This window comes from Pecten maximus, chromosome 2 (genome assembly GCF_902652985.1).
Source record: "Pecten maximus chromosome 2, xPecMax1.1, whole genome shotgun sequence".
Taxonomy (NCBI): domain Eukaryota; kingdom Metazoa; phylum Mollusca; class Bivalvia; order Pectinida; family Pectinidae; genus Pecten; species Pecten maximus.
In genome coordinates this window covers 7,726,834-7,798,922 of record NC_047016.1, presented here as the reverse complement: position 1 = coordinate 7,798,922, position 72,089 = coordinate 7,726,834, and the positions used below count along the sequence as shown (strand labels likewise).

The 72,089-nt window shown below is 36.4% G+C and overlaps 1 protein-coding gene across 1 annotated transcript; it reads right to left on the bottom strand.

The window, feature by feature from the left end:
• Positions 1-32,741: 32,741 nt before the first annotated feature.
• On the bottom strand, positions 32,742-64,462 carry LOC117315638. The gene is made up of 3 exons (XM_033869924.1): positions 64,026-64,462; positions 50,807-51,257; positions 32,742-33,218 (listed from the first exon to the last, which is right to left on the bottom strand). The coding sequence occupies exons 1-3, from the start codon at positions 64,119-64,121 to the stop codon at positions 33,160-33,162; spliced, it is 606 nt and encodes a 201-aa protein (XP_033725815.1). The 5' UTR covers positions 64,122-64,462; the 3' UTR covers positions 32,742-33,159.
• Positions 64,463-72,089: the final 7,627 nt, after the last annotated feature.

Here is a 72,089-nt window from a genome sequence, read left to right as displayed (position 1 = left end):
GGGTTACACAGTTTCATTGTAGGCAGTGGTGGACATATTTACAGGTTGTTTGGGTTACACAGTTTCATTGTAGGTAGTGGTGGACATATTTACAGGTTGTTTGGGTTACACAGTTTCATTGTAGGTAGTGGTGGACATATTTACAGGTTGTTTGTGTTACACAGTTTCATTGTAGGTAGTGGTGGACATATTTACAGGTTGTTTGTGTTACACAGTTTCATTGTAGGCAGTGGTGGACATATTTACAGGTTGTTTGGGTTACACAGTTTCATTGTAGGTAGTGGTGGACATATTTACAGGTTGTTTGTGTTACACAGTTTCATTGTAGGTAGTGGTGGACATATTTACAGGTTGTTTGTGTTACACAGTTTCATTGTAGGTAGTGGTGGACATATTTACAGGTTGTTTGGGTTACACAGTTTCATTGTAGGTAGTGGTGGACATATTTACAGGTTGTTTGGGTTACACAGTTTCATTGTAGGCAGTGGTGGACATATTTACAGGTTGTTTGTGTTACACAGTTTCATTGTAGGTAGTGGTGGACATATTTACAGGTTGTTTGGGTTACACAGTTTCATTGTAGGCAGTGGTGGACATATTTACAGGTTGTTTGGGTTACACAGTTTCATTGTAGGTAGTGGTGGACATATTTATAGGTTGTTTGTGTTACACAGTTTCATTGTAGGCAGTGGTGGACATATTTACAGGTTGTTTGTGTTACACAGTTTCATTGTAGGCAGTGGTGGACATATTTACAGGTTGTTTGGGTTACACAGTTTCATTGTAGGCAGTGGTGGACATATTTACAGGTTGTGTTACATAGTTTCATTGTAGGCAGTGGTGGACATATTTACAGGTTGTTTGTGTTACACAGTTTCATTGTAGGTAGTGGTGGACATATTTACAGGTTGTTTGGGTTACACAGTTTCATTGTAGGCAGTGGTGGACATATTTACAGGTTGTTTGTGTTACACAGTTTCATTGTAGGCAGTGGTGGACATATTTACAGGTTGTTTGTGTTACACAGTTTCATTGTAGGCAGTGGTGGACATATTAACATGTAGTTTGTGTTACACAGTTTCATTGTAGGCAGTGGTGGACATATTTACAGGTTGTTTGGGTTACACAGTTTCATTGTAGGCAGTGGTGGACATATTTACAGGTTGTTTGTGTTACACAGTTTCATTGTAGGCAGTGGTGGACATATTAACAGGTTGTTTGGGTTACACAGTTTCATTGTAGGCAGTGGTGGACATATTTACAGGTTGTTTGGGTTACATAGTTTCATTGTAGGTAGTGGTGGACATATTTACAGGTTGTTTGGGTTACACAGTTTCATTGTAGGTAGTGGTGGACATATTTGCAGGTTGTTTGTGTTACACAGTTTCATTGTAGGTAGTGGTGGACATATTTACAGGTTGTTTGTGTTACACAGTTTCATTGTAGGTAGTGGTGGACATATTTATAGGTTGTTTGTGTTACACAGTTTCATTGTAGGCAGTGGTGGACATATTTACAGGTTGTTTGTGTTACACAGTTTCATTGTAGGTAGTGGTGGACATATTTACAGGTTGTTTGGGTTACACAGTTTCATTGTAGGCAGTGGTGGACATATTTACAGGTTGTTTGTGTTACACAGTTTCATTGTAGGCAGTGGTGGACATATTTACAGGTTGTTTGGGTTACACAGTTTCATTGTAGGCAGTGGTGGACATATTTACAGGTTGTGTTACACAGTTTCATTGTAGGTAGTGGTGGACATATTTACAGGTTGTTTGGGTTACACAGTTTCATTGTAGGCAGTGGTGGACATATTTATAGGTTGTTTGTGTTACACAGTTTCATTGTAGGTAGTGGTGGACATATTTACAGGTTGTTTGTGTTACACAGTTTCATTGTAGGCAGTGGTGGACATATTTACAGGTTGTTTGTGTTACACAGTTTCATTGTAGGCAGTGGTGGACATATTTACAGGTTGTTTGGGTTACACAGTTTCATTGTAGGCAGTGGTGGACATATTTACAGGTTGTTTGTGTTACACAGTTTCATTGTAGGTAGTGGTGGACATATTTACAGGTTGTTTGGGTTACACAGTTTCATTGTAGGCAGTGGTGGACATATTTACAGGTTGTTTGTGTTACACAGTTTCATTGTAGGCAGTGGTGGACATATTTACAGGTTGTTTGTGTTACACAGTTTCATTGTAGGCAGTGGTGGACATATTTACAGGTTGTTTGTGTTACACAGTTTCATTGTAGGCAGTGGTGGACATATTTACAGGTTGTTTGGTTACACAGTTTCATTGTAGGCAGTGGTGGACATATTTACAGGTTGTTTGTGTTACACAGTTTCATTGTAGGCAGTGGTGGACATATTTACAGGTTGTTTGTGTTACACAGTTTCATTGTAGGCAGTGGTGGACATATTTACAGGTTGTTTGTGTTACACAGTTTCATTGTAGGCAGTGGTGGACATATTTACAGGTTGTTTGTGTTACACAGTTTCATTGTAGGCAGTGGTGGACATATTTACAGGTTGTTTGTGTTACACAGTTTCATTGTAGGTAGTGGTGGACATATTTACAGGTTGTGTTACACAGTTTCATTGTAGGCAGTGGTGGACATATTTATAGGTTGTTTGTGTACACAGTTTCATTGTAGGCAGTGGTGGACATATTTACAGGTTGTTTGTGTTACACAGTTTCATTGTAGGCAGTGGTGGACATATTTACAGGTTGTTTGTGTTACACAGTTTCATTGTAGGTAGTGGTGGACATATTTACAGGTTGTTTGTGTTACACAGTTTCATTGTAGGCAGTGGTGGACATATTTATAGGTTGTTTGTGTTACACAGTTTCATTGTAGGCAGTGGTGGACATATTACAGGTTGTTTGTGTTACACAGTTTCATTGTAGGCAGTGGTGGACATATTACATGTTGTTTGTGTTACACAGTTTCCATTGTAGGTAGTGGTGGACATATTTACAGGTTGTTTGGGTTACACAGTTTATTGTAGGCAGTGGTGGACATATTTACAGGTTGTTTTGTGTTACACAGTTTCATTGTAGGTAGTAGGTGGACATATTTACAGGTTGTTTGGGTTACACAGTTTCATTGTAGGGAGTGGTGGACATATTTACAGGTTGTTTGGTTACATCAGTTTCATTGTAGGTAGTGGTGGACATATTTATAGGTGTTTTGTGTTACATAGTTTCATTGTAGGCTAGTGGTGGACATATTAAGAGGTTGTTTGGGTTACACAGTTCATTGTAGGCAGTGGTGGACATATTTACAGGTAGTTTGTGTTACACAGTTTCATTGTAGTCAGTGGTTGACATATTTAAGTTGTGGTGGTAAACAGTTTTTGGGAAGGGGGGTATTTAGGGTGGTTACAATTTTCATTGTTTTGGGTGAAAATTTTAAGTGGTTTGGTACCATATTTAGTTGTTTGGGACACAGTTTCAGGGGGTTTGGTTACCAAATTTTTTTTGTTTGTGGGGACATATTTCAGGGGGTGGTTGACTATTCATGTTGTGTTGGGAAAATTCTTACGGTGTGGTTTACAAGGGTTTTTTTAAAAGGTTTTTTTATTTTAGTAGTGGGTAATTACGGTTTTTGTTATTTTTGGGTATGGGGGACTATTTACAGTTGTTTGGTTTACAAGTTCATGTAGGAGGGGTGGACATATCATTGTTTTGGGTTTCACATTTCATGTAGGGATGGGGACATATTTTCAGGTGTTTGGGTTACCAGTTCATTGTAGGCAGTGGTGGACATATTTACAGGTTGGTAACATTTTCAGTGGTTTTTGGGACATTTTTAAAGGGTGGGTCCCTTTTATTGTAGGGCTAGTGGTGGACATATTTATATGTTGTTTTGTGTTACACCAGTTTCATTTGTAGGTACGTGGGTGGACATATTTACATGGTGTTTGTGTTTACACTAGTGTCATTGTATGCAGTGGTGGACATAGTTAACAATGTAGTGTAGTTATGTGGGTACATAGTTTCATTGTAGGTAGATGGTGGACATAGTTTACAGGTTGTTTGGGTTACACAGTTTCATTGTAGGCAGTGGTGGACATATTTACAGGTTGTGTTACACAGTTTCATTGTAGGTAGTGGTGGACATATTTACAGGTTGTTTTGTGTTACACAGTTTCATTGTAGGTAGTGGTGGACATATTTATAGGTTGTTTGTGTTACATAGTTTCATTGTAGGCAGTGGTGGACATATTTACAGGTTGTTTGTGTTACACAGTTTCATTGTAGGTAGTGGTGGACATATTTATAGGTTGTTTGTGTTACACAGTTTCATTGTAGGCAGTGGTGGACATAATTTACATGCTGTTTGGGTTACCAGTTCATATTTACAGGTTGTTTTGTGTTACACAGTTTCATTGTAGGCAGTGGTGGACATATTTACAGGTTGTTTGTGTTACATAGTTTCATTGTAGGAGTGGTGGACATATTTACAGGTTGTTTGGTTACACAGTTTCATTGTAGGTAGGTGGTGACATATTTATAGGTTGTTTGTGTTACACAGTTTCATTGTAGGTAGTGGTGTACATATTTACAGGTTGTTGGGTTACACAGTTCATTGTAGGCAGTGGTGGACATATTTACAGGTTGTTTTGTGTTACACAGTTTCATTGTAGGTAGTGGTGGACATATTTACAGGTTGTTTGTGTTACACAGTTTCATTGTAAGGTAGTGGTGGACATATTTACAGGTTGTTTGGGTTACACAGTTTCATTGTAGGCAGTGGTGGACATATTATAGGTTGTTTGTGTTACACAGTTTCATTGTAGGCATTGGTGGACATATTTACAGGTTGTTTGTGTTACACAGTTTCATTGTAGGCAGTGGTGGACATATTTACAGGTTGTTTGTGTTACACAGTTTCATTGTAGGTAGTGGTGGACATATTTACAGGTTGTTTGGGTTACACAGTTTCATTGTAGGCAGTGGTGGACATATTTACAGGTTGTTTGTGTTACACAGTTTCATTGTAGGTAGTGGTGGACATATTTACAGGTTGTTTGTGTTACACAGTTTCATTGTAGGCAGTGGTGGACATATTTACAGGTTGTTTGTGTTACACAGTTTCATTGTAGGCAGTGGTGGACATATTTACAGGTTGTTTGGGTTACACAGTTTCATTGTAGGCAGTGGTGGACATATTTACAGGTTGTTTGGGTTACACAGTTTCATTGTAGGTAGTGGTGGACATATTTACAGGTTGTTTGGGTTACACAGTTTCATTGTAGGCAGTGGTGGACATATTTACAGGTTGTTTGTGTTACACAGTTTCATTGTAGGCTAGTGGTGGACATATTTACAGGTTGTTTGTGTTACACAGTTTCATTGTAGGCAGTGGTGGACATATTTACAGGTTGTTTGGGTTACACAGTTTCATTGTAGGCAGTGGTGGACATATTTACAGGTTGTTTGTGTTACACAGTTTCATTGTAGGCAGTGGTGGACATATTTACAGGTTGTTTGTGTTACACAGTTTCATTGTAGGCAGTGGTGGACATATTTACAGGTTGTTTGTGTTACACAGTTTCATTGTAGGCAGTGGTGGACATATTTACAGGTTGTTTGTGTTACACAGTTTCATTGTAGGTAGTGGTGGACATATTTACAGGTTGTTTGTGTTACACAGTTTCATTGTAGGCAGTGGTGGACATATTTACAGGTTGTTTGTGTTACACAGTTTCATTGTAGGTAGTGGTGGACATATTTACAGGTTGTTTGTGTTACACAGTTTCATTGTAGGCAGTGGTGGACATATTTACAGGTTGTTTGGGTTACACAGTTTCATTGTAGGCAGTGGTGGACATATTTACAGGTTGTTTGGGTTACACAGTTTCATTGTAGGCAGTGGTGGACATATTTACAGGTTGTTTGGTTACCACAGTTTCATTGTAGGCCAGTGGTGGACATATTTACAGGTTGTTTGTGTTACACAATTTATTGTAGGCAGTGGTGGACATATTTACAGGTTGTTTGGTTACACAGTTTCATTGTAGGCAGTGGTGGACATATTTACAGGTTGTTGTGTTACACAGTTTCATTGTAGGTAGTGGGGACATATTTACAGGTTGTTTGTGTTACACAGTTTCATTGTAGGTAGTGGTGGACATATACAGGTTGTTTGGGTTACACAGTTTCATTGTAGGCAGTGTGGACATCATCTCACAGGTTGTTTGGTTACACAGTTTCATGTAGGCAGTGGTGGACATATTTACAGGTTGTTGTGTTACACAGTTTCATTGTAGGTAGTGGTGGACATATTTACAGGTTGTTGGTGTTACACAGTTTCATTGTAGGCAGTGGTGGACATATTTACAGGTTGTTTGTGTTACCACAGTTTAATTGTAGGCAGTGGTGGACATATTTATAGGTTGTTTGTGTTACACAGTTTCATTGTAGGCAGTGGTGGACATATTTACAGGTTGTTTGTGTTACACAGTTTCATTGTAGGTAGTGGTGGACATATTTACAGGTTGTTTGTGTTACACAGTTTCATTGTAGGCAGTGGTGGACATATTTACAGGTTGTTTGTGTTACACAGTTTCATTGTAGGTAGTGGTGGACATATTTACAGGTTGTTTGTGTTACACAGTTTCATTGTAGGCAGTGGTGGACATATTTACAGGTTGTTTGGGTTACACAGTTTCATTGTAGGCAGTGGTGGACATATTTACAGGTTGTTTGTGTTACACAGTTTCATTGTAGGCAGTGGTGGACATATTTACAGGTTGTTTGGGTTACACAGTTTCATTGTAGGTAGTGGTGGACATATTTACAGGTTGTTTGGGTTACACAGTTTCATTGTAGGTAGTGGTGGACATATTTACAGGTTGTTTGTGTTACACAGTTTCATTGTAGGCAGTGGTGGACATATTTACAGGTTGTTTGGGTTACACAGTTTATTGTAGGTAGTGGGGACATATTTACAGGTTGTTTGGGTTTACACAGTTTCATTTTAGGTAGGGTGGACATATTTTTCAGGTTTTGGTACACAGTTTCATTTTAGGTATGGTGACAAATTTTTTGGGGTTTGTGGACATTGGTTGTTTGGGTTAAAATTTAAAAGGTGTTGGACAAATTTTGGTAGGTGGAATATTTTATGTTGTTTGGGGTTACAGTTTAATTATAGTGGTTGGGAAAATTTCAGGGTTTTTTGTGTACATGTTGGCATTTAGGGTTTGGGTTTACAAGTTTTTTAGGTATGTAGGCCCTTTGGGGGTTTTACAGGGTTTTTTTCCCGTTTAGTAGGGTTTGGGGCATTTTACAGGGTTTTTTTACCGTTTCAATTGTAGGAAATGGTGGACTATTTACAGGTTGTTTGTGACATTAAGTTTTTTAGGTTTGGGGGACTATTGACAGGTTTTTGGGTTAAAATTTTTTTCATTGTAGGCAGTGGTGGACATATTTACAGGTTGTTTGTGTTACACAGTTTCATTGTAGGCAGTGGTGGACATATTTACAGGTTGTTTGTGTTACACAGTTTCATTGTAGGTAGTGGTGGACATATTTACAGGTTGTTTGTGTTACACAGTTTCATTGTAGGCAGTGGTGGACATATTTACAGGTTGTTTGGGTTACACAGTTTCATTGTAGGCAGTGGTGGACATATTTACAGGTTGTGTTACACAGTTTCATTGTAGGCAGTGGTGGACATATTTACAGGTTGTTTGGGTTACACAGTTTCATTGTAGGCAGTGGTGGACATATTTACAGGTTGTTTGTGTTACACAGTTTCATTGTAGGCAGTGGTGGACATATTTACAGGTTGTTTGGGTTACACAGTTTCATTGTAGGCTAGTGGTGGACATATTTACAGGTTGTTTGTGTTACACAGTTTCATTGTAGGCAGTGGTGGACATATTTACAGGTTGTTTGGGTTACACAGTTTCATTGTAGGCAGTGGTGGACATATTTACAGGTTGTTTGTGTTACACAGTTTCATTGTAGGCAGTGGTGGACATATTTACAGGTTGTTTGTGTTACACAGTTTCATTGTAGGTAGTGGTGGACATATTTACAGGTTGTTTGTGTTACACAGTTTCATTGTAGGCAGTGGTGGACATATTTACAGGTTGTTTGTGTTACACAGTTTCATTGTAGGCAGTGGTGGACATATTTACAGGTTGTTTGTGTTACACAGTTTCATTGTAGGCAGTGGTGGACATATTTACAGGTTGTTTGTGTTACACAGTTTCATTGTAGGCAGTGGTGGACATATTTACAGGTTGTTTGTGTTACACAGTTTCATTGTAGGTAGTGGTGGACATATTTACAGGTTGTTTGTGTTACACAGTTTCATTGTAGGCAGTGGTGGACATATTTACAGGTTGTTTGGGTTACACAGTTTCATTGTAGGCAGTGGTGGACATATTTACAGGTTGTTTGTGTTACACAGTTTCATTGTAGGCAGTGGTGGACATATTTACAGGTTGTTTGTGGTTACACAGTTTCATTGTAGGTAGTGGTGGACATATTTATAGGTTGTTTGTGTTACACAGTTTCATTGTAGGTAGTGGTGGACATATTATAGGTGTTTGTGTTACATAGTTTCATTGTAGGTAGTGGTGGACATATTTACATGTTGTTTGTGTTACACAGTTTCATTGTAGGTAGTGGTGGACATATTTACAGGTTGTTTGGGTTACACAGTTTCATTGTAGGTAGTGGTGGACATATTTACAGTTGTGGTTACATAGTTTCATTGTAGGCAGGGTGGACATATTTACAGGTTGTTTGTGTTACACAGTTTCATTGTAGGTAGTGGTGGACATATTTACAGGTTGTTTGTGTTACACAGTTTTCATTGTAGGTAGTGGTGGACATATTTACAGGTTGTTTGAGTTACACAGTTTCATTGTAGGTAGTGGTGGACATATTTACATGTTGTTTGTGGTGGACATATTTACATGTTGTTTGTGGTGGACATATTTACAGGTTGTTTGAGTTACACAGTTTCATTGTAGGTAGTGGTGGACATATTTACAGGTTGTTTGGGTTACACAGTTTCATTGTAGGTAGTGGTGGACATATTTACAGGTTGTTTGTGTTACACAGTTTCATTGTAGGCAGTGGTGGACATATTTACAGGTTGTTTGGGTTACACAGTTTCATTGTAAGGCAGTGGTGGACATATTTACAGGTTGTTTGGGTTACACAGGTTTCATTGTAGGTCAGTGGTGGACATATTTACAGGTTGTGTTGGGTTACAAGTTTTGTCATTGTAGGAGCAGTGGTGGACATATTTTACAGGTGTGTTACCAGTTTCATTGTATTAGTGGTGGAACAATATTTACAGGTTGTTTGTGTTACATAGTTTCACCATTGTAGGCAGTGGTGGACATATTTACAGTTTGTTTGGGTTTACCGTTTCATTGTAGGTAGTGGTGGACAAATGTACAGTTGTTTGTGTTACATAGTTTTCATTGTAGGCAAATTTTCGGTTTTGGTGACAATTTTATTTAATGGGACATATTACAGGTTGTTTGCTTACACAGTTTCTTGTAGTTGGGCATATTTCGGTTTTTGGGGGATTTTAGGGGTTTTTGGGTACCCATCATTGAAATGTGTGACCTATTACGGTTGTGTTTCAATTTATGTATTTGAATTTTCAGTTTTTGTGTAATATTTCAATGTAGTGGGGGATTTTTTAATTGTTTATTTCAAGGTCATTGGTAGGAGTTACATCTTTCATTTTGGGGGGTTATAAGGTTGTATTAACAAATTATTGTGGATGGGCATATCATTGTTTGAGTAAAGTTTATTGAGGGGGGTGGACCCAAAAGTTGTTTTGTTAATATTACCCGGTTGTTGTACAAAGTTTAAGGACGGTACATATTCAATTTTTTAGACACAGTTCATTGGGTAGGTGGGGAAATTTAACGTTTTGGAAAAAATTCATTGTTTGCGTTAAAAGTTTAATTTAAAAAGTGGGGTTTAGTGGAATACGACTGTGACCGTATCAAGCTGTCACCAACACGTGCTGTAGATATAGAGGTAGTCATGTGTAACATTTACGGACAGTTGCAGGTGATCTAACCGATTGATTTTATTTGAAGCTGACACGATTTTCGTTCCGGTGAATAATGATTTTATTATAATTATTCCTACTTATTCATTAACACAAGATATATTGCTTCGTCGGAGCTGTCATATGCTGAAGGGCTGACCAGTATTGTTTTAGCGTTGATAAATAGCTCTAGCCGACCCATCAATTCCTCTCCAAAGTCATTGACCCTGCCAATGACTGATATTGTTCAATATGAACTTTGATTTTTTTTTTCAAAATCATTAAACTGATAGATATTTTTCGAATATGTAAGTGCCGGCAGTATTTTTTTTAAAACTCGTATACACAATGGACATCATCTGATAAGCGCCAAAATCCTTTACTATCCCACAAAGCGGTTGATGAGAGAGTGCCTGTAACTTAACAAAATGTATGTGGAGCTGATCCAATATGCTGCTTATGATAATAGATAATCTTACGCGGTTGTACGCTCAACGACAACTTTGTGTATTCCGTAATTACATATCCCACTGAGACACTGTGGGGATAAAATGTATTACCAGAGCAGGTCATCTAGATGTCAAATGTCATACTGCACATCAATGGCTGGAAATCCGGGGTCACTGGTAGGACAGAAATCTGACAATAGACAAATTCATTGAAATATTCATTGTTTGCATGTATATAACATATTGTAAAGATTCTAAACTCAGTACGGGTTTCTAATCATTGAAACGTATGTGCTGACGACATCATCCGGAATTAAGCTTATAAACCGTTGAATAATCTAAATAAAATCACCGTTTTGACTTGAAATCGATAAAACAATATATGAACAAATGTGGATTTACATCAAGACTAATGATAGCATGCATGTAGGTATAGGTGTTTGGATGTACTCAAAGGAAAGAATGTTTTCGGAGACATAAATATCATACATATGTAAATAAACAAATTATTAGCCCAGGGTAGTTGTCCTGGATATTCTGTCTCCTTGATCACTTATTCAATTGATTTAGATTCTATTGGCTATCGATTCATTATTACTACTTGTAGTGTTGTTTCGTGATATATTTACGTCATTTCCTTTAATTTCCGCCTGCCGGAAAGTATAGCATATCACCCCAGACTCTCACATTCGTATCTCACAATGACAACAAAAGATTATATTACAATGGAACGTTATGACATTTGGCCGGGGAAAATGTGCCATCCATTGCTAAAGGCTTGTCCGACACATTCGGAAAGCGTTTAATATACTCCCAGATAATTTGTCTGATACGACCATGACGGTCGGTGGCTGGCGTGAACTTCTGTGACGTAGGTTAACAGATACTGGCGACATCTAAAGTCATGTGACAACTCTCTGAGCGTTGCCACGCAGTGGTGCTTCTTGCAAACGAAATACAATCATCTTATATTTATTACTGCTTTTGTTAAAAGATTGCAGGTTGCCACTATTTTTTCAAGAACTTAGACATGACATTCTAGATTTGTAAAGAATGACAGACAGAAAAAGAGAGTAGAATTGGATATTGTATGCTATCTGGTTACCGATATTGCGTCACGTGGTCTTACAGAATAAAAGAGGAAAATACACACTTCTTTTGAAATCTTTTACCAGGGCTGCAAGTACTTCAATATAACACCAGTACTTCAATACGACACTTGAACTTCAATATGACACCAGTACTTCAATACGCCAACAGAGCTTTAATACGACACCAGTACTTCAATACGACACCAGAACGTCAAAAAGACACCAGTACATCAAAACGACACCAGTACTTCAATACGACACTTGAACTTCAATATGACACCAGTACTTCAATACGACACTTGAACTTCAATATGGCACCAGGACTTTAATACGACATCAGATCTCCAATACGACACAAGAACTTCAATACGACACCAGATCTTTAATACGACACCAGAATGTCAATACGATGCCAGAAATCCAATAAAACACCAGAACTTCAATACGACACCAGAACTTCAATACGACACCAGAACTTCAATACGACACCAAAACTTCAATACGACATCAGAACTTCAATACGACACTAGAACTTCAATACGACATCAGAACTTCAATACGACACCATAACTTCAATACGACGCCAGAACTTCAATACGACATCAGAACTTCAATACGACACCATAACTTCAAAACGACGCCAGAACTTCAATACGACACTAGTATTTCAATACGACACTTGTACTTCAATACGACACCAGAACCGCCATGTAGGTAGGGCGTTAGGTCATATCTTCTGTTCTCATTGTTTCACGGTAAAATGTGACTAATTATAGAATCTTATGTTTCTCTTCTTTCTTTTCTGATTTCCCCCCTCATGTCTCCATTGACACGGCCACACTTCGTTCAGCGTTTAGTTGAGCGTTTGCACCTGTGGTGAAGGCTTTGGGTCTGTCCCCTGGCCAAAACATACCATGCAGGGGTAGCACTATGATATCAGTTCCGCGAAATCACAAGGAGGAAAACACGAACATACTGCAGCCTCCCGAAACACATGCAGCTCGTACACAGGGAAGTCGTCATTAATTGACCACTACGAAATCCACAACCATTCTCTTTAGCTAACACATACCACTACGATAACGCTGTATGGTATACACGATGTCTTATAGGTAACGTCACAAATAGAAACGCCGATCTATCATTATAATTCCTATGGGCTAATAGATGATCGAACTAATATAAAACTCCTGCGGTAGCAAACCGTATGATTCTCACCAAGTGTTCGTCATGTCTACTTTTTGACAGACTATGCGTTCTGATGTCAAAATCTTCAGATGCAATATTTTCGTTAACCAGCTTGTAAACAAATCTAGATTTAATTTCTTTAGAGGTACACTTTGTCACATAATCAAGCTAAATTTCCAACTATATTATGATTTCCCCAAGGGTGTCGCATGTCATCGAAATCGCTTGCTCCTATCGAATATAAAAGCATTCATCGAAATGATCTAAAAACGAATTATCAGCAATGACAGTAACATGATTATAGATAGGGGTTTCTCATTTAATTCCTTCGGATGACGTATCAGTGACGAAATGATACCACGAGGGACCGGTAAGACTTTAATTCAGGAAAAGATAATTCAATGGTATACTATTTACAGAAAACAGTAATATCTAGTAAGAAACGTGCTTGGGATTGTTAATGACCCAGGTGTTTTCTCCAAGCCTGTTACCATGTTTATCAGTGTACGAAAGGATGTTATTGAAACCCCGACAGGTTTTCCCGGTCAGAGTAAATTGTGACTTTCTGACGTGGACATTAGGATTTGCTAATTTCCTTTTAGCTCTTAGTCGGAATAGATGTATTCCTTTGAGATATGAAATAATTATTAATTAGTAAATGAACAAGATAATACATATATAATACTTTATTATGTATTCTTTCAAAGTTATTATCTAAAGCTATATTAGTTTCAAATGAAAATGTAAACAATGGTATTTTTAATGCAGATAATAAAACTATAAAACAGGTTTGAGGCATGACCTGAATATTACAAACGTTCGTTTCGCAATAACAATTTAATCACCGTGTAGTAAATTGTATTACTAGTAGTCTGCAACCTAACAAAAACATGTATATCAGAAATCATCCCTGCATACCTTTGTTCATGTATATAATCACTAAGGTTATAACGTTTGTCTTACACAGACTCAGATATTAATTGTGACATTAACATAGCTATGTGCAGGTTTTACAATCCTTTGAAAGTCAGCTCATAGTATTAAGAAACATTATGATTACATTTGTTGTATAGTGTTTAAGCTTATCTAACCATTTTTCTTTGAAGCAGTTTTTGGCGATTGATTTTTCCAGTGTTGATCTAGTTCGTACTCAAACTGTTTAACTGATATTACGTTCATTACCCTCGATGAAAGACTGTTCCGTATTACAACTCACTGTGGACGAATATTTCCTTATGTTCAACTTCGAAACTCTTTGGTATGTTTTGTATGTTGCTGTTTTGGCGTCTTGAAGATTCTTAGACTGAAAATAAGTTTGTAACTCCTTTGTCATATTTTCTGGACATGATTTTATATACTTCTATCATATACCCACGCGATCATCTATATGTTGACGCCGGATTTCCCAATTTCTGCAAACGTTCCGTATACGTTAACAGTCCTAGTACTTGTTTCGTTGCTCGACGTTGAACATTTTCAATAGCCCTTACATGTTTTTTTTCCGAATGCAGGCACCAAACTAATATATCCATGTATCCATTGTTCTCCGTAATACTCCCATAATAGAATTTGCTTTAATTACTTTTTTCGCATTTGTGCTTATCAAACGTTAATCGATTGTTTGGGACCACCAGAACGGCACTTCCTATTCCCCTCATTAAACCGCTGATTTTGTTTGTCTGTTGGGTCATTTTGAGGCGGGGTCTCCTTGTGGTATTTGGTTCCTACCTCACTTAACAATATACGGGAAGCACGTCGCAAGACATCCTGAGCAGTTAGGGTAAAGTTTCTTGCCCGAGGACACAACCACGACAGCACAGACCGATTAATTTCTCCGCTTTTTCGAGACAGGGGTAGGCTACGTCAAACCACGCACCTCGGATCATCTGATATGCTGCTGATTTCAGCGCTTTTTCGACGCATATTTTGTTTGTTTTTTGTTTGTTTTGTTTTGTTTTAAAAACAATGAAATCAAAAGAATATTGGATGGTTTTCCGTTGAACACAACATGTAGTTCCTTCATTTGTCAGAATATACCGATATTTTTATGAGTGTTTAATTTTAATATTCTGTCATTCTGATATAATTCACAAACCATTCAGAATAAAAGGATAATATTGGTCATATATAATTCTGATTTAATGTTTCTAAACCGACAATATTGACTGAACGGAAAACCTATATGTTTTGGGCTTGGTGTTAGGAGACTGATCCCAAGGAATCCCAACACTGGCATCCACATTATTGCCATCATTTAATGATAAACATACATATATCCGTATATATAAAACTGCGACGAGGGAATACATTGCTTCGACAGGATGCCCCATTCAAGGACACTGCTAATGGGTTGTAAGTGTCTGGATCATAGCTATATCACTTCACGGGGAATTTTTCTCACTCTCACTAGAGGGGATGTAAAATGAAATACTTCTGGTCGGTGTGGGCTGACATATAAGCGTGCTGTAGGTTTGACCAATGGTTTTCCCCGTGACCACCTCTTTTCGCCTTTATTAGGCGACTGTGTAATTTGAGTACAATCGTGCCTATGGGCTAGTGTAGCTAAGTCTCAATTTACTGGTATACAGTTTCAAGTTACCCAAGAACACTGCCAAACACTATTGGACCAGATGTCAAATGCCATGAAAGGACACGAATCATGTGTCCATCGGACTCCAGTTTCCAGTGTTAGTCTCATCAATATAATGGCCGACATTTACTCTGGCCGGTCCTTCCCATCCAAGAATGTCGGTAAACTGACATTTTCCCCTCCAGGATGAAGTCCAGGATAAATTGTGTTATTGGATCGAACATACAATGATGTTTGTATGATAATTAAACACACATTTTAGTTATTTGTTTTGAGGATTTAAGCCTTTTTTGTTTTATCTTTCTGGCGTTTCGGACCGTGTAGAACCACACAAAAACAAACCGAGAACATTTAAAAACATATTGTGAATAATTCATTACATTTCACATACCTGAACATGTGAACGGACCGAAAACGTGAAGTGTTTTGAACATGACCTGATATGAACTGACAATCGTTCATAGACATTCTGAAGACACTGACATGCACGCACTAAAACTGTGTTACCATTATTGTAAAATATTATGAACATTACATTTCAATTTTATCTGAAGTATGGATATCATATAGTTTCACATTGATGTTTTAACTCGATTGTAGAAGAGCAACTCATGGGCCATTTCATTTTCATCCCATTGGAACATAGCAATTTGGAAGCGGGAGCCCAAACTTCACCACGTCAAACAAAACTGACAGCCGGGTAACACTGTCTTAGTGTTATCTAGGTTTTAAAGCTGAATGTGAAAATGGAGACAATTAAGGAGACTGATATGGAGGAAAGCAATGTAATGCCAATTAAGTCATCACAAAATATAAAGGTAGAAAGGAATGATAGAGGGATCAAACGTCCAGAATGATGCAGTGGACACAAGACTTATATTGGTTACTTTCACATTCTAATATGGTAGATACGTTCCCGAATATAAAGGCATTATCACATCAGGTGAATCTTCCACGGAAAGTTTAATGTTTTGTCTTCCTATACAACCTACCAACTATCAGGCAGATCTTTGGAGATGTGGTTTGGACGATGACTATAAAGTTTATTCTGGCTTACATTTCCCATTCCAAGCTCCTTCCTTTTTGCATAATAAATATAATTGGGAACTTGACTGACTTTGTAAGTGACTACAGTTAAAGAATACGTGACGTTTTCTCCATTGTTTGCTATAATCTTCAAGCCACAATGTTATTATCTTTAAACAAGTACAAAGGAATGTAAGACATTCCAGACACTTCTTTTCCTTTACCAGTTTACCACTAGTGTAACCATCACTTTGTGTAATGTTATATATATCACTGGTGTAACCATCACTTTGTGTAATGTTATATATATCACTGGTGTAACCATCACTTTGTGTAATGTTATATATATCACTAATGTAACCATCACTTTGTGTAATGTTATATATATCACTGGTGTAACCATCACTTTGTGTAATGTTATATATATCACTAGTGTAACCATCACTTTGTGTTATGTTATAGATATCACTGGTGTTACCATCACTTTGTGTTATGTTATATATATCACTGGTGTAACCATCACTTTGTGTAATGTTGTATATATCACTGGTGTAACCATCACTTTGTGTAATGTTATATATATTACTGGTGTAACCATCACTTTGTGTAATGTTGTATATATCACTGGTGTAACCATCACTTTGTGTAATGTTATATATATCACTGGTGTAACCATCACTTTGTGTAATGTTATATATATCACTGGTGTAACCATCACTTTGTGTAATGTTATATATATCACTGGTGTTACCATCACTTTGTGTAATGTTGTATATATCACTGGTGTAACCAACACTTTGTGTAGTGTTATATATATCATAAGTGTAACCATCACTTTGTGTAATGTTATATATATCAATAGTGTAACCATCACTTTGTGTAATGTTATATATATCACTGGTGTAACCATCACTTTGTGTAATGTTATATATATCACTAGTGTAACCAACACTTTGTGTAATGTTATATATATCACTAGTGTAACCATCACTTTGTGTAATGTTATATATATCACTAGTGTTACCATCACTTTGTGTAGTGTTATATATATCACTAGTGTAACCATCACTTTGTGTAATGTTATATATATCAATGGTGTTACCATCACTTTGTGTTATGTTATATATATCAATAGTGTAACCATCACTTTGTGTAATGTTATATATATCACTGGTGTAACCATCACTTTGTGTAATGTTATATATATCACTGGTGTAACCATCACTTTGTGTAATGTTGTATATATCACTGGTGTAACCATCACTTTGTGTTATGTTATATATATCAATAGTGTAACCATCACTTTGTGTTATGTTATATATATCAATAGTGTAACCATCACTTTGTGTAATGTTGTATATATCACTGGTGTAACCATCACTTTGTGTAATGTTGTATATATCACTGGTGTAACCATCACTTTGTGTAATGTTGTATATATATTACTGGTGTAACCATCACTTTGTGTAATGTTATATATATCACTGGTGTAACCATCACTTTGTGTAATGTTATATATATCACTGGTGTAACCATCACTTTGTGTAATGTTGTATATATCACTGGTGTAACCATCACTTTGTGTAATGTTATGGGTATCAATGGTATAACCTTCAATTTGTGTAATGTATTGTAAGTATATTAATTGTTTTCTCAAAAAATATTGCATTTCATTTCAGCCATTGTTTATTCAAATTAAATTATTCATGTTCTTATCGTAGAATATCAGAAAAAATTGCCTTGAGGCCGAAATGTTAACCGGTGTGTATGACATGTGTAACTAAATGTTAACCATTGTGTATAACAGATGTTAACTTAATGTTAACCTGTCGGTATAGCATGTGTTTACTAAATGTAAGCCTGTCTGTATAACATATGTTAACTGAATGTTAACCGGTGTGTATAACATGTGTTAACCGAATATTAACCTGTCTGTATAACATGTTAATAAAATGTAAACCTGACTGTATAACATATGTTAACTGAATGTTAACCCGTCTGTATAACATGTATTATCTAAATGTTAACCGATGTGTATAACATGTGTTAACCGAATGTTAACCTGTCTGTATAACATGTTAATAAAATGTAAACCTGACTGTATAACATGTGTTAACTGAATGTTAACCTGTCTGTATAACATGAATTAACTAAATGTTAACCTGTCTGTATAACATGTGTTAACCGAATGTTAACCTGTCTGTATAACATGAATTAACTAAATGTTAACCGGTGTGTATAACATGTGTTAACCGAATGTTAACATGCCTGTATAACATGTTAATAAAATGTTAACCTGTCTGTATAACATGTGTTAACCGAATGTTAACCTGTCTGTATAACATGTGTTAACTAAATGTTAACCGGTGTGTATGACATGTGTTGATTAAATGTTAACCGGTGTGTATAACATGTGTTAACCGAATGTTAACTTGCCTGTATAACATATTAATAAAATGTTAACCTGACTGTATAACATGTGTTAACCGAATGTTAACCTGTCTGTATAACATGTTAATAAAATGTAAACCTGACTGTATAACATGTGTTAACTAAATGTTAACCTGTCTGTATAACATGTGTTAACTAAATGTTAACCGGTGTGTATGACATATGTTAACCGAATGTTAACCTGTCTGTATAACATGTGTTAACTAAATGTTAACCAGTGTGTATTACAGATGTTATCTAAATGTTAACATGTCGGTATAGCATGTGTTTACTAAATGTAAACCAGTTTGTATAACAGATGTTAACTGAATGTTAACCCGTCTTTATATCATGTGTTAACCGAATGTTAACCTGTCTGTATAACATGTGTTGACTAAATGTTAACCGGTGTGTATAATATGTGTTAACCGAATGTTAACCGGTGTGTATAACATGTGTTAACTAAATGTTAACGGTGTGTATAACATGTGTTGATTAAATGTTAACCGGTCTCTATAACATTTGTTAATGACATGCCTATGACATTTTATAAGCCGATTGTTCTGGTTTCGCTTGATAATTAGAGGATGCTGGGTTAGGGAGATCAAATGGGAGGATAATGTTTATTTTATTAACGCCGTTGGTTCAACATTAAAGTCTTTTTTTGTGAAATTAACATGTTCGTGAATTGAAACACCTCTTCTTGGCTACATGTTCTGCCATGAGAAGTGGGTTGTATAACATTCCAATTTCGATCTTGAGTGGTTAATATTTTTTCTGATTTGTTCGTTGTTGCGGAATATCAGATATTAAACCGTTGAATCCTGTTTAATTTGACATAATGAATTCTTCAAATTGTATGTATTATTGTGATAATATGTTATTAATTGTGAGAGGAAGCACTCTTACGTGGTCTGCTTCACACGTGTTTCTTCTCCGGTTGTGTGTATACAAAGTTTTACTTCCGGTATTGCGCATCGGAAATCTTTATAATTTTACACGCAAGAAAATCTTATCCTCTGGTTTGTTAATCTGTCAGAACTAAAATTTACTATATTCGTGATTTTGTAAGCCTTTTACATCGTTTTTATTAGAACATAAGTAACATTTTCTATGTCTCGTAGTCCCGCGATTTACGATCCTTTCGATCCTCTCGGACTTTTTCATACTGCGTAGCGATGTAAACAAATGGTGGCCCAGTTGTGTTTTCCCCTGGGACACAACAAATTTTCGATAGGGTAAGGAACATCCAATCATTTTGAATCAAACCAAAATTCTAGTATGTATATTGAAATCTCGGATAAACGTTCACTTTCAAAAATTCTGCGTTACTGTAAAGACCACGTAGGTTGCTGCTTTGAAAGTCGGCAGCTTCAAAACTATTTTAAAAGGTTACAGTAACGATATGTTTTAGACCCGGAAAATCATTTGTAACATCATCATGGCAGAAATTATTAATATCAGGAATTTTCTAAATATACCAAACGATGTTGTTCTCAGCGAGGAAACACTTTCAAGACTTCGGGACATTGTTAAAAGTTCTACATCTTTAGGCCATGCATTGTTCTGTATTCGCCTGGACTGTGCCGCATTTTGTGATGGGTGTTATTTCTGTGACAACTCAAAAAACACAGCGTAAATTTTGGACATCACCTTATTACTCTCGCTAAAACAAGAATTTCGGCATTTTGGACTTTAATACAAAACAAGATATCTTTGGATTCATCATCATTTTGGACTTCAGCTAAAACAATCAACATTTTTATAATTTATCAAAATGGAGTCAATGGACACAGATATGAAAAAAGTAGAGACATGGGCTATTCACATAAAGATCACCATGGAGTCTCTAAAAATATTATTTGGCCTTGGCTTCCAATCTATGGAAGCGCTTTCCTGCCTAAGTCCAGAAGACTTGTCCAAAGTTAAAATACCTGTAGGACAGGCAAAGCTCATAATTAAGGCCGTGGAGCAGACCTTCATCTCGGAACAAGCCCGGCAACCCGAAAAACAAACGACAAACCAGGAAGAGGACAACGACCAAGATCATAACAGTGGTCATGAGGACCTTTCCCAGGATCAGGACATTCTCGCGAGGGAAGTCCTGTCAAACCTCCAAAGAGCACAAGGACAGCAGGGAGGTGGACCACTAAGACAAGAGACACCAGCACAGATATTGCAAGGTGGGTACTCATGGCAAGATTCCCAGGTCCACCTAAAATCTCTCAATCAGACTCGTGATGGTGGGTGTTTGGACATCACTGATTTTGTAAATGGGGGGTTGCAGACTGAGAAGGTTGTGTCTGAAAATGATGATTTTCAATTTGTATATAAAACTGGACCACTTAAACCCAAACTTGAAAATATATCTCTGACTCAGTGGTCCAATGCAAATTTGGCAATTTTGTATAAATTAGTCCAGGATGGTATTTTACCCAAAGATAATGTATTTGACTATCTGTCACACACATCCAGAATCTATCGTTTGATATCATCGCATGAGATGGTGTCTGTCTTTCTGTACGATAGGGAGTATAGGCGCCTTCAACATGCACACAAATTCCGTTGGGGCACTGCTGTGTCCCACCTATCAGATGAGTTTTTACGACTCAGACATTCTCAGCCTTCTCAGTCAGCAACACAGAAGAAAAAATTTTCTTCTAATTCAAGCTCAGCAAAATTTGCTAATTTTACTCCCCAGGGAAAGGAGATCTGCAAAAAATTTAATTCAAAAGGGGGTTGTCTGAGCCAATCATGCAAATATGAACATGTTTGTTCTATGCCAGGCTGCTTTGCTGCGCATGAAAGGGGTAGCCATGCTTCAAAAAACTAGTTAAAATTAAGCCCTCACCAAGTTTGAACTTCGCAGCCTGGGAAAATGAATTAAAAAATGATGTAGACAAGAATTATATCCTAAATGGAATTAAAAATGGTTTTGACATAATTGATCCTTCATCAAACCCTACCCCTGTACTTTTAAGAAACCACCCCTCTGCAAGAATTTCAGGTCCACTATATCAGAAAGCAACAGACCAAATTTTGACAGAGATTGAAAATGGGAACTATGTTGAAGTCCCTAACCCACCAAAGGTCATAAGCCCTTTGGGGGTCATACCAAAACCTGATGGGGGCGTCAGGTTGATACATGACTGTAGTAGACCTGAAGGATCAGCAGTAAATGATTATGTTACTGACATTCCCAAGCACAAGTTTAGTACTGTTGATTCTGCTGCAAGACTGGTCTCACCAGACTGTTATATGGCAAAAGTAGACCTTAAAAGTGCTTACCGGGTAGTCCCAATTAGTCAAAAAAGTCAGATGGTAACTGGCATTCATTGGGAATTTAAAGATAGTACTCGTTACTTTATAGATACAAAATTACCATTTGGCTCTCGTTTAGCACCTAGTATCTTTCATAGACTTTCCCAGGCTGTGATTCGTATCATGAACCGTAAGGGTTTTCGTAACATAGTAGCATACTTGGACGACTTCTTTATCTGTGAATTATCTAAGGAACAATGCATGTATACCTTGAATACCTTATTATACCTCTTACGAAGGTTGGGATTCATGATTAGCTGGAACAAAGTTGTCGATCCATCCCGCACTTTAACTTTTCTGGGTATTGAGATAGATTCCCATGAAATGCATCTAAGGCTTCCTAATGAGAAGCTTCAAGCACTTAAGTCAGATCTGGACATTTTCAGTTCTCGTCGTCGTGCAACCAAAAAGCAACTGCAATCTTTAGTAGGCAAATTAAACTGGGCATCATCAGTAGTGTATGGCGGGAGAGTTTTCCTTCGCAGACTGATAAATGCTATCTGCACCCTCAAAAAAGATTCTCATAAACTCCGGTTTAATGCAGACGTCCTCCGGGACTTAGCTTGGTGGCATACCTTCCTTCAAACCTTTAACGGTAAATCCCTCCTATTAAACAAAGTCCCTGTTACGAATATATACACAGATGCTTGTAATGAAGGGGCAGGTGGACATTGGGGCAATGACTGGTTTTATTCCAACTGGTCATCTGACATCCCTGGTGCTAAACAAATGCACATAAATGAGAAGGAAGTTTTAGCTGTATGCCTTGCAGCACATTACTGGGCTCCGGCCTGGGCTAATAAGCGGATTATTGTCTATTCGGACAATATGGTCACTGTATCAAGCATAAATAAATGCACGTCTCGAAATCCTATTGTTATGCGGTTTCTCAGATATCTTTTCTGGCTATCGGCCACACATAATTTCCATTTGTCATCCAGACATATAAAGGGGAAACATAATTGTTTAGCAGATTGTGTGTCACGATTACATGAACAGAAAGCGTTTCACACATTTTTATCATTACTCCAACCTCCAGTCCCTATTTTCTCTTGGTTATACCATATGTCTATCAAGTCTCTTTCCCTTCTTTTATCTAGGCACGACTTTAAATACCAAGAGGCTGGATGAGCAAGTATCCCTCTTAAGGGCTAACGCCTTGGCTTCTTCTACAAGACGCACATACTGTACCTATCTAGATACATATCTCAAGTTTTGTGGGGACCATGCTATAAAACCAGTGCCTATTTCTACTGCGGATTTAGGACGGTACATTGCCTTCCTATCATTCCGCCTACAATTCTCCTCAATAAGGAATTACCTGTCAGCTGTAAGACTTCTACATCTGGAAGTTGGCTTAAACAACCCTATTGACAATTATTTCACCAACAGTCTCTTAAGAGGAGCTCGTAGAGTCCTGGGTGACTCTACTTGTCCAAAACTTCCTATAACACCAAACATACTATTACAAATTTTATCACAACTGGACCTTCATGCACCACGTGATATATGTTTCTGGGCGGCTTGTTTGGTAGCCTTTTTCTCCTTCTTTAGGAAGTCTAACTTACTCGCTCCTTCTTTAAAGGAATTTAGTCCCGAGAAACACTTGAGTCGTCATAATGTACTATTCAGCTCAAAGGGGGTAGTCCTTCATGTCAATTGGTCAAAAACTATACAGTTTCGAGAAAGAACACCCTCTGTCCCACTACCATTAATCATGTCTTCCCCCCTTTGCCCAACACAAGCTATCCTGCTTTTATTCAGGCTTTGTCCCACCCAGGATAAGATGATACCTGTTTTTATGTTTTCAACCCCAGGGGGTCCTAGGCTGCTAAATTACAACACATTTCTCTCCCGCCTACATCAATGCCTTAGGAACATAGGAATAGACCATACTAAGTATTCAGGCCATAGCTTTAGACGCGGGGGTGCATCCTTTGCGCTTGAATGTGGACTACCCTCAGAACTTATTCAGGCGCAAGGTGATTGGAGAAGTGATGCATATAAAAACTACATAGATCCTTCCTTGGCACATCGTCAGCGTCTCAGTAATTCCCTTGGGGAGGCTATTAAAAGAAAATTTTAAGGAAAATCAAGTATCTATGTCCTGAATCTTGCCATGAATACCTACACTTGATATATACATATGCATGTGCTATATATGAACAGTGAACTGTAAAATGTATATTGGACAGTGACTATATACTTTTCATATTGGACGGTGACATGTGGTGTTACTTGTGTGTATATTCTATGGACATTATGTGAAAGTACATGTATCTGATACCTGTGGATTATAACCATACGTGCTGAGGACCCAACTTAGGGTTGCCTCAAAGGAACATTGAACCCTTATATGTTGGATATATGCAGTGGACTTTATCAGGAATAATCTCGTACTCCTGTGCAGTGTGTCATTATATAGACAATGGGCCTGCATTTGATCATGGAACGAGATCCCAGCACTTTTCACCGAACATATTTCTCAATATTTTATTTTCATCTGTATTTATGACACTTTTTATCTAGTCACTACATAATTATAACTACACTACACAGGTTTGGGTGTTTGGACAATTAACTACATGGTTTATTACATGTTTTTCCTCTAAATGTATCTGTATTAATTATGAATATGTTACGTATTCCTTTATGCAATATTATGTAATCTTAGTCAGATTATGTAATGACAGATAATTTACGCAATATTACGTAACAATGACAATACAGTAATAAACCTTAGCTATCACCCAAACCTGATGGTCTTTCTAGTTTTAATTCATTTACAACATTAGTGGGAAGCAGAAAGTTTGTACAAGAAACTTTCTACTTGCATCTGCCTGACGATTGAACTATTAATGTATGTATTATTGTGATAATATGTTATTAATTGTGAGAGGAAGCACTCTTACGTGGTCTGCTACACACGTGTTTCTTCTCCGGTTGTGTGTATACAAAGTTTTACTTCCGGTATTGCGCATCGGAAATCTTTATAATTTTACACGCAAGAAAATCTTATCCTCTGGTTTGTTAATCTGTCAGAACTAAAATTTACTATATTCGTGATTTTGTAAGCCTTTTACATCGTTTTTATTAGAACATAAGTAACATTTTCTATGTCTCGTAGTCCCGCGATTTACGATCCTTTCGATCCTCTCGGACTTTTTCATACTGCGTAGCGATGTAAACAAATGGTGGCCCAGTTGTGTTTTCCCCTGGGACACAACAAATTTTCGATAGGGTAAGGAACATCCAATCATTTTGAATCAAACCAAAATTCTAGTATGTATATTGAAATCTCGGATAAACGTTCACTTTCAAAAATTCTGCGTTACTGTAAAGACCACGTAGGTTGCTGCTTTGAAAGTCGGCAGCTTCAAAACTCTACCTCTCCCACCCACCCTTTATTATAATTCTCTTATGTTAGAAAATGTCAGTTATTTGTATCTGTAGAGTAGGTTAATGTGTGTTATGTAGAAGTAGACTTTGTGATTGTATCAGTAGTTTAGAGAGTCAAGCTAGGGTTCCTTTGTCCAGGACAATTAACTACATGGTTTATTACATGTTTTTCCTCTAAATGTATCTGTATTAATTATGAATATGTTACGTATTCCTTTATGCAATATTATGTAATCTTAGTCAGATTATGTAATGACAGATAATTTACGCAATATTACGTAACAATGACAATACAGTAATAAACCTTAGCTATCACCCAAACCTGATGGTCTTTCTAGTTTTAATTCATTTACAACATTAGTGGGAAGCAGAAAGTTTGTACAAGAAACTTTCTACTTGCATCTGCCTGACGATTGAACTATTAATCATCAAAATTATCTCAAAACCCCCGCCATTATAACAACAATTATAACTACCACCTCACAAAACAAACCCAAAATTCGCGCAACCCAATCACATACAACAGACCTTTGACTAGGTGCTGAACTAATCATGTGATCAATGGAAACGTTATAAAACAGAATTCATTTGTTTATAAATACAAATCATGTGATCAATGGAAAAGTTATAAAACAGAATTCATTTGTTTATAAATACAGAGTTGCATGTTCTTCTGGAACGTTGTTAATATCGGTGATATTTTTGGAAGGGTGCTATAAGTAAAGGTGTCCTGGTTGTGATATCGTTTAGAAAGTACTGCAGATATTATCGACTTCATGATCTTCTACGAAAAATGTTTTTATTTGTTTTTTTACAAGAGTTCTGAACTGTTGCTAATTGCTATCTAGTAGTAAATAACTACTACCCATTTTTTTTAAAAGTTTTTGAAGATGGTGAATTGAACTGGTCGGACATTTATAGAACTCCTTTTAGGGTTACAAAAACACAAAACTACAATGGTTTCAATACAGAATAGTTCAACATATACTAACAACAAATGCTCTCATGTTTAAAATAGGCCTGGTGAATAGTCCAATATATACTCTTTGTTATTTAGAGCGAGAAACAATCATTCATATTTTGTGGGAATGTCGAGAAACACAAAGTTTTTTGCAAAGTACATAAACACTCCTCGATGTACAATTTATTCCATTCCAATTTAACAAAAAAGTTTCCTTTCTGGTGTTTTTGTAAAAAAATAGGAATGTTACGACAAATAGATTGGAAAATGAAATTTTGATTATGATAAAGTTTTATATATACAAGACAAGGTGTCTACAAAAAGTATTAAGTCCACATGCTCTAATTAATTCTATTAAAGTTTTCTATATTTTTCAAAAAATACATTGCTAATAGCCAAGGCGACCAGGTACAGCAGAACTTTTACAAAGAATGGAGAAAATGGGGAAAATTATTAGAATTGGCCGACAGTTAGTTTTTTCTGAATTGATATGATGTCCAGTGTATTATTCCTATTCTTCGTCTCTCTTTTTATGTTTCTCTAATTACTTTCCCTGGATACCCTAGATTAAAAAATATCTATGGTAGTTAGTTTTACTGTTTCATTTGACATGTTTGTTTGGTAAGTCTCATTTCTAGCCCAGTCTATGATGATGATGATGACGACGACGACGACGACGACGACGACGACGACGACGATGATGATGATGATGATTATGATGATGATGATGATGATGATGATGATGATGATGATGATGATGTGTGATGTGATTATGATTTTATGTGCGAGTGTAAGCGTATGGGTTCTATTTTTGTATTATACTATGCTGAAAAACTTGGAAAATAAAATAAATACCAAAAAAAAAATGATAATAACTACTACAATTCTCGATATGCATGATAATATAACGTGTCTAATTCATTCTGATAATATAACGTATCAAAGCTATTCTCCATGATGATTGTGCTTGCGTGTCATAAAGTAGCACTTTTACGACAAAGCCTAGAAACGCACGTGCTGTTAATTGGCGCTCCAGTATCCGTTGAGCTATGAATACTCTTGAAGTTTTAAAATCAAGTTCATATCGATGTTATTATGTCGTTCTGAGCACAAATGGTTTTCCTTTGCATTTAATTTAAAGTTTCTGTCAATGCTGACAATGTTCTCAGATTGAAACTAACCAAGTTCAACGTTGGACCCGTGTGTAATCGATCCACATTGGTGGATTGCCATTCGACACAACAATCAATCAATCGTCTTTAAAACTACCGAAACAAATTGGCTTGTTCAAGACATCTGTAAAATCATTAATTCCTGTTTTTCCAAAACAGCAATACTATAAAAAAAACTTGTTGTCAATGGGTACAAGTATGCTACATCGCACTATACGTGACGGGCTCATTACCTCAACGACAGCATATAAACCGTATTGCGCATGCATATATTTGTACATTCTACATGTCAATCAGTCCTATAACGGAAGTCTAATACGATGCATTATGTATATAGTTGCTGTGACAACACCTACTGGAACACGTATATGATACAAGTTTAATATTTGTTTTACAGTAAAAACTGAATTGAACATCTCGATGAAGTCATTATTTGATGGCCTCTTAATACGTGACTTCGCCATACTTCGCCAACCAGAATAATATCTCTAGCCATGACAAACGTATTCCCAGGCAAAATCTCAGCAAACGTCATTTTGTTCATAGGATATTAAGATAATTACTTACTATTTTAAACTTTATACTGAACAAATTATATATATAGCAAACGTCAATCGCTTTTTTTCAACTATTAATGTTCCTTACAACTCAATGAATACATCCATGTTTTTAAAGTAAACATCACAGTCGGATCAATTTCTAATCAATATATAAACTATGATGGAGAAATGTAAGACGCGTCATATTAAAAAAAAAAAAAGAATTAAACATTTCTATAGCGTAGTAATGTGAGAGTCTGTATTACAGGTACGTGCTAAGTTATTACTGTATAGATATACTTTGGATATCGTGGTATGTCATCTGCAGTACACATATTTTCAGATTGTAGTTAAGACAGATGATTATTGTTTGACACCCGACTCCCATATGTTTCCACGCTCTCAGTCCGACAATGAATTACCTCACCCAAATTGTTTCTGTGTAGAAATGTTCACTACTTGTGTTAGAGTGGTATTCCACGAGGCACGCACTGAGGTCGTTTATACTGCCGTCGTGTATATATAGATGTCAACCTCTGTCAGGTCTGTATTACTTTTTAAACTAGCAAGCGTGTGCAAGATCATTTTGCGGTAAGATTAAGTTCTTGTAAAAAACACCTAAGATATTATGGTATTTTATTACTCTTTTGGAAAGGACAATCCCAACGATCAATATTATTTGGTTTATTAAAGTCTTTCATTACTGGTACTTTATTGGAGACGGACATTTCAAAAAGTGGCCATATATAAGAAAAATAGCAATTATGACTAACATTTGTTGAAGTTCTGTTAGACTTAATTCTAATTGGGTTAGAATGCGAAAGCAATTTGATTGTATTCACATGTTGAACATGAATGACACCCATCAGCTGATGGGCCTCTTGTTAAAACTCAGACAAGTAGTTTAATGCTAAAACTAATTATCCGGCTATTCGGAGAAACCATCCCCTATCCTGATTGGGACCCTGCTATTAGTCGGTTTTAGTGATCGTAAAACGCGTCTAAATTTGGAATTTAACCATGTCCTTTCTAAAGAACTTTCGTAACGTCTGCCTAGACAGTGTCCCACTTTCGGACTTAAGTTGAGCTTTCGTTCCTATGGGGTCGGCTTTGGGTTCTGTCCTGTCTCCTGGTCGAGGCAACCAGAGCTCCTAAAACATGGTAGTTGCTAATCCTGGTTAACGCTTATCATTTTGAAATTTGGACGACGAGATCGCCCGTTGTCAGTATATTTGATTAGATGAGCTGTCCTCCTGGATGTCGTCCCCAGTATACTTCTGTGAGGTAGCTCTATAATGTCGACAACAGTATACTTCTGTGAGGTAACTCTATAATGTCGACAACAGTATACGTCTGTGAGGTAGCTCTATAATGTCGACAACAGTACACTTCTGTGAGGTAGCTCTATAATGTCGACAACAGTATACTTCTGTGAGGTAACTCTATAATGTCGACAACAGTATACTTCTGTGAGGTAGCTCTATAATGTCGACAACAGTATACTTTAATGTCGACATAGTTCTGCGTTATGACAAGGAGGCAAACACAAGTATACCGCCTCCCAAAATACAAACGCACGGGAAAGACGTAAAAGGAACTAAAACGTCAACAACGTTAAATGCAATTAAAAGGAGAAAACAAATTATGAAAATAAAAGAAGAAACAAATTGAGCTCATACGTGCACTATATAAAGAGACAAAAATTCAAACGATGCAAGGTATGGTTTAAGCTTAAGAAACAAACGACAACAAAAGAGCCATAGTAAAACATTTACAGGAACTGAGGAGTCACCAAAAATATTCGGAGAAATAATAATGATAAAAGAAACAGACTATAACAACTAATTTGATATAAAACAAACAACACAGCAGGAAGCCGAATAAATTGAAAGAGAAATCATTTACTGTACATATGTCACTATAGTTACCGACGACATGGTGGACGGTAGAATATGTCAGTATAGTTACCGACGACATGGTGGACGGTAGAATATGTCACTATAGTTACCGACGACATGGTGGACGGTAGAATATGTCACTATAGTTACCGACGACATGGTGGACGGTAGAATATGTCACTATAGTTACCGACGACATGGTGGACGGTAGAATATGTCACTATAGTTACCGACGACATGGTGGACGGTAGAATATGTCACTATAGTTACCGACGACATGGTGGACGGTAGAATATGTCACTATAGTTTACCGACGACATGGTGGACGGTAGAATATGTCACTATAGTTTACCGACGACATGGTGGACGGTAGATACCGGTTTCTGTTTAACAGCGCCTCCATTTGTAACATATGTTTTTGTCTTGAAAAAACCCTTGGAAAATTATTGATATATTGTTTACCTGGCTAACGGTATAATCTGTATTTGGTTTAAATCAGGAAATATAGTACCGATTGTAAGTTTCAGCTTTTAACAGTTTCGTCTGTAACTAATGCAGTTATGATGAAGCCTGTCGAATTCGGGTTGAGAATTTTAATCGAGAAATATAAACATGCTTTCCTTTTGATCAGTCGGTCCTGATGATTTACACTGCACGAATCTAATTCAGGCAGGTCTTTATCTTCTATTTCCCCATGACACCCTCATGTAGCCTGAGACTATGAATTAAAAAAATGGATCGGTATTCAAACTGACTCAACTGGACCAGATTTGGAATGAGATGTAAAACAAAATATTGTATTGAAAGAGGAAGTGGTATATGGTGATCTACACATTTTTTGCTCGAACACATGTATTGGTTTGTTTTGTGAAAAGGCGGTATGGTTTGGTATGATTTTAAACATCTACTCAGATATTAGCCGATTAAGAGTTAGATTGTTTTGATGAACTCTTTATTAAAGAATGGACCTAAGCACAAATGGCATTTCGTCCATTAAAACAAGCCACACTAGATATTCTCAATCCACCAACCGGCCATGGTGAAAATAAAACTGTCTGGGGCGAGCTTAAATCCCGTATAAAAAGGAAATACATTTGATATCTTATTTTATATCTTATTTTATATTTTTTACCCAATACCTCAAAAACATACATTTTGACAGGGTTTAAAGTCAAAATGTGGAAGAACACAAGCTGAGATAGCCATCCCAAAATTTCGTTTCACCATTTACGATTGATGACGTCACGTCATTGTCCATATTATGGCGTTACAATAGATTTCTGTCTGGCACAGCTAATGACAAACGCTCTGATGCATATCATATTTTTGTTGCTTTCTTTGTTTGTCTAACTTACTAATCCTCAACCAACCGATTCCCTATAACTCCCTAACCCCTTTGTCCTTAACTGCCACCTGACTATAAAGACCCTAGTACACTGTACTGATGTAGTTTACATTCTCAGCAGTAGTATAGTGGTACTTCAAAAAGTTGTGCAGGACTGTCTTGGGATCAGTCCTAGTAGAATTTATCTAAATTTGATTGATACAAAAAACAAAAGAATTTTATATGTGTGTTATTTACAAATATATATGACACGTGGTTGTAACCAGTTGCTCAAATCAGTTCAACATTTAAAGTAAACAACGTTTCATATTGGTTGTACTTTCTATCGCGTTCAACCAAAGAATTGTCGTAAGTAAGAGTTTTGCGTATTTGTTCAAGTTTACCCAATTTAAATTGTTGCCTTTTCACCCTAATTTTGATGAAAATGAATAAATAAATAAAAAGAAGAAGTTGATAATGCTTATCATAGTCAAACATCAATAGTATGTCTTCTTAAGATGTATGAAAAACATCTTGTATATTAATGTATTGATAAATATAGTGATTTGAATCCATATAATGTCTACGCCTTAATCCTGAAATAGACGTTATTTTTGTTAACATGAAACATTCAATTGAAGTATAATGAATGCATGGCCCGTCTATCACTAATTGAAAGCGTCGTTTTGTTTCCATTTTGGGTTCCATCGGTGCCTGCTGGTTCTGCACTTAATGTATATAGCTTATAAAGTGTGTCATCAATTTTGTTTTCAGTAAGGCCATTTAAACAAACGCAAACGCATAAAAATGACTAAACATAAAAGAACTAATACATCAGATTCAAATTGACCAATTACTGTTACGCTTTTAGCAACCAAGCATGTATTGAATTCGTCCGAACTCACGTTTTTGTTTACACAGTTTTGATATAGAATAGATTCAAAGTTTTACGATCACCTCAATTAATGACTCTTAGTGTATGTCCATATTTAATGACGTCATAATAGTACTTGATACTTCCGACTGCAATATATGGGTTTGGGTTAGAATACTTAAAGCTGCAATTAATACATCATTATTACAGGCGTTTCGAGCAGAGTGTTTAATTATTGATAGTTGTCATATTTATAACAACGTGGGTGTAAAGAGGTCAGCAAAGGTCAAATGATGCTATATTTTATAGGTAATCAAAAGGAATAGATGAAAGTTTTAATTACAGCTGGTTAAAAATAGTTTACGGAGGAAATGAAAACTTGAGCGATCCTCTGATATTAATGCTTCCATCGAACACTAAAACAACGTAAACAACATTTAATGGAAAAGTATATTTAATATGTCTGATTCTCTATTTCAAACAAAAGAAATATGATGAAGTTTTTACCGATTGACATGATAGAAAGTTCACTTTGAAGCCATGCTCTTCTGTTAAAAACATGATCCGAATATGGCATGTTATTTCCAATGGTTTAAGGAATACTGTAGGCTGCATTACATGCTTGCTGCGGTGCAAGAGCTTGACGTCAGCTATGTCCATAATACCATTGTAACTATACTGATAATGTTCTAGACATGGATACCCATCATTTGTCCTCGTTAGGTTCAGCGGGTGATAATATAAATATAAGACGGGGAATTTTTAAGGAATGTTTATCAATCGAATGTTGTTAATCATGTGGGATGAAACAGGATACGTGAGCTCTCCAATTATGAACATTTCTGAGACTGTGTCTAACGTCCACGAAGAGCATGGAAGCCGTAGTTCCTCTTGTCCATCGAATTCTGTTCACCTGAAAATAAGAAATTATATATGAGTATAACATGTTATTTAGTTGGTATAAAGCTAAATTAGTATCAGTATAATGGATACTTAATCATCATAATAAAAATTGAGAAAACCCGATTATTTCATATTGGAGAAATGTTAAAATATTGACTTCAATATGTATATCTAAACTTAAACTTGTGTTTGTAAATCATTTCAAAGGTCGAGCGTTAGCAATGATCTCACGATATATGGAGAACCGATACACCAATTTAATTGCTTTCATAGCATTATGAATGCAATTACTTTTTGTTATATTGTAATTAGGGACTGCAGTGAAGAGCAGAGACAGGTATCTTAAATAACCACAGTATAAGAAATGGTTTGCCAACAGAGATCGAGGTCAAATAAGGTTATGCGCTTTTCTTAGTTTTAAATTGAAGTGTAGACTTTTACGCTATGCCCCCAAACGTGATTTTTCGCATAATTTTGCTATGAAAACATGATACAGACGGCAGGGATTGGAGACTTTAAACATGATTTTAAGATAAGTATTGAGTTATTAATTTTGTCGGAGTAGACCTACTCCAAATATTTTATACAAATCAAATAATAAATATTGCAAAAATAATTGACATTAAATATTATGTGGAAATAACTCATGAATGACTGCAGTCCACATTGGCATATCAAATTTCATAAACTAACATAAGTGCATCTTCATGACGTTGAGCCAGAAACCTTAGCCCAGCTACACACAATATGTAAATTTAGATTCTAAATATACAGACGATAACATATAACGTCAAATCTTTAAATTCATGATATCTATTAGTGGTGTCATGATATCTATTAGTGGTGTCATGATATCTATTAGTGGTGTCATGATATCTATTAGTGGTGTCATGATATCTATTAGTGGTGTCATGATATCTATTAGTGGTGTCATGATATCTATTAGTGGTGTCATGATATCTATTAGTGGTGTCATGATATCTATTAGTGGTGTCATGATACCTATTAGTGGTGTCATGATATCTATTAGTGGTGTCATGATATCTATTAGTGGTGTCATGATATCTATTAGTGGTGTCATGATACTAGGGACAGTTCTTTGTTTATAAATGTGTAATGTAAATCTGATTTTATCTCGGTATTTGTCTTGCGCTCCCTAACGATATCTTTGTATTAAGTTTCTAAAAATAGCGACAGTGACCTTTTCAGCTCACAGCCACGAATCAGTTGATGCATTTCATTCCAGGTACGAGTGCTTCAAGGCTTATAAAAAAACCTCCGGCAATAATGTCAGGATAAAAATATTCTACAAAGTGTAATGCCGGTTTGTATTTACAGGACACCACTCTTAAAGTATAAATGAGCTAAAGATTTTGATGTAAGGACAAATCGTATGAAGACCCATAACATTATCACTATTACTCATAATCATTTACTTTTGAAGTACCAGCATATATATATCTTATAACCAATTTTAGAAATAGTGGACTGTTACACTTTCTGAAATGGTAAACTGTTACACTTTCTGAAATGGTAAACTGTTACACTTTCTGAAATGGTCACTTTCTGAAATGGTAAACTGTTACACTTTCTGAAATGGTAAACTGTTACATTTTCTGAAATGGTAGACGGTTGGACTTTTTGAAATGGTGGACTGTTACACTTTTTGAAATGGTGGAGTGTTGCACTTTCTGAAATATTGGACTGTTACACTTTCTGAAATGGTAAACAGTTAGACTCTCTGAAAAGTTTTCATATTCGTTTTTAGCAGTACTCTTGTAGGTTTGGTTAGTATCATACACATGTGAAGGTTGAAAAATAGGAAGTCAATTTTTTCCATAGTATTTTACTATCAAACAATAAAAAAGGTTTGTTGGTGGCGTAAAGGTCATGACTATTCAGGGTATCGTATATAATATTTTAGCATATATTACTTTACTACACAGCAAACTATTACAAATGATACATTAAAATCGTGTTCATATGCTACCGGCACGGCGTACTTCACTGATAACTTACACCAGCGCCACCTGGTGGAGTTCTTTGCCAGAGACGCAGATATCAAATTAACTTCAACAAGTATTCCACGCAGCAATAATCATGTCAACGTCTATAGCAATAATCATTTGTGTGTATTGACAAATTACAACTTCGTCCCTCATCTGCACCACACATCCAACCAGGGTAAATGAATTATCTGTTTTGTGTCAATGATTACGTGGTTATCTCCCTTTATATACGCCAATTTCAACCCGTCTGCCACTCCACGCGCTTCCAGCACGAGATGGTATCTAGCGAGCGTTGACAGGCCTACCAGATCATGTATATCAGTAAATTATTATGTTCATTCGGCATCTACGGAGAGAGTGTAACATTGATAATACATATCAGTGATGGTATTATATATCAATACGGGCTGGTTTTTCTTCCCGCTCGGTAGTCACGCTCGTAAGTACGCGGTGGGGTAGCCATGTTCATAAGCACACGGTGACTGCGTCTGGTGCTGCTTGATTGAGCATCACAAGAGGGAAACATTTTGAGATAAACGTATCAATTAAAGGTGGGGTATTTGTATGTTATATATCACAGGAGGCATGTGAGATGATGCGAGTTTTGTGCTACATTCTTGCTGTTATACCTTCAAACTATCACGTATTTAGATTAGTTTATTACATTTGCATTAAAGTACAGCAAAATGTGAAAATACGAACGAAGTATCATGCTAACGTTACATGTTTGATTTCATTAAAATATATATTTTACAACATATGTAATATAGATATCAATAGTGTTTAAAGAAAACAGCAAATTTTAAGAAATTCTGCATTATTGTGAATAATTGCTGCTTACTGTAATTTTGAATAAAATGTAAGATTTTTTTCTGAGCGAAACCATACGAGACAGTTGTGTACAAAACACTTGATTTATAGTCAAAATCAAGACAAATAATAATCCTAAAAGCAGACACAGGAATATATGATCAGGCGTGCTTAGATTTGCTGCATTTTGCATGGATAATACCCTTATTATAACTAGGGGAACTACGAAATACAAACAGTATTTACTGTAATAGTATGTAGACGGATTAATAATTAACGCCAGTAACACAAGGACATTAACACTGGACTTTAAAAACCAAACGTTGTAGAGACGTCGTTTATCACCTGTTTACTGTCGTGGCCTTTGTGTCGTAACCTGGTGTGTCTTTAGTTAAAATCGCCCTATTCGTGTAGTTAGAGAAATGCTCTCCTTATTTATTCACGTTTTACGAAGAAAGTAAAGTTCGCTAGTCGTGGTAAGACTCCATTATAGAAATAGTCATTCAAGTTAATTAATATAATTTAATTTACATTCATATGATTTTGACCTTTTCCCTCTGAGCAACTCCTTTGTAATTCCCCAAGAAAATTAAAAGCGACGTAAGTTGTGTTATGTGATAGAAACCGTGATTTTAGCTAATTCAAATGCTTATTTCAGACAGGATTTAATTGTATGTACTGGTAACTTAGTTAGTGTCAGAATATTAAAAGGTACCAAGTCAAACAAACTAGAAATATTGACTGTTTTGGTAATGTGGTTTGAGAGATGAAACATCATTAAAATGTCCACCCAGTACCGTCAGTGAAATTCGGGACGAAAAACGTTATGATGGGATAGCAAAATATCAAATTATAGAAAAATAAATACACTAAACGTAATTTAATCAATTGGCGTTGCTTAAAATATTTGCGGAAATCATGTATATCAAAAATAGAATTCATCAAGTAGTTATCACAAAAAAGTTGATGAAAGACTCATGTATAAAAGTCCACCTACAGAGCTGGAAAAACGACCTACATCAACAAAATGATTGTATTAAAATAAGCTGAAACTATAGTCAATATGTGGGTTCTACAGATGTAAAGCAGAGAAACAGATATCACATGCATTACTATGGTGGCAGAAGGTTTCTGACTTTAGTATGCTCTCACAAAATTATAAATATTTATTATATTTGCAAAACTAACGTTAACATTCCCAAAATGTACTTGCTCCGTGTTTTGACAGCACAGGTTTTTACCGAATATTCTGAAAGACAATTACAAATCGCGATCGAAATGGATCGCCAATTTTAGTTTTAAAAGGAGTTGTGAAATATGATATTTGTATTTGCAAAGAAGGGTTTTAAACTTAATTGATTATGACGCATACCCTATAACACTATGTCGTTATTCATCGATGATACACCACTGACCCTGTAACCTCAGCATCGATATAAATTGATAAAGGAAATCCCGTACTCATTAGGTAAATATTGTATCACTGATGAGGATTCTTTCATACAAAAAGAAACAAAATCATTACCTGTGTTTGCACGTGTTTAAGTCACAAAAGAAACGATGTTTGTTGGGTCGTGTTACACCCAAAACCGATATTTAGAGGAGTGGGTCGGTTATTTGCATCCATTACCCTGAATGTACTAGTGCTAATGGAGACATTCTCGCCTTACCACTCTGTCACATTTATCTAATTACAGAACACTAAATTTACACAGTTCCTGCCAATTAATTTGCCTTGTAATTATATACTCTCATTAGCTAATTACTGAGTACTGAACGACACTGGGACACTGTTACGTTAGCCTGATAATTACAAATTGTGTACCGTGCACATTAACTGTTTTATAAAATATCTACATATTTTTTTGATATGAATTGTTTAATGAGGTTATTTTTATTCACAAAACGCACACACTTAATTTTCAGATCTTTAAAATAAATACCTCATAATAGAACTCAATAACGCAACACTTACATATAAATGGTATATTTTCCGGTACATCGAAGCATCGGCCATAGAAACACAAACAGATTAGGCATCCTATTGTTAACACTGTTTTACAAAATAGAACAACCTAGTACAAATATGTACCACTACCACAACAGTAATACAACTCGTTCATGGCCATTATAGAAACATTCCGGGTAGAATGGCGGGAACCTCATTTACAGGAATAAAACAAATCACGTTTTATTTTGAATTTGTCTTTTAATTTTTCCAAATGTCATTGATTTCCCACGTTAATTTACCGAAGAACAAAAACGGCAGCTACATAAAAGATTGCCTGGCGTATTGATGTATCACAGTTAACTGATCTTAAATGAGAAACTGTATGAAAGGAAGCGAAAGTAGAGCAATTGATCTCGGTTACCATAATAACTGAATTAATGGCGAAATAAAAGGACATTGTAATAAGGGACGAAGGGTTACATATAGGTATTCCTCGATTTTAACCTTCTTACTAAATCTATGGCCTATAAACAAATACTACCTATGTATCATTATGTACCGGTACGAGCATTTACCTGCTTAGGCAAAGCAACATTTGACAATATCAGGTATCATATGTATACACACAGACACAAAACTATATCAGGTATCATATATATATACACGCACAAAAATATTTCAGGTATCATATATATACACACAGACACAAAACTATATCAGGTATCATATGTATATACAGACACAAAACTATATCAGGTATCATATGTATACACACAGACACAAAACTATATCAGGTATCATATATATGTATACACAGACACAAAACTATATCAGGTATCATATGTATATATACAGACACAAAACTATATCAGGTATTATATATATATACATACACAAAACTATATCAGGTATCATATGTATATATACAGACACAAAACTATATCAGGTATCATATGTATACACACAGACACAAAACTATATCAGGTATCATATATATACACAGACACAAAACTATATCAGGTATCATATATATACAGACACAAAACTATATCAGGTATCATATGTATACACACAGACACAAAACTATATCAGGTATTATATATATATACAGACACAAAACTATATCAGGTATCATATTTATACACACAGACACAAAACTATATCAGGTATCATATTTATACACACAGACACAAAACTATATCAGGTATCATATGTATATATATATACACAGACACAAAACTATATCAGGTATCATATGTATATACAGACACAAAACTATATCAGGTATCATATTTATACACACAGACACAAAACTATATCAGGTATCATATTTATACACACAGACACAAAACTATATCAGGTATTATATGTATATATACAGACACAAAACTATATCAGGTATTATATGTATACACAGACACAAAACTATATCAGGTATTATATATATACACACAGACACAAAACTATATCAGGTATCATATGTATATACAGACACAAAACTATATCAGGTATCATATATATACATACACAGACACAAAACTATATCAGGTATCATATATATATACACAGACACAAAACTATATCAGGTATTATATGTATACACACAGACACAAAACTATATCAGGTATCATATATATATACACAGACACAAAACTATATCAGGTATTATATATATATACACAGACACAAAACTATATCAGGTATCATATATATATACACAGACACAAAACTATATCAGGTATCATATGTATACACAGACACAAAACTATATCAGGTATCATATATATACATACACAGACACAAAACTATATCAGGTATCATATAAACACAGACACAAAACTATATCAGGTATCATATGTATATATATACACACAGACACAAAACTATATCAGGTATCATATGTATATATATACACACAGACACAAAACTATATCAGGTATTATATATATATACACACACAGACACAAAACTATATCAGGTACCATATATACACACAGACACAAAACTATATCAGGTATCATATGTATACACACAGACACAAAACTATATCAGGTATTATATATATACACAGACACAAAACTATATCAGGTATTACTAGTATATATATATACATACACAGACACAAAACTATATCAGGTATTATATGTATACACATACACAGACACAAAACTATATCAGGTATTATATATACACACAGACACAAAACTATATCAGGTATCTGATATGTCAAATATTATATTTTCGTTTCTTTATCACATTTTTTAATATTTGTATATGCCATCATGTGACTATGTTATTGTTAATAATTTTGTTATTATTATGGGAGAAGTCGTTTATAAGTTGGTAAAACTTGCTGACTAATCCCTTTGTCATTTTATGTCAATAAAATATGTTTAAACTTAAAACTATATCAGGTATCATATGTTACACACAGATACGGAATACATTTTACAACAACGATATATTATAGGTTTGATAAAACTGATACCCTTCACATTAATGTGACGGATATCAAGAACGAATTACGATTTAAAGAAAAAAAAATACGTTAGATGGTACAGATGCCTGACATAAAGTCTGCAATAAATGCCAGGTTTGCCTACCACAGACACCAGCTGATGCGTCTTAATGAAGTCATCTTAAAATCCAAACGGGTAAACAGATTACCCATATCTGAATTACTGTATTAATAAATGCACTTGGGACGACTTTGACTAATGACTTCATCGACTAGGCATGCCGGTGAAAGATTATTTGTTGTAGGTGCTATCTACGAAGGTCACAATGACACACTGATTTTATACCCAAACTTCAAATAACACATTTTCTTTTACTAAGACCGATGACACTTTCTTCTTCATCAATCAAAATGTGACAAAATGTTAGCTGAAGGGTACATTAAAATATCAACCAATTTCATTTATGGACCAGTTGAAAATCATAGTCTTTATACTGATATGATTATGTAGATGATACATATATTATGTTTAAAAGATAACAAAGCTTGACACTTATTTTAGCTATCATCTCGTATAAGATTAAACATAATCTGACAATTGAACATCATTAAATTTAAACCTTTAAGAATAAAGCTGAACATTATAGCTTATAACGCATGTGATTCTTAAAAAAGTATACCAATGATGAAATATGAAATCTGGTCGCACTTTTCAGGAGCGTAATCTTGATTCACAAAGCAAGAATATATGATAGCTTTAATGATTCTGTCGGCTCATATGAATGTCACATAGTTTAATTTATGATAATAATTGTGGTAGGTTCCAAGGGAATACCACCATCTGTTGCTGCTGCTCATTTGTCGAGGTTAATTTACATGCCGTGAAAAATAATTCATCAATGATATAGGAAATATACAAGCTTGGTAAGATAGATTAGTCAAGCTAAAATTATCATTATGATATTGAAACCTGAGATTATACGCTTTGACATTAATCCTTCCCCTAAACGCTAAAAAACCAAAAACGTAATTGATAATTATATTAATATGTATCATATTCCTGGCTTTGTTGCGGGGTGATCCGCAGATATTATAATAATTTACCGGTGAGAATATCTTTTTTTATTTATTTACATCATGTTAAATATAGTTTCATCAGTAAACTCCATGACTCATATTATTGAAATTGTTAGATTTAGATAAGGATTTAGATAAGATCGGACACTTTCCCACTTTTGCCGGGTCTTTTGAGCCATACTGGTTGGAAGATTGTAGACCGAATATAGATATAAACTTCTATGATTCTTAATAAAGGTTTTACAAGTTTCCCAATTTGTTTGTATTGTCTTTGCAGAGATATGTACAAAATGTATTTCTTAATCAAAATAATTACTAGATTAAGACCCATTGGTTGTCTATCATCTGTGAGGTGAGAATATCACATGGCTGTTGATGAGTGATGTACGATAGAAAGGCTACTCATTCATAAAACGATGGAAGCGCTTAATGCCCAAAAACTTGGCTGCATGTAGAATGATAGGATAAAGATGCCGAAACTAAATGTTTGCAATATACATTGTAATTCAAAATTCAAGAATAAAATCGGAACAGGTTGACTATTATTTGTATGTCCATCTTATCGAGGAATTGGATTCGATTCGTCGACCATATACTGAGATGCTGTGATGATTCGGTTCAGAACGTGTGTTCATCTACCGCATGTGTGTTTGGCCCAAATGCAAAAAGATCGGACATTGTCAGAATAAAATCAATCATCCGCATTTATATTTTTTCTTAAACTATTGAATTGATAGAATTCGATTGAAATCATTTTCTGGACTTTAGTAGAAGCAGCAGTATGTTAGCATAGTGATATCAGCAAAAGACTTTACTAACTTGTGATAACTTGTGTCTAATATTATTGTAACATTAATGGCAAAGATATATTTAAATCGAAATAGTGATATCACAGATAAAAGTAACCAGCACTCTCCCTACAGGAAAACCTTAATATGTCGTCGTGTAGTAGATACAGGAAAACCTTTATATGGCGTCGTGTAGTAGCTACGGGAAAACTTCTATATGGCGTCGTGTAGTAGTTACAGGGAAACCTTTATATGACGTCGTGTAGTAGTTACAGGGAAACCTTTATATGGCGTCATGTTGTAGCTACAGGAAAATCTTGATATGGCGTCGTGTAGTAGCTACAGGAAAACCTTGATATGACGTCGTGAAGTAGCTACAGGAAAACCTTAATATGGCGTCGTGTAGTAGCTACGGGAAAACCTTTATATGGCGTCGTGTAGTAGATACGAGAAAACTTCTATATGGCGTCGTGTAGTAGCTACAGGAAAATCTTTATATGACGTCGTGTAGTAGTTACAGGGAAACCTTTATATGACGTCGTGTAGTAGTTACAGGAAAATCTTTATATGACGTCGTGTAGTAGTTACAGGGAAAACCTTTATATGACGTCGTGTAGTAGTTACAGGAAAACCTTTATATGGCGTCGTGTTAGTAGCTACAGGAAAATCTTGATATGGCGTCGTGTAGTAGCTACAGAAAAAACCTTTATATGGCGTCGTGTAGTAGCTATAGGAAAACCTTTATATGGCGTCGTGTAGTAGCATGTCGCTTTGCTAGTTTTGATTAAATAAATCAATGATAAACTTTCTATTGATTATTATCTCTTTTAATGATGTTTCTTTGATCAGATTTGAAGGATTAAATGTTAAATACGCCAATCACTACGTCTGTACGACTATTCATATTAATTATCAGAGGTTCCATATACGTACAAAGAACGTTGCTGTTTGTCAGTTAGCCTCGGAGCCATGTGGTACATAAATGGTAATTTCACAGTGTATGAATGAATGATCGTTGTAATCGGCCGATCTACCAGCACACACACTTCCGGTATGTCCGTTAGATCTAACCTTCCCATAATTCTTAACGTCGTATTATTTGCCGACAGGACATTTCGGCTTTGTTCAGAAGCTTACTGACTTGCTGCGCTATGTAAATAGAGTAGTTAATGACCGTCAAATAACCACAAGGAGCGTCTTGGCTCGTCCTCGCTTTGTGTGGTATGCCTTTGTAGCGGTATGTGACAGACAATGGACACTCTTTTGACGTATCGACGACAGCCATGTACGCTGTGTTACACGCATCGCCAACAGTTCATAGACAGGAAAGCATATTTGGAAACGTACCTTAAATCAATGTGGTAATGGTGAAAGAACGGAGAAATGAAAACAATGTAAGTATACATGTACTAAAACCATGAAACACACCTTTAGTACTAAAACCTTAATATTACACTAACAGTCTAATCTACAGAAATTGTTAGACAAGCGTCTCCAAGACCCGTCTAATCGGCAAAAAATGATAGACAAGCGTCCTCGAGACCTGTCAGAAGCGTCCCCGAGACCATCTAATTTTCAGAAATTGTCAGACAAGCGTCCCCGAGACACGTCTAAACCGCAGAAAGTGTTAGACATGCGTCACCGAGACACGTTTGATTTACAAATAAATGTTAGACAAGCGTCTCTGAGACACAGTAGCTTGCCACTGAAAAAACCCTTTTGCTATGTTATGTATCAAGATCAATTGTGCCGATTGTGAGCCCAGGGGGAGTATGAACCTCAATAAACTAAAAGTTGAATGTATAAGATTACTTGTAAAAATCAAAACTCGAATGCATCCTGGTATATGCGTGACAAGAGAGAAAGGTATAGTTCCCAGAACACTAAATTATTTCCGGGTAACACGTATTTCCTCGTCATTTGTCTACTAATTCACCCTTATCAGTTATCTTATCGGGGCTGGTGATAACAATAAAGCGCTTATTTGGGGCTTTGAATCCTCGCGAAAGTAATGGTGATAAAAAATACTCGCGATAAAGTATGATACAGCTAACTCAATCATGCACTTATACTGTACCAACTCAGTGTTGTTAGAATAGCTGATATAGATTATATCATAATAGCTCGGACATATATTGACATTAAATCCAAGGAAAACATAATCATGTTGTTATGTTTCAGACAATTTATGTTAAAAAGGCGCAAGAGCGATTACTTAGAGCAACTTAGTCACGCCATTGGTATAGTTGACCTCGAATAACTTTATTGGTAAATGTAAAATCCTCCAGTAAAACTTCCTTTAGATTTAATACAGATTCGAGGCGTACAAACTCTGCCGAAGGGTGCTTCGGTTAGACACCAGTCATGTATTGAAAAGAGCAACTGGCATGAAAGTCCTTTCAGAAAGAAGAAACAGAAAGCCAATTCGACAAACCACTTATTGGAGAATAGGAACAAAAGTAAAGGGGATGACGAAAGCAGAACTAACAAAATGTAATTAAAGTATGTTTCCTGACAAAGTATCTAACTACACATTGTATAATCAAATACAGGTCTCTAGCTTGTGTACTGAGGTCCGGATTAACAGAGATTTTTATATACGTTATAACCAGACTAGGGATTAACATAAATTGTCATATACGTTATAACCAGACTAGGGATTAACATAAATTGTCATATACGTTATAACCAGACTAGGGATTAACATAACCTATCATATACGTTATAACCAGACTAGGGATTAACATAAATTGTCATATACGTTTTAACCAGACTAAGGATCAACATAAATTGTCATATACAATATAACCAGAATAATAATGACGTTAGGGTAAAAACGACTCTCGTTCACATGTTACCACGACAACAACACTTAATATGTAGTTTGTAGAGAAACCATAATGGTAGAGGATATTCCTGGAAAATTTTAATCACATTAATTGAGATAGAAAGCTTCTGCTATATAGCAACATGGCAGGTTTAAACAACAAACTTATCGATTACATCTTACAGACAGATCCATATTCAAATTCCTTAAAAGGTGTAAAACGGTTTTGTCCATCACCATTACATCCTGTTTATACAGAATTCGGACTATATATTAGACCTAATTTTCACAAGTTAGAAACATATCACTGTCTTCTGGCTATGATGAGCTATTGTTTACTAATTACGTTGATGATGAAAGGGTGTTTTTGCGTCTGATCGATAATTTTATTCAACCTGGAAATGAATTTGTTGAAATGTCGTCAAATGGTTTTTTTTTTTTTTTTTTTTTTTTTATAAATTCCTAATGATAGCTATACGTTACGATTTTACTTAACAAAGTCTATTCCAGGTATATATGGTATATATCTTTAATTTATTTCGAAATTGCGACTGTCTTCTGACCAGCTCTATGTAGAAGAAAGTAGGTTTCGTAATAATCAGAGGGCGAATAGAAGTTGTCGTTATTGTGACCAAAACCAGGTAGAGGATGAGTTTCATTTTGTTTTAATATGCTCATTCTACAAAGATAATGGAAAGAAGTTCATTAAAGTGTATAACTGAAAACGCTCATGTACATGTACGTAACAGCAAAGAGCTTTGTAATTTAGGAAAGTACTTAAAATTGTCGATCACATCACTTTCTAGATCTCAGCTTTAGCTCATTTTGTTGTCAATCATATCAGTTTCCAGGTTTACCGATATTTTAGCCGTCTATCCCCTGACTACTCTAGTGTACACTACACTCATTCATTCGGTATTGCGCTCAGAAATGTCGTAACATCTGTAACTTTAATGTACTAGTTATTGTAAATATGATATATTTTAATAGATCTACTGTATATGTAATTTTCCGTTAATTTGTATTACATATTAGGGATTGTAAATTGTCTGATGTAATCTTGATTATATATGCTTATGAGCCATACAGCTAAAGTTAAATAAACGTTGAACATTGAACAAACTATAACTGAACACGGACTATATAATAGCCATTAATCTTCGCTAATGAATAGAGATGTCTAGCTTGTAGAACGATAACCATGTTAAAGTTGACTAAGTAGTGCTCACACATTTGACCTAATGGCGACATTAGAGTGACTTGGGAGACATGAAGAAGATCACGCAAAGTTGATATGAAAGAGAAATGCTGAGTCCTGTGAAACTCGTTGTGGTATTCTAAAAAAACAAGGTATTGATATCATTACGCCAGTGTACTCATGGAAAGTGTTTATATAGTATGGAGACAAGAGATCTAACGGAGGAATTAAGATTGAAGATTCCTACAATCACAATACACTATTACTGTATAACATGACACATTTGTCAAAGTGTACTATCGTCCATGATTTAAGTTATGGAATGAATAGTAATATCAAAGGTATCTCACTAAAATTGATTATGGACTCACTTAGTAATAAGGATAATAATGTCATGAAAGGCTATGAACAGAAAACGTTTCATTCCTTGTGTTCTCCGCTCACTCGGCACACATGTGTGTCAAAAAATAATAAACTGAAACATCACATTATTTGCTGACGATGCAAAGTTACAGGAGGGAAAAATCAATCGAAGGTATGAATGGTTTCCAAGAAAACATCAACAAACTGTTGAGTGGACAAACCATTGGGTCATGAAATTAAAAACAGATAATTGTAAACATATGGGAATGGCAAACAATTGAAATAATCCGCTGGCAATAAAATTTTCGATATCAAATTAATTACAAAATTAAGTTCATTAAGTTCTTGGATGGCTCATCGACTACAACTCAAACTCCGTCGAAAGTGTCATAACCGAAGTAATTGGGATGGTGAATATCCCTTCATCATAAGTATTTATTGAATACTGCTTGATTCTCTTTTACGAAACACTTATATTTACACTTCCGTAGTATGAAACATCTTTCTCGTTTACCGAATATACAAATTCAAAATTTATAAACTTACATGATTTAAACCTTACGGAGGAGAGCAACAATAAAACTGGTTTGATATTCTCAAACTATTATACTTACAAAAATATAGATGTTCACAAAAGAAGCAACACACGCACAGGACAAATGTTTAACAGCCTCTAACAGTTTACAATAAACTAGCATAGTCAGGAAACGATAATATATAAAGTCCTGGACGCTATAGTTGCTTATGGCGATGACATTAAATGGACAGAATGTCGTCCCCTATTGGAGATCCAGCGTATACAAGGTCCATTTCTCTACTATAGATGTTTCAATTTTGGGGAACAACATGCTCTTAAACTTCGCTACATGATCAGATCATCTCCTAATGATAAAAACAGGGGCGATTTGAGTAGAGTTGGGTGTTCACTGAAGTATTCCACTTACATAGACAATCACTTTTTAATGACAAACATGTGTGTCTGTCTAAAACACTATTGCTAAACTGATTTGACCAAGCACTACAGTTGGAAGAAATGCACTGAATAATGATTAATGCCACTTCGAACAATGAAAATTTCATTTTTTTGACCACCATCATAATACATTGCAATGTGCAAATTTCTTTTAAATGTAGTATTGCATTCACGTATTTAATCATTTAATGGATGAGTATTTCCCTTCTGGAGCCCCGGTGCAATCAATACCCGAGTAATTAACACCAAGTAATTACCGCAGTCACAGTGTCAATAGTTTTTTCAATTAAAACATCTGTGGGTAAGTGTCGACAACAGTGGATACGATCGCTGTCTACGAATGAGAATGTCATGAACTATGGAAGTCAATTTCCTTCTGCATTATCGATGTGTCTACCATCATGTTGATTTTTGGCTAAATGAATCTGTATCGATTTAGATTAGATTGATAGAATTCAATTATCCCCTCTTAATGACTAAGAGTTCATGTCTGAAGTCATTCGTATGCTTTCGTTAACGATTGTCAAAATGAGATCATGTCCGCTATTCGTGTTGACATCACTAGGATGTTTTATGAGAGCAACACTTGCTATCGACACTCAAGCGTCAAATGAAACAGATAAAACACGTTATTCATGCAAACGCTTGCAGTTTGTGACTTTTATATGATACACGTCATTATGGAGATAGTTTGGTAAATAATCGTCCTTGAGCAGATAGCTTCTATGTTAAAAAGGTGACAATGTTTATTGTTTATTAATCAGTCAAATGATTTGTTAATTAAAACAATAATTGATAAAATAATAAATCAATTTGATTAGGAAATTAGTTATTGATAGCTATAATAAATTGAAACGAAGGCGACAATGTTGTAATGTTGTTGTAGTAATTTATATTGAATCTGAGAGAACTTAGTACACCCAGCATTGATTGAACGTCAATCAAATCACAACATTTGACGCAGTAATGAAAGATACTGCAGGTGTAAACACACGATATTTCTTTTCATACAGGACTAGTTATTTCCTATCGAAAGCAAAAACATTAGAAAGTTATTAAACTCTAATAAAGGTACTCATAAATAATAAAATTTGTAACAGATAAACCACGTCATATTTTAATTATAGGGAACTCTCAACACTTCACTATTATAAATTTCATAATCATTGCCATACACAATTTACATATACTTAATTTGAATTTTCTTAGTTCTTTTGAATATACCGTATGTAACGAGCGTTCTATGCCATTGTTGGGATCTCTATTAAGAGTCATGCCTCCACAGGAATGGTTATGGTTAACCATTGTATTAATCTCCTGTTTTACGTATTCCCAAAAATGTATTTGTATTAAATATTCAATTGATTCTATTCAAATGTAGAGGAAATAAGAACATTGTATACTATTTGATTAAATATTCATCGTTTTCATTTCATTTAAATTAAAATAATGTATTTATGGTACAACGAACCTTATATATGCAATGCAAATTGAATAGGGAGCATGCGTTTCCGGACCTTCAGACGTAGCATATAGAGCATTCTTTGTGTCAAATAAAGCAACCACTATTTTTGTTACATACAATGTAACGTATGTTAAAAACGCAATGTGAAGTGTACAAAAACAATAACCTATACTAATATGATCTACGACGCTTGTATTAATCCCGAAACATTTTCGTATTGACAAACCTGTAAATTTTAAAAGGCACTACATGTACGTAAATTGGCATGTGTAATGTGCAAGGTAGCATACAACCTATCAAGAAATGTTTGGAGTAAAACAGTCAAGTGGGTTAGTCATTTTCTTTACAATAGCAAAGTTGTTCAAGTTTGGAACTCAACACAACAACATATATTTATATTTGAAGGACATCAAGCGTTTGAGTGACATACACTATGTAAATAATGGGATAAAGATGAGATGACCTGGATCAATGTCATAAAGACGCGTCCTTGGAACATAACTTAATCGTCTTTGATGTGCTAGGATACGATGATACGTCAATCTTTACTATTCCTCCGAGTCCATTGACTGTCATTATTTGAGTCATTTAGACAGATCGGACGATTTAACGTCATGCTATGTTGATAGGCTACACTGATAACGTATTCAGCAAAACCAGAAAACCTCTCCTATCTATCACGACCAACAACAGTCGTGCACAAATAAACGGTAGGGATTGGGTGAAACCAAAATAGTTTGGGGAAGAAAGCTAACTCAATATATTCAAACACAATTTGAGTAATTTGTGATTTTTAGAAATAAAATGAAGACGGCAAGCGCAGTTTAAAATAGTTATTAACTTCAGAAGAAAGGTAGCAGCCTCCATTGGATAGGTCAGCTAACCGACGAATCCATACATACTCGGTAATAAAAGGCCTCTCTCAGAAAACAGAATAACGTCCTCGCGTCACCATAAAGGAGAGAGCGGAGTAATAAAAGAGGAGATTAACCTATCGAATAGAATGGATTTAGTATTGGAGGCACTTAACGTTATTGCCTTAACACCGGAAGTGCCGAACCGGAAGTGTTTTTTGCTTGTCACTTGCAGTGTGACATTCAGAGTAAGGTTACATTGTTAGCGGTGTGCTTTCGTTAAGATAAAAATTGGTTCACTCATAGATGGCAGACTAACATATGGTTTTGGGATTCGTCAAAACTCAAGTTACTACTTGTCATGTTTGTAAAGCATTCTTCGGTCCATCACTATATAAAGCTAATATGAAGGATACGTTACCAAGATATACGGGCAGTGTTATTCGTACTCAGATGTCAGTGTTTATACCGGGATATCAGAAAACGTTAACTGTCCGTATTTCATTCAGATTTACCTGCTTATATTGTGTATCATAGGTATATCCATTGGACGTGAATCCAGTAATGAACAGACTGTTTTTTTTGTAATTTTCAGACAAGACATTTCTGTTTCTAATTTTTTGCTAACTTCCCGTTTTTGTATTCAGATTTGACGTATTAGTTAAACACTGATATTAAGTGTAGTGCGTTATGTTTAACAAGAACAAGACGGATCTGCATATAGTCCGACAATTTTATCATTTCTGGTAATGATGAACGATATTCAATGTAATTTTAGATTCACTTAATTTCTGATGAAGTTGTACGTGTTGAACATCGACTTACCATCATCTCTGTTTCCTGACAAAGCCATCGCAGCCTCTAGCACCTTCTGCAGCAGTAGCTGGTATTCGAATTCCGAGACAGGGCTAGGATGAGGAGGCACCATTCTTTTCCCACGCTGCGATGACATCATCGCCTTGAAATAAGCTGCTCTCTTTTGAAGGTCATAAAAACCATTGTCACTTTCATCGTGTATCGTCCTCTTTCCCCGAATGCCTTTATTCGTGTTATGCCTTTCCTGAAGTTCTTCCTGAAGTTCTCCATTTGTGCTCTTTTTCCCCCGCATTGCAGAAAATGGTGACATCCTTCGTCGTGTCCGTGGCTTCATTGCTTCTATCATTCGGAAGGCCTCTTCAGGTGATTCCACCAGTTGTGTTACACGTGAATTGTCTCTGTATTTTGGAATACTGTCTTCGGAGTCATACATGTGTCTATATGTGTCTGGCACATCTTCCTGCAATGGAACACATAACGCTATTCATTTCGTTACTATGAAATCGGGTTATATGAACAATAATCATTTCCAAAAACGCAAAGACATCAAATTGAACTACACAAATTACACGTAACGGAAATGGTTAATTTTCTTGAAACATGCATTACTTGGTTAGCCCTGTTTTGTAGTTCGTATGACTACAATTGGGCAACCTTAAATACATTTATGACCATGACATTTCAAAACATTGTGATATGGAAGAAGTAAGATGTACACAATGTAATATGACATTGGCCATTGTGTTTGAGAATATGAAGTATTCAACGTTTTGACTTAATATAACTACATACATAAAGGATATACAAATATCCCCTAGAATAAACTTATATGGATGGGTACAACTAGAGAAGTAATTACGACAATAAAGAAAGCTGTCACTTTGTTTTAGACAATCTGTCTCTGTCAATAACAAGATGTTAATACACCATCTAATCCTGATATACCAACCAATGCATTGATTAATAATCAACTCTTTTCCTAATTCATCAACACAAAGAGATTACCAAGATACATAACTAACCAACATTATTAGTAAGTTTACAGCAACAAACAAAAAATATGTCATATAAGAAATAATTATCTGAACAACCGGTTTAACCAAATACCGTGCATCATTATCCATTTTACATTCTTCTAAATTAAGGCTAACACGTCGTTAATGTTTCGAGTCACAATTGGTGTAAATATCAGTGAAAGAAAAGCAAAGAATAGAATAGACAAGGATGTAAATCCGAAATATTTTAAAATATGGATAGACTTTCCCCCCCAAAGTTCGCCTCTTTCGATTATTTGGCGTGCGAGATATACCAGATGTGCTCATTACTAAATCCACACTTTGTATTTGTCATACTTGTAATATTTCATTCGGTATCCAACAGATGTATTCGACTATTATCTAATATATACAAGTACTGTACATTGTATAACAAAATTGGCGAAGATAATTCCTAGTTTGATTTTACCCACAATGGATCATTAACTGTCGTTCATCATTACGGCGTCTACCGTGCCACTCACGTGGCTGCGATAACCAGTTGTGTTAACTGTGAGTATAGATTGTTTCCGCGTGCGATCGTTCTGTTTGCTGTCTAATGAACTTTATCAGAAGACATTACATGTAATCGCAGCGTACGGTCAGTATTTATCACCAGCAGCAAGCAAGCTCGGGCAGTGATCGGCGTGATTTCGATATCACAATGTCTTTGTGGAAGAAGTCAGCGAAACGACACCTCCGTTGACGCGCATTTGAAAATACTCTATATGGTAAGAGAAATAAACATTTATCTCAAAAATGAATAGAAAAAGTATTACAGATATCTAAATCAAATAGAAATATCTGTTACTGTTTAGAAATTATACTTTAAGGAATAAAACAGATGTTCATTTATTTATTCATTCGAATTAAAGCCCAAATGTATATTACTAACTCACTCAAGCCCTGCTAATATTCGAGTCCAAATACAGCGAACTTTGATATCTTACCTGAACTCATAAAAAAATATAAAGCATACAAATTAATTTCACGGGAAACCACTTAAACAGCAATCTCGTATATCCGATAGCAAAGGGACCGCGACGCTGTTACAGTCTATATGACATATCCCTATGTAAAAAGGCTATTGTAGGGATCAACAGTCTGCTCAAATAATGCACCTTTTCTTAATGTGGATATTTCTCATAATGACATTAAGACATAGTGATATTGCAAATACGTGTATGTATATAATGTACATGTAGCAAATGTCTTGTCCTTGTTGGTAGTACAAATGTCTCGCTCGTATGACGTACGGACAGTTTCAAAACATTAAAAGCGCGCCCCAAATTACTTGGAGCGCTCTACCAAACACCACACTTTCGGAGCATGCCGTCAATATATCAAAAGCACGCTTCGAAGAATCAACATTTTCGGAGTTTTGAAACTGTTAGTACCCCTTGCGCTCGAAAACGGTATATTTTCCTATACGATTCGAGAACACCCGTAATAAAAGTAATTTTACTATGAAGGTTTGTTGGTATTCGGTGATATTTCAGCTACTTTTTTCAAATATGCATTAACGCATGCTGTTTCCATGGAAACAATGAATATAGTTTAATGTCATTATATGCCTTTCTCTTGAAAATTACTCTTCGTGAAAGTTACTTATTGTGGTGGTTAACTATATCTTAGGCAATTAGAATTTTAAATAGCCTATGTTTCGTGACAGGGTTGTTAATTTTAAATAGCCTATGTTTCGTGACAGGGTTGTTAATTTTAAATAGCCTATGTTTCGTGACAGGGTTGTTAATTTTAAATAGCCTATGTTTCGTGACAGGGTTGTTAATTTTAAATAGCCTATGTTTCGTGACAGGGTTGTTAATTTTAAATAGCCTATGTTTCGTGACAGGGTTGTTAATAATTTTTTTTTAAATAGCCTATGTTTCGTGACAGGGTTGTTAATTTTAAATAGCCTATGTTTCGTGACAGGGTTGTTAATTTTAAATAGCCTATGTTTCGTGACAGGGTTGTTAATTTTAAATAGCCTATGTTTCGTGACAGGGTTGTTAATTTTAAATAGCCTATGTTTCGTGACAGGGTTGTTAATTTTAAAAGCCTATGTTTCGTGACAGGGTTGTTAATCTTAAATAGCCTATGTTTCGTGACAGGGTTGTTAATTTTAAATAGCCTATGTTTCGTGACAGGGTTGTTAATTTTAAATAGCCTATGTTCGTGACAGGGTTGTTAATTTTAAATAGCCTATGTTTCGTGACAGGGTTGTTAATTTTAAATAGCCTATGTTTCGTGACAGGGTTGTTAATTTTAAAAGAGAGGATGGTACAAAAGCCAAACATGAATTCCTTCTTTTACATTAGAAGCTAGTAATAGATCCTATATATTAGGAATCATGCATATAAAATGTAATCTAAAGCTATTTTGCTACCATTACGCGTCATCGAAGTTAGGGGCTAATTGTATGGAATCCGGAAGTAAAACTGGCCAAATTTCTATTTTACATCTTTATTGTAGAAAATATATACATTTTTATGGTTTTTAATAAAAAGAAGATACTTAAAAAAATACATATATTTTTTATAAAATTTATGTTTTTGGTAATAATTGTTAACTTTGTCTAAAGACCGAAGTATTTCCAGATAATGTTTACTGTCCATACCAGGTGTGTCTTTGTTAGCTACAAATAATTTAGCATTACGGCTAAAATCAACTGATTAACATACTTGCAAAGGAATGTTTGAGGAGAGGTTAGCGTTTGTCAGGTACATCCGTCACACTGGCGACCAGAAGACACACCTAGATTGATTCTGACTATAGTATCCACCTTTCACACTTGAATGGAACGTCCTCTAACACGTACATATGACTTGATGGGATCTATACGCTGGGCTCGTGGTGTTAAAGTGTCGATTGCCATAGTTTATACTGCTTTGTGGGTAATTCTCCCCGATAGTCGATGTAATCTACCTCACAAATAAATTCAAATGAAACCATTTGAGTTCATTTGGCACATTAGTGCTCACAACATGATTTACTTAGCTACGAATTAGCACCACAAAGCCCGAGCGACTTAAAAATCACAACGCGACAACATGTTGTTACCTGAAGTCGATACATTACGAAACCTAGCTGATTTATTCACAGACGAAGCTTCAACTCGTTCCTTAACTTTAGTTTCCAATCGATAGTGTATTGGGTTTTTTAACATATATGCCAAAATGGTCGCGAAATGGTACACATTTCCTTTTACGATGGAGCTCAAAGAACAACACTGTTTCCCAATATTTTATACTAGGTTTTTATGGACAATGCCAGATATATTCTTTTATACTGTTATCGATTCCTCGGGATTTCCATACTTCTAAGAGCGCAAAGTTAATATGGTCATGCCTAGCATTGTTTTAATACCGAAAAGAGAAAGAAGTAAAACATGTTTTATGTTACCAATGAATTTTACAAGATAACGAAATGGCTACACACAAGGTGTTAATGTTGGCATTGTCTATATATGTATCAATTAATATTGACTGTGAAAATGAAAATATAAAGACAATCTGGTCAAAAATTTATATTATTCATATTATGTTTTAATATCAATGCTTTCTACAATTATTTGATATTATAACTATCTATGATTCAAGAAAAAAAATACCCTTAATAAATCAAGCGAGACTTGGCGACAGAGGATAGACTATAACCTCTCACACGTTGACACTACACGTTGTATAGAAAGCAATATGACAGGTCTATTAGAGGCTATGCTTATCTACTGACTCATAAATGTATTTTATGTCAGTTTCTTTCTTTTGTTTTAGGAAGGAAATTGTTCCCCACTTCACAGCGCTTTATGATTTAGATACTGTAGAACATATCACGATATATTTTAACGTGAGGTTTATTTTATTGAGCATGTGGTGGAAAAACGGATTTGCTCTCATGCAATGATATTTCTTTCCAGAAAAAGAAAACAGTGATGTAAACATATTGTTATTAACCTATTGCAGAAGGTTTGTAAAAGGGTGGAGATTGCACCATTAGAACGAATGAATTATTTTTGAATATTTCTCTGTTTACTGTATCAGATTAGGTGCTGGTAATATACATGTAACCCTTCCTCATGTTCAGGTATATGTATGATTTACTAATCATGATAACTAATTATTTCCATTTCCATATTGTTAACTTTCCATTATTTGATTGTAGCATCCAACGACTGCACTGTACTATGTTGCTTCATGTATCTGCATTTACTTTATGCTGGGTTGGATGCCTCGTGTTTCCGCTCTCAAATTGCTCCTTTTCATTTTAAGAACATGTTTTGATATAGATTTACCTGGCGATTGTCGTTAATGTACGTTAGAACACCCGACCCTACTAGAGAACATATGCTGCTTTCTTCTTGTACTTTTGACTTGGTCTGTGTGTATCTATTGCATTGGTTGATATTTTTCATTCGAGTTTGAATTAGAACGGTTTTGATTTCAAATAATTTCTCTACTGTTAGTTTTATCCAAATATATGAAACACACATAAGAATAACAACGTTTAAACGATTCACGAAAAATTGAGCCTATTTAGCTTGTAGTGTAAGCTTTATCACTGCGATAATAGTTCATTGTAAGACACATTAAACCGTGACCAATACTTGAATTCACATATCTATGCTGCATATATGGACGCGATAAACAATTTAATTAAACAGACGAGCGATTTAGGTGTAATACATTGTCACAATTTGATTTTATTTCCAATGCGGTCTCTTGAAAGTCTCTTTCTGTTACTTTTTATGGGAATTATATTGCTATGCTACCTATGGCAATTTCCCCCTGTAGAGCCATTATAACCATGCACTCAACTTAACATAGGTAGTCTGTTACCCCAGGTACGGTCATGGGGGTATTTATAACTATATTACGTAGCCAATGATAACATCACGTTCACCATTAGCCATTTGCCAGTTCCTAAGTAGAAACTGGGAGAAGAACTAGACGCACAGGGTATCTATAAAACTCACAGAAGATTTCAGCACTTTTCAAAACAAATTCCGGATTAGATATAGTAGAACCAAAATTACTTAATCTTCGTCATACAGCATTTTGGTCCTTTTAGAACTCGTCAGTGATGTAAGGGACATCATACAGCTGTTTATTCCTTCTATGACTCGTCAGTAATGTTAGGGACATCATACAGCTGTTTAGTCATTCGATGACTTGTCAGTGATGTAAGGGACATCATACAGCTGTTTAGTCATTCGATGACTTTTCAGTGATGTTAGGGACATCATACAGCTGTTTAGTCATTCTATGACTCGCCAGTGATGTTAGGGACATCATACAGCTGTTTATTCCTTCTATGACTCGTCAGTGATGTTCGGGACATCATACAGCTGTTTAGTCATTCTATGACTTTTCAGTGATGTTAGGGACATCATACAGCTGTTTAGTCATTCTATGACTCGTCAGTGATGTTCGGGACATCATACAGCTGTTTAGTCATTCTATGACTCGTCAGTGATGTTAGGGACATCATACAGCTGTTTATTCCTTCTATGACTCGTCAGTGATGTTAGGGACACTATACAGCTGTTTAGTCATTCTATGACTTTTCAGTGATGTTAGGGACATCATACAGCTGTTTAGTCATTCTATGACTTTTCAGTGATGTTAGGGACATCATACAGCTGTTTAGTCATTCTATGACTCGCCAGTGATGTTAGGGACATCATACAGCTGTTTATTCCTTCTATGACTCGTCAGTGATGTTCGGGACATCATACAGCTGTTTAGTCATTCTATGACTTTTCAGTGATGTTAGGGACATCATACAGCTGTTTAGTCATTCTATGACTCGTCAGTGATGTTCGGGACATCATACAGCTGTTTAGTCATTCTATGACTCGCCAGTGATGTTAGAGACATCATACAGCTGTTTAGTCCTTCTAGGACTCGTCAGTGATGTTAGGGACACTATACAGCTGTTTAGTCATTCTATGACTCGTCAGTGATGTTAGGGACATCATACAGCTGTTTATTCCTTCTATGACTTTTCAGTGATGTTAGGGACACTATACAGCTGTTTAGTCATTCTATGACTTTTCAGTGATGTTAGGGACATCATACAGCTGTTTAGTCATTCTATGACTCGTCAGTGATGTTCGGGACATCATACAGCTATATAGTCATTCTATGACTTTTCAGTGATGTTAGGGACATCATACAGCTGTTTATTCATTCTATGACTCGTCAGTGATGTCAGGGACATCATACAGCTGTTTAGTCATCCTATGACTCGTCTGTGATGCAAAGAGCCTAAAGTGATTATCAGAGGAGACCAATAAACTTTAAATAGGCAAATAAAATCTGAAACGGAAGGTCCTAAGTAACCTCATTCGGCACATTTGCAGAGAAGAATAATGTTTCATTGTAAACAGAAATGACAATGATGCGGTATATATAGACTGGCCACTAGTCCTGAAGTTTTTTGTTAAGATATTTCCGCTAAATTCTAAAACTAGAATGTCTACCTCTAGTTTGAAAGTTAGGATCAGACATATCCTAGAGACCAAAAAAAAAAACCATAAATCTCTTATCAATGATTTTAATATTATAGGGACAGGGACCTGTCTACGGTGTATATGGCGAGGATGATGCAGACCTGGCACAAGTGGTTTTGTGCTGAAATTGGGGACAGATCACATAATAGTAACAACGTTTTCAGCACCACCGGTTGTATTACATAAACAAATTGAAACGGAATTAAGTAAAATGGATCACTGTAAATGTAAATACCATTATTTCGCTGAAAAAGGTTTGAAATAATGTGTCATTCTAAATATTAGCCACTGACAGAGTTTCAGGATAATATTTTCGCTGATAACAGCCTTATGATTAAGTGTGAGGAGAATGACCCACATTTGACGAATATTCCAGTTTCCTACATCATATTGGTAACAAGGTAAAGCAAGTCTGGAAAATGGCATTTTTATCCAAGTATGTAATTTTTCCCCAGCAGAGTTATTTATTGAGTAAATGCAAGAGTCCCGTTTATGATGCCTACACAATACCATGATGTGTCGTGTACTGGTAATAACGACATCATCATAGTCGGTCAAAAAGACAGTTGATCAATAATAAATTGGTTTTTCTGATCACCCATCCTCCTCCAAAACGACACACCCCACCAAATAGTAATAATACCCTGTCTTATCGTTTTGTCTACTAATGATTTCGCCATGCCTTGTTTATTTCTGTCAATCATTGAAGATTATATAGACACGAACTGCTTGGCATTTATGTCTTAAATTACCCTTAACAGACTTTAAAACCTTTGAGCAATTAGATGTATATTTAGTTTTCAAATTATTTTCTTTTCCAATTTCAGCCGGTATGCTCCCTCACTATCTAATTCAGATCCAGTGAAATTTAATCATTTCTGATAAAAGAGTAAAAGAGGTAAGAGACCATAATAAACACACACTTTGACAAATACACAATATAATAATTTTAACATACAAATAATACATTTTGAAGTATATATTCGTAATCAAAATGTTACACATTTTCAGCAATATTAAGTATATATGTGCTAAGCAGGCGAAGTAAATTTAAATTTTATAACCCTTGACGACCATCTGGTGAGAATTGCTTTCTTCTTTTCGCTGATGCTATAGTACACAACGATCACCATGGGGATAGGCACTGGCTAGGTCATTGTATACGTAGGGTCGGTGTTTCTCTTAACATAGGATCAAATATCATTTGTATCCAAGAATACGTGATTAGAAACCGTGTCCTAGGTTTGACAATAGTCGATAAATACAGAAGATAGAATTAGAATTCCCTATTGGTGTTAAAGTCCACTGTCACAATAGAACACACACTGAAGCCTTCTAAACGAACCAAGTCAATCAGTGACGCCCATATGTTTACATAGCACATGCAAAGACTCGCAAGCGTTCACTGGCCCCGTCTAGAGGCTGTCGTCAACATTTTCTTTCGTATGATCTCTAATAGAGCATACATCTCATTAAACACAAAAAAATGAAGGCTTTAAACTAAAATTTCCTATTTTCAAAAGGAGCTAGACTTGATGGATAACCATGGGAACGCTACCTATCATTATTCTATTCTGGAGACGAAATACTTGCTAAATATGCATCGGTATTGCTATCGTTCAAGTTACGGTATTTGGTAAGAATGCGGGTCTACCTCGCTTGTATTGGGTAAATAAACTTTATAAAAATGCTGATTAATGACGTCTAAGTGCTGACTCGGCATGTGACGCATTTAATCCTTTGTCTAAATGTATTACAGAGTACTACAATTCGTAGCACACGTTAGGGTTGTAGTCATATAGATATTGAATGTCCCGGAGGTAGAATTAATAGGACCGTGGATTTTGAAGACCTTAGAACTTTTCGTCAACGGGGCATATCCACTTTGTAAAGATGTTTCTACCACAATACGCTGTGTTACTCCATTCTCAGGCCATTTTATAAATGTTCCACAAGTGGAATATAATCTTCTGGTATTTTAATTGGTCAAGAATTCAAACTTTGACCCGAACTGTAATTGTTGTTAACGTAATCAATAATCAAATATCGTCACATCACCGTGTTCCGGCCGTCACTTGAACATCTAATTTTCTTACGCGAATTAAGACTTTGTCACGTCCCCCCTTGATTCAAGCCGATATTATTGTGGTAGAAACAGGTCGCACAACTCGTGATTTTTGGATATGGAATTATTTTCTCACTCGTCAGTTCCTTTTTAAAAGAGACAAAACACACTCGCTAAAGCTCGTGTCTTTTGTAGAAATTTCTTTTTCTTAAATGTTTGAAGACTTTATAAGTACATAGATGTGAACTATACTGAAGTCACACACATGGTTCAGGAACACTAAAATGATAGCGATACTGACGTCATGGGTTTGAATTTCTAGTTGACGTAATCAATGTTGAATTGATTGACATCACCTTTCGATGGTTGGCAGATCCATATGAACTAACAACAAGCACCAACTAGTCATGCGTGATGTATTCGGTTATACCTGCTGTCACATGTGATCGTAAGAGGCGACTAAATTTGGGATCTTATAATTCCTCTTCTCTTCTTCCTCATAATTCCTTTGACACTGCCTCATTTTTATACGTCAGTTGAGATAGACTTTGGTTTTTAAATGCTGGCTGAGACTACCAGAATTTCGTAGTTGCTACTCCCGCTTATCATTCAGCATATCGGCTGTCAGTATCATGTGATCGTGACCCATGTGGGGTGTCTTCGGCAGTATGGTTCAGTGAGGTAGCACTATAAAGTCCGCATCACTTCCTCTATCACAAGCAGACACAACAAGAACATACCGCAGCCTTCCACACGCGCACTCACCATACTCACACAGTTGCTGATAGGACGTTAACATATGCTTACCAAACAGTATGACGTTAGACAATGTTCAACGTTCGCTGATATGACTGATTGTTCCGTTATCACTATCCCAGTTATCATCTTGAGAACGGAAATTCATATGAATTTGACCTAGATCGTAATACAAGCAGGAACATGCTTATAATTTTATAGTGCAGAATGCAGAGCAAGTTTCCTTTTTTTTTCTTAATATTTGCAGATATTTTACATAATGCTGTTGTGGAATAATAGAAATAAATTTCCTTTACAGCTAGTTGTATCTACAGGACTATTCAAAAAGAAATGTCTCAAAAAAAGATACTATCTGGTCATTTAGGACGGTAAGAAGAACAGGTTATCTAAACCAGACGTTTATAAGCTGTCAACCTATACAATATTCGTCCATGACGCACTCTATACAGTATATGATAAAACTCATTATTAACAACCAAGAAACTGAAAAAAGAAGAAGTGACAATGATATTTGATCATTGTCATGGATACCGGTAATAGATATTTATTTCAGATGTACGTCATTCTTGCCATTCATTGCCGCAACTATACGATTATGATGATGGATTCATTTCTTGAAAACACATAGGAACACAATTATTTAAAAATGACATATGTACAGAAATTTGGAATTTGACTGGATACAAATGTTGTTTTTTATATAGATGAGTAGCATACATCAAATAGAATAAAGATTTTTTTTTCAAAATTTAATAACCGATGCATTAGAAAATGACATCCAGCATTTGACAATTGGTTTGTGCGTCTTGAAAGTTCGACATAATGAATCTACCTACGCGACCAGACATAGAGTGAAGGGAATTTGATTGTTCTAAACCGAATGGAGACTTTTTTTATTCTATTTGCTGTTCCTTCCGGAAGATAGATAACGTTACCGGCTTCCGTGTTAGAAAGTACTCTATAGTTCCGTCTGATGACAAACACGATCGACGGAATATAAGATTTCACACGGTAATCATAGACTACCAGATAATCAGTTTTGTCAGGGTTTGTCTGAGGAATTTAGTTCGTTGACAAACTGGGCACTCAGGAGATGATATAAAATTTCAATAAATGTAATTACGCTGTTTTTCCTGTATTCCTATTAATTCGGAAAGGCCAGACTTAGGTCCAAGTTAGGAGCGAGCATGCATCCGATAATTCTGTTCGTACATTTTCTGATCAATTTCTCATCTATAATATTATAAAATGTCGCAATAGTTTGAAAATGCGACATGTATACTACGGAAAACTTCAATATAATGCACGAGGCATCTATGGAATGCATTTCTGTATAACAATCTTATTACAGTCGTATATGTCATAGACATGATATCAAATGTGAGCCATATATGGAAACTAATTCCAAAAGATAGATTTACCAATAAGTGGTAATGCTATCATAAAACGTCAACATCGGTCCGTCGTTTTATATAATAAAACGTTTCTACAAAATTATAATAGCGCCCAGAATCATCTCTGTAAAAGGTATAATTAATGTCAATTATGTGTTCTTGTACCATGTCGCCATGCCGGTTGGTATACTTGCCATATCTAACATTAGAAAACTTAGCCGCAGTGACGCATTTGACTATAATGTATATGCACAGTGTAATCAACTATCTGCGTTTGAAAAACATTGCATTTGATACAACAGTTGGAATAGAATGGGATCATCTAAGTGGTCTTGGTATAGGCATTGTCCGTTGTAATTACAATGCGGTTTCCATTCAAATATCAGCATATATCGAGTAGAAACTGCATTTGAAAAATTTCAAATTTTCATGGTTTATATTTTGCATACGGTGGTTTGAAATTTTTTTTTTTTAAAATGACCTTTATACTCATTTTTTTCGGAAGTGTACATCAGTAATGATCATAGCCTACCGATCTTATTATATTCTACGACTACTGAAATGTTGTAGCAAACGGTGAATTTCCTTTCAAAATCGAATTATACTATTACTATTATGTTATCAATGCTGATATAAGCATTCCTCCTTTCTGCCATGACGATAAGTTACCATACCTGAAATTAAGCATGGAACATTGACTTCTGCAAACCATAAAAGACGTATAGTTTGTACAGATTGTAACTTAACATAGATTCGTATAGGGATTTCACTTACGCATGCTAACCTTTAGCCTCTAATGGACTAGGTAACGCGAGACCGTACACAGAACAGAATATTGTACTCCTCAGATTCTAGACCAAAATAATAATTATGTGGTTTTTAAATGACGTAATAATGGTCAAGTTTTATTTACGATCACTATGTATTGATAACACTAAATCCGAATTAAAGACGGTTCACCAGAAGCTAAACATTTTTTTTGGGGTTGTACGATAGGTTGGATTAATTCCATTTCACTTAAAGGACTAGGAAAATCGAACAGAAGTCGGACCTTTATCTCAATATAAGACGTAATTTCCCCATTAAGAACTGTTGTATCAATACCGATTGTGTTACATCGCCTTTATCTCGAGCTGTTCTGCACGCACCGCACAAATTGTTGTTCTTTCAATATTTTTAGAGCTTCGAAAGTAGTCAATGTCTGCGCATAAAGTTAGCAAATGCCAACTACCGGTACAACCGACACAATATTTGGATCAGAGGAAGGAAAAGTACATTCTCCTTCAACATTGTTCAACACTTATCTTAGATTCATTGGCAGTATAATTACTTTTATCGAGTGAAATGCTGGTAAATGAGAGTGAATAGTGTCTAAAATTAATACAGAAGTGTGTGTTATCCTCAAAACCTTACTGTATCAACAATGATACAATAATACAGGATACAATACATACAAACAAATGCTTACCGATTGGCTCCAAAGAGAATTTTCTGTAAAAGCTTCAACTCCGAAAACAGCAACAATGAGAAGCCCCAAAAGAGTTATCGAGTCCAAACTAACCATAGTGTTAGGAAAGCACCAGATCCTCACCAAAAGACTTTAAATACACCAAATTGAAAAATTAATAAAAAAATCTTTGTCTATGTTATTTTCAAATTGGTGTGTATAAAAAGGTCCGGTGGGGTTGAAGAGTCGTTGACGTTGACGAATGCGACTCTCTTAAGTATCAAAACTTGTCCTCAGTTCTGTCAGAATCGCTTATATATATAGGATGGAGTTGCCATGACGTCTGGACCTGTTACGTGGATTCCCCAAGATGTCAGATTCAGTGGTGTGGTGTCAGTCTCCCTCCCAGCACGTGGGCAGAGATCGTTATATATGGCTCGCCCAAGCACACCCCTCTTCCCTCACAGAAGCAGCAAAGGGCAACTTACTAATCAGAAATCAGCCAATGAAAACACTCGTTTTAGATTATCAATATTAAAATCTAGCGTTTTACCTCGGCGACCTATGAGCTACACCTATGCCTGTGTAGCGTCGACAGGGGGAGGAGGATCAATGACTAGCTGTACGGTTCAGTACGGTACAAGCTTGCGATTAACGTTGGTAACAAATTAACACAAGTTAACATGTACTACACACTGGTGTGTGTCCTTTATGCAAAGTATTTCATAATTATTAATTGATTCATTATAGCGAGGGGGAGGTGAGAACATCACATATCAAATGTATACAAGCCATCTGATAGAGAAATGGTTGTTAGCTTGCTCTCTTTCATCCTCATTAATTAGCAATATGGCTTGTCACACACATGCAAGAGCATTCTGGTATTCTGGCAGAAACTGAAATCCAACATCTTTGTAATTGTTATGTTTTTGTAATTGGTATAACTATATAATAGACGGTTTATAAATGTAAGCATAACACCAGGATCAATGCAGACATAACAGGGACGACATGATGGTCATTGGAAATGTATACAAGTACCGAGCGAGGGTTGTTATTGCCAAGGATGGATACAGAGACAGGACGTCAATTTAACAGGGTATACAAGTACCGAGCGAGGGTTGTAATTGTCAAGGATGGATACAGAGACAGGACGTCAATTTAACAGGGTATACAAGTACCGAGCGAGGGTTGTTATTGTCAAGGATTGATACAGAGACAGGACGTCAATTTAACAGGGTAGATAGGGTTTGGCCGAATAGTGATTCTTTATCATAAATCTGTTTAGTTCTTCTGAGACTACAAAAAAAAAAAAAAAAAAAATAAAATGAAAATCTACGAAAGAAAAGGTAGGAGAGAAAAAAAGTCCCAAATAATGTTAAAGTAACCTGTGTTTTTGTTTTAGATTCATCAGTGGGTAAACAGGTTTTTGGTGATATTTCAGGTAATAGTATATAGGAGGTTGCATCAGACACTTAATACAAATAAAACATGTAATTTAAATATCAAATGTTAAAACTATACATCATACCGACAAAATATATATGTCACAGTACTTTTACAGTATGATTTATTTCTGTCGGGATGAATCTGACGAAAACAATGAAATACGAACTTTAACAGAGGTGACGTACAACAACAACAACAACAACAACAACAACAACAACAACAACAACAACAACAAACAATGACGTAACACCAAAAACTAACCAAACTACCGAATAGACTAACAAGTGGTATCACCCTAAATACCGTTCTTGACCAGAGAGGAGCTTCAGTTTGTAAACATTACGGTAAATCAATACTGCGTGTTGACAAGCGTCAATAAAAGCGAGAAGTCGATTTCATTTTCATATCGCATTTCGAAACCAACATTTTAAACCAATTTGATAATATTCTTGTTAACACTATCACTGGAAATAAAACAGGCGCTACGTAGAGAACACTGTAGGTAGAAGGTAAAGTACACATAGGAGGTAGATTACACAGAGGAGGTAGAGTACACAAAGGAGGTAGAGTTCACAGAGGAGGTAGATTACACAGAGGAGGTAGAGTACACAGAGGAGGTAGAGTACACAGAGGAGGTAGAGTACACAGAGGAGGTAGAGTACACAGAGAAGGTAGAGTACACAGAGGAGGTAGAGTACACAGAGGAGGTAGAGTACACAGAGGAGGTAGAGTACACAGAGGAGGTAGAGTACACAAAGGAGGTAGAGTTCACAGAGGAGGTAGATTACACAGAGGAGGTAGATTACACAGAGAGGGTAGAGTACACAGAGAGGGTAGAGTACACAGAGGAGGTAGAATACACAGAGAGGGTAGAGTACACAGAGAAGGTAAACTACACAGAGGAGGTAGATTACACAGAGGAGGTAGAGTACACAGAGGAGGTAGAGTACACAGAGGAGGTAGATTACACAGAGGAGGTAGAGTACAGAGAGGAGGTAGAGTACACAGAGGAGGTAGAGTACAGAGAGGAGGTAGAGTACACAGAGGAGGTAGAGTACACAAAGGAGGTAGAGTTCACAGAGGAGGTAGATTACACAGAGGAGGTAGAGTACACAGAGGAGGTAGAGTACACAGAGGAGGTAGAGTACACAGAGGAGGTAGAATACACAGAGGAGGTAGAGTACACAGAGGAGGTAGAGTATACAGAGGAGGTAGAGTACACAGAGAAGGTAAACTACACAGAGGAGGTAGATTACACAGAGGAGGTAAAGTACACAGAGGAGGTAAAGTACACCGAGGAGGTAGATTACACAGAGGAGGTAAAGTACACAGAGGAGGTAGATTACACAGAGGAGGTAGAGTACACATAGAGGGTAGAGTACACAGAGGAGGTAGAGTACACAGAGGAGGTAGAGTACACAGAGAAGGTAGAGTACAAAGAGGAGGTAGAGTACACAGAGGAGGTAGAGTACACAGAGGAGGTAGAGTACACAGAGAAGGTAGAGTACAAAGAGGAGGTAGAGTACACAGAGAAGGTAGAGTACACAGAGAAGGTAGAGTACACAGAGGAGGTAGAGTACACAGATGAGGTAGAGTACACAGAGGAAGTAGAGTACACAGAGGAGGTAGAGTACACAGAGGGGGTAAAGTACACAGAGGGGGAAGAGTACACAGAGGGGGTAGAGTACACACAGGAGGTAGAGTACACACAGGAGGTAGAGTACACAGAGAAGGTAGAGTACACAGAGGAGGTAGAGTACACAGAGGAGGTAGAGTACACAGAGGAGGTAGAGTACACAGAGAAGGTAGAGTACACAGAGGAGGTAGAGTACACACAGGAGGTAGAGTACACAGAGAAGGTAGAGTACACAGAGGAGGTAGAGTACACAGATGAGGTAGAGTACACAGAGGAGGTAGAGTACACAGAGGGGGTAGAGTACACAGATGAGGTAGAGTACACAGAGGGGGTAGAGTACACAGAGGAGGTAGAGTACACAGAGGAGGTAAAGTACACAGATGAGGTAGAGTACACAGAGGAGGTAAAGTACACAGAGGAGGTAGAGTACACAGAGGAGGTAGATTACACAGAGGAGGTAGAGTACACAGAGGAGGTAGAGTACACAGAGGAGGTAAAGTACACAGAGAGGGTAGAGTACACAGAGAAGGTAGATTACACAGAGAAGGTAGAGTACACAGAGGAGGTAGAGTACACAGAGGAGGTAGAGTACACAGAGAGGGTAGAGTACACAGAGGAGGTAGAGTACACAGAGAGGTAGAGTACACAGAGAAGGTAGAGTATACAGAGGAGGTAGAGTACACAGAGGAGGTAGAGTACACAGAGGGGGTAAAGTACACAGAGGGGGTAGAGTACACAGAGGAGGTAGAGTATACAGAGGAGGTAGAGTACACAGAGAAGGTAGATTACACAGAGGAGGTAGAGTACACAGAGGGGGTAAAGTACACAGAGGGGGTAGAGTACACAGAGGAGGTAGAGTATACAGAGGAGGTAGAGTATACAGAGGAGGTAGAGTACACAGAGAAGGTAGAGTACACAGAGGAGGTAGAGTACACAGAGGAGGTAGAGTATACAGAGGAGGTAGAGTACACAGAGAAGGTAGAGTACACAGAGGAGGTAGAGTATACAGAGGAGGTAGAGTACACAGAGAAGGTAGAGTACACAGAGGAGGTAGATTACACAGAGGAGGTAGAGTACACAGAGGAGGTAGAGTATACAGAGGAGGTAGAGTATACAGAGGAGGTAGAGTACACAGAGAAGGTAGAGTACACAGAGGTGGTAGAGTACACAGATGAGGTAAAGTACACAGAGAAGGTAGAGTACACAGAGGAGGTAGAGTACACAGAGGAGGTAGATTACACAGAGGAGGTAGAGTACACAGAGGAGGTAAAGTACACAGAGGAGGTAGAGTACACAGAGGAGGTAGAGTACACAGAGAAAGTAGAGTACACAGAGGAGGTAGAGTACAGAGAGGAGGTAGAGTACACAGAGGAGGTAGAGTACACAGAGGAGGTAGAGTACACAGAGGAGGTAGAGTACACAAAGGAGGTAGAGTTCACAGAGGAGGTAGATTACACAGAGGAGGTAGATTACACAGAGAGGGTAGAGTACACAGAGAGGGTAGAGTACACAGAGGAGGTAGAATACACAGAGAGGGTAGAGTACACAGAGAAGGTAAACTACACAGAGGAGGTAGATTACACAGAGGAGGTAGAGTACACAGAGGAGGTAGAGTACACAGAGGAGGTAGAGTACACAGAGGAGGTAGATTACACAGAGGAGGTAGAGTACAGAGAGGAGGTAGAGTACACAGAGGAGGTAGATTACACAGAGGAGGTAGAGTACACAGAGGAGGTAGAGTACACAGAGGAGGTAGAGTACACAGAGGAGGTAGACTACACAGAGAAAGTAGAGTACACAGAGGAGGTAGAGTATACAGAGGAGGTAGAGTATACAGAGGAGGTAGAGTACACAGAGAAGGTAGAGTACACAGAGGAGGTAGAGTACACAGAGGAGGTAGAGTATACAGAGGAGGTAGAGTACACAGAGAAGGTAGAGTACACAGAGGAGGTAGAGTATACAGAGGAGGTAGAGTACACAGAGAAGGTAGAGTACACAGAGGAGGTAGATTACACAGAGGAGGTAGAGTACACAGAGGAGGTAGAGTATACAGAGGAGGTAGAGTATACAGAGGAGGTAGAGTACACAGAGGAGGTAGAGTACACAGAGGAGGTAGATTACACAGAGGAGGTAGAGTACACAGAGGAGGTAGAGTACACAGAGGAGGTAGAGTACACAGAGAAGGTAGAGTACACAGAGAGGTTAGAATACACAGAGGGGGTAGAGTACACAGAGGAGGTAGAGTACACACAGGAGGTAGAGTACACAGAGGAGGTAGACCACACAGAGGAGGTAGAGTACACACAGGAGGTAGAGTACACAGAGGAGGTAGAGTACACAGAGAAGGTAGAGTACACAGAGGAGGTAGAGTACACAGAGAAGGTAGAGTACACAGAGGAGGTAGACTACACAGAGAAAGTAGAGTACACAGAGGAGGTAGAGTACACAGAGAAGGTAGAGTACAAAGAGGAGGTAGAGTACACAGAGAAGGTAGAGTACACAGAGAAGGTAGAGTACACAGAGGAGGTAGAGTACACAGATGAGGTAGAGTACACAGAGGAGGTAGAGTACACACAGTAGGTAGAGTACACAGAGGAGGTAGAGTACACAGAGAGGGTAGAGTACACAGAGGAGGTAGAGTACACAGAGAAGGTAGAGTATACAGAGAAGGTAGAGTACACAGAGAGGGTAGAGTACACAGAGAGGGTAGAGTACACAGAGGAGGTAGAGTACACAGATGAGGTAGAGTACATAGAGGAGGTAGAGTACACAGAGGAGGTAGAGTACACACAGTAGGTAGAGTACACAGAGGAGGTAGAGTACACAGAGAGGGTAGAGTACACAGAGGAGGTAGAGTACACAGAGGAGGTAGAGTACACAGAGGAGGTAGAGTACACACAGTAGGTAGAGTACACAGAGAGGGTAGAGTACACAGAGGAGGTAGAGTACACAGAGGAGGTAGAGTACACAGAGAAGGTAAACTACACAGAGGAGGTAAAGTACACAGAGGAGGTAGATTACACAGAGGAGGTAGAGTACACAGAGAAGGTAAACTACACAGAGGAGGTAAAGTACACAGAGGAGGTAGAGTACACAGAGGAGGTAGAGTACACAGAGGAGGTAGAGTACACAGAGGAGGTAAAGTACACAGAGGAGGTAAAGTACACAGAGGAGGTAGATTACACAGAGGAGGTAGAGTACACAGAGAGGGTAGAGTACACAGAGGAGGTAGAGTATACAGAGGAGGTAGAGTATACAGAGGAGGTAGAGTACACAGAGAAGGTAAACTACACAGAGGAGGTAGAGTACACAGAGAAGGTCAAGTATACAGAGACGAATGATAATAATACCAGGGATCACTTCCGTCTCTTTTCTTCCTGTGTGAATGGACTGTTCATTACCAGGTCCATTTCTAGGATTTTAGGTTCTTTAGTCCTGTCTTGGGATAATTTGTGAGATTTACTTTTAGACACAAGAAGTGATTAGTTACTAAAAACATACCGAACAGACTAGGTAACCATGTTTGTCAAGTATCTCGAGCCCTAAGGGACATCCCTGTTTGTTAGTCCACGTAACAACGATTTTATAGTCTCAATGGACATTGTAATAGTCTTACTGGTCGGTATAACACATACTTCTCCTGTAATGACGGCCCATCTTCCTAGCTTATTACATTATTCTATGTTTCTCAGTGAACGATGTTGTTATACATATAAAATGCCTAGGTATTTATTTGATAATTCGAACCCTTCTGTTTGCGACGACAATATCTCTCGATGATTGTGAACATATATCTAAGATGGAGAACATGTCCCGACGATAAGGAATGTATCGCCATGTTGGGAACATATCTCTAAGGTGGGGAACCTATATGGACGATGGGGTACGTATGTCTATGATTGAGAACATATCTCGATGTTGAGGAACATAGCTCAATGACGGGAACATATCTCCATTATGGGCTACATTTATCTCTATAAACATGTAATACTGTGGAAATGCTAGAAGGAAGTGGGGGAAATAAAACTTACATCAGTAATTGTAATTCCGTAATGATGTCATATTGGATAGAAACATTATGAACCAGTGCCACTACAAGAAATCAAACGTGACATGGAAATGTGGTAATCTCGGAGACCATAAGTACACTAGCATGGCATGGAAACTTCTTGCAAACAGGATAATTGTCTAGTTGAGGTGAACAACCGGCAAATATCACCCCACGCAAGGGACTTCCACTCAGTTAGAGGACATTAAAGTGTCGGTTGTCGACCTACACAATCAATTGATGAGCATATACATATAAACAGGATAACTAGATTAAATCATTTACTCGATAGACATGTATGGAAATTAAGAGCTGTCTTTCGTTCCCTAACCCGCTGGCATTTTCTATCCAATTTTAGGACTACCATGTAAATAACGATGAATATTTCAAGTTTATTCTTTTCAAAGTCAGTATAAGGTTAGGGCTTTAAAAACTCAACTTTCCCCTCTGGATTCACAACCCTTTTCCTTTTAACTGATATAACTGAAGAATTCCAATTTTGTTGGAATGATTCAAAAGACATAAACTTGCAAAATATTTGAACAAGTTCTTTTGGTTTTAATGATAATTAGCATTGAGTCTATTATTGTTTTTGGTTTCCTCTCGAATCTAAAATATAAATAAAAATACACTTTATTTAAAAAGAGGCCAGGTTCATTATCGAAAAAAAGCATTTTCAACATAATTGACTGTTTATTTATCTTACAAATTCGAATAATTTCATTGATTTTAATGTACAGTTGATCATTTGGAAATACATCTATCCTGAAATGTTATCGATCTTGTAAATTTTAGCTAGCGTCCTAGCTATCATTAAATAAAATTCAAGTCAACTCTCTAAATTGGTATACTGTCCTTGCATACAGTCATAATTCTATCGCCAATACGACTTCGATATGATCGTACTCTGCATTTGAGTTTTGTTATACTTATAATATACTACTGTACAATA

What these genes read in the sequence shown, in the direction of transcription:
- LOC117315638 (XM_033869924.1), bottom strand. Translation starts at nt 64,121, where the DNA reads ATGGTTAGTTTGGACTCGATAACTCTTTTGGGGCTTCTCATTGTTGCT. An exon ending in ATTCTCTTTGGAGCCAATCG is followed by an intron (nt 51,258 to 64,025) that starts GTAAGCATTTGT and finishes GTTCCATTGCAG; the next exon opens with GAAGATGTGCCAGACACATA. An exon ending in GTCAGGAAACAGAGATGATG is followed by an intron (nt 33,219 to 50,806) that starts GTAAGTCGATGT and finishes TCTTATTTTCAG; the next exon opens with GTGAACAGAATTCGATGGAC.